The following is a 60948-nucleotide window of genomic DNA, read 5'->3' on the forward strand; positions in this document are numbered from 1 at the left end:
ATTTGCGATTCGAGATTATGAGTAAGGGACATCGATAACAAAAAGGGAAGGTGTTAGGCACCCTCTCTACTCGTACGAATGTACGGTCTCTACTTCGTGCGGTAAAATAGCCTTAAGGGATAGGATGATAAGATTGAAACGGGACTAGGCAGACTTGGATTTCTGATGTTGCAAGGTCCGAAATCCCAGCAAGCCACAGACTATATGTCTAAAGAATGTCTAGAGGAGTTTTTGCACAGATATGATGATGCTAAACTATCATGAATAAGGGAACTAGGCTATCATGAGTTACTGATGTGACAGGATTCAATTTTTCAGCAAGTCACAAAGCATACATTCAATGGTAACTTATAAAAGCAGGGGGTTGAGAAGGGAAGTAATGATGCGATATGATAAAATATGAATATTAGTGATGATTGCATGATCTTTAACCTGCACTTGAAATGGCTGGATGTTTGGATGCATTATGGTAGGAGATGATTGACCCAAGTAGGACTATAAAAGCTGAGGATGGCTGGAGGAGGCTAGAGGGGGGCTATAAAGATAGGAGCTTGAGAACTCAAACACTCCCCTTTCACTCTCACTCTCTTACTTTCTCTCACTCTCACTCTCCTCTTAGTGTTGGTGTCTTCTACTCCTTGAAATGAAGAGAGGTGGAGGCTATTTATAACATTTTGGGATGATATTTTGGTAATTGTAGGGTTTATGGAGGATAAATGCGGATGTATCAGCTTGTGATTGGTTGAGGGAAGGGTAATGCCACATTACATGCTTTTATGGGCTCTTGGACTTGGTAGGATGGTAAATAGAGTGAATGTTGGGGGTATGTTTATAAAAGAGTTGACTTTTAGAGGGGGAACAACTGTGTGCTCAGAGGATACACTTGTCGAGAGAGGGCAACAATCCAATTAGCGCTGACGGTAGTCAGACTACCGCTCGGGTACGGTTGTTCTTGTGGTTTGGCTGGTGGGCCTATTTCGGGCCCTGAGAGTAGCCCAAAGTCCGTCTTTGGATATTTGTCTTAAAATGGCTCAAAATTGGCTTGAAAATATCTTGGAAATGGGTTGAGAAATTGATCAACTTTTGGGCACGCTCTGGATGATGACTCGAGTTGGGGTTTATGGTAATGTAACGGCTCAGGTTCGGTTAAGGTTCGGACTAGGTTTAGGCAATGATTGCGGTTAAGGTTTAGGTTCAGTTCCGAATGGTCATCCATGCCTTATCAAATTGCTAGCCTGGGTGGAGTGTTTAAAATAACACATCGATTTTATGTAGAAAACCCCTGCGAGAAAAAACCACGACACAAAGCAATATAGATCTCCATTATAATCAAAAGCTCTAGAGTTTACACTACTCACCTTCTCCAATTATAGGATTAACCGATCTCCCCTTACGATGCACACCTAAGAAAATTTTAGCCCTTAAGAAAATACCTTATCCAACCTTTATAAAGTGTAGAAAATTCTCACACCTTACAAAATCCTTATTCTCATAGGGCAAATACTCGTAATCACGGAGCACCAATCATAATTAAGCTTAAATTCTTCAATTTATGTAAAATTATGTAATTGAATCGGATTCCATAGATTAGATGTAACACCCTGAAAATCGGGGGTCGTGCATACGCTCGACTCCCGAGTTCCCGGGGTCACTTATATCCAATTTTCATTAATATGCGATTAATCCAGTCTAAATGCGCATTCTGAAACTTCCTGTAACATGAAGCACAACCACACAAGTCTACTGAAATAGAAGAAAATCAATCATACTTATATATACATACTTAAAAGAATACAAATGGGCGCACAAGGTGACGCCCAACAAATTCATAAAAAGAATAACAAGTCAAAAATAATAAAGCTGAGCCCTCAGCGCGGCGATCCAACGTGCCATCTACAAGTCCGATGAGGACCCGTTCATCAGCTAGAAGAAGAGAACCGGCCCTCCTCCTCAAGGCTCGCATCGCCAGGCTCCATGAAATCTGTATCACCTGCATCTATGAACGAGTCTGGTTGGTGTTTTAAAACACCGTCCCAGAGTGGGAGTGAGTGATCAACTCAGTGGGTGCTATTAACCTTAAGTTGCAACAAGCATCAATTATAATAAGAATTTAATGAAAAGCAATCAATCATAAACATCTATCTAGTCTTGTTAATGTGCATAGATGCAGGATGATATGATGTATGCCCTCACCACAACGCTCCCTCGTGCGACAACATCTAACGATCGCCAATGCAACACTCCCTCAGTGCGACCTCGACTGCCGAGTCGCCAACCTAACTAATGTCATGCAATGATGATGTTAACCAGGTTCTTAGTTAAGTCCATTCATCCAGCAGATTTGGGAATCTGATACACCCCACGTATCAAATGCCCTGAACTAGTTGCGAGGCCAAGACCCCCCAATGTGTGAGGCCGAGACCCCGCGATCCTTGACCCCGTTGAGTTTTCCCCATCCCCGACTTCAAGCACATGGGGGTGCTGAATGTGGGGTCACTCGCGGTCACTACGGGGAGGCGCGTCACCCCAGCGTAGGCCAACAGCTCGGACATAGTATCCCATTCCACCATGCCCGGCTCACGAGGCTGTGGACCAATTCCGAGTGGGTTATTGTTGGGCTACAACGGTTGTAGGGTGTCCCAGGTTCCATACAAGTGTGAGCAAACAGGGTTAACAATCATGGTTGGCTAGACAGTAGGCTAGACCGCACGAGTCCAGGCAAGTGCATGTCGGAACGACATCGGGTGCAAGCAACCCATGTACTCTAACTACAGTCACCCACACGCACTCGCACAAATCCATGGGTTTAGCCTCAAGGCTGTCCTACCAACGAGACCGCCTTAACTTTTTCCGTTTTCTTGGCCAACCATAGGGTTTGGATGATGGTCCACAACATGTCAACGGACAGGGATATCAACTAACAAAATCATCATCATGTTCTCATACCTCAATCATATAATCCATATTCACCTAATAAGCAAGCTAACAATTTATAAGCAATGGTGCATGTGTGTTGGGTGTGTTAGTGAGGAAGTTGCTCACTTCCTAAAACTCATGTAAACAAATTACACATGAAGTAAATAAGGCATGCAAGCTATAGGGCATCATCACGTGAGCAATCATATGAGCAATCCAACAAGTCATCATCAAATTTGCACTAAGTCATGTAAGAAGCAAGAACAACGTCATGTGGGGAAATCAAATAAACATACAATTCCAAACCACTCTAAATAAATATAAATTCCTAGGTTTCTCTATATTCTCTAAATGCATCAAGGAAGCAGTCAAAATCATTAAGCTCATATTGAAATTGGTGCTAGGCCACCTAGGAGTAATAGTCCGCACCTTAAGAGGAGATTTCCATTCTTTGAGATCTTAGGGTTTGGGGATTTGGGTAAAACCACCATTTCCTAAATCAAAATCAAGAAGACAACATTAATGCCTATAAATCTACACTAAGTTGCTCTATTGAAGGAAAATATACCATTCTTACCTCTTCTTCTTGGCATGGTGGGTTTGGTGGAGGTTTCCTTGGAGAATAGGTAGAGAGTTTGCAAGTTTGAGCTTCCTTGGGCCCCACCTCCTACCACATACTCTTTTCCTTTCTTCTTCCTCTCTCTTTCTCCTCCTTTCTCCTCTTTCTCTTCTCCCTTTTCTCTCTTCTCTCCTTCCTCCTCTAGGGCAATTTCGTATGGGGAGAAGGGTGCCCCAAATGAGCCCCTTTTATAATGCCAGTTTTGGTGGAAATGGCCCCAAGTGTTGGGTTTTTACTATATTAGACCTATGAGAGAATTTTTCTAAGCTCTAGGGCCCACTATGAGGTGTACAAGTCAATATACACCGTAGGATAGCTAACTCTAATGATGATCTACGTATGGATATGATTGGCCCACCATTTGGATGCGCCGATCGACAGATATGATAAGAAGTCTGTTCAACGGTCACCGATAGTCGATCAGGGCCGCAGCTATACGGATATGAGCAGGAAAATATCCTTACTCCATGGGTAAAGTTTGGTCACAAACTGACAGTCCGAAATCCTCAACTTTGCATAAGAGTGGACGACTCAATTCACTTAAGTTCCAACTCCTTCCTTTAAGGTATTTGCACTTCTCATGCACTCGTCCTTCGGCTCAAGTTGACCGGTTTTGGACCGTACCTAGGTCCGATTCCCGCGATGGACGTCAAGCCCAATGAGACGAACATTATTCTATAGTTTTGGATCTAGTGGTCCACCAACGAGCGGTCTAGAGCTTGTTTAGATAACTAAGGCAGTTCTGGTGGCCCCCTAACCATGAAATTTATAGGATAGGTATTCCTTGGCCCGATGAAGGGCCATGCAAAATTTAGAGATGATCGGATATGGGGTTTGGTCGCACGGGTCTGATTTGCGATCAACGGTTACCGCGCCACGATCGGGACCCAGATTTTGTGGGCGGGTGTAGAAAAATACATTAGACCCTCATCGTAAATTATGAAGAAATCTGATGGCTGAAATGTCTTACATTTCAGTTTTTATTTACACGTGCCAGATTCCAATTTTGGCATTGGTGGGGCGCATCTGGCAAGTGCCAGATTACACTTTTGGGTGTCCACTGGGTCCGTGGTCCGCGATGGTCCCCAAGCCCAGTGAGATCTATGCTCCCCTCAATTTTTATAATTTTCTGACCTTCTCATGTTGCGGTATAGCCCGCACGGGCTGCTGCCAAGTGTAAATGGCCATTTGACTTGACGGCACGCACTTGGCCCAATCACAACCCGACTGGTCTACTTTAGTGGGCTAATCCTAACTTAATTTAATTATGGCACCAAACCATGAGTAGTTTAAACGAACGGTCCTGCGGCAAATCCTACGAGGACGCCTCAGTACACTGTTCTGGTTGGACGGGACGTTACATGATTAACCGGACTTGTGCGGTTCTTCACTGGTACACCTTGTATAAACTGACATTGAGTGCTAATGGTCATTAAGTAATATTTAGGTTGATTAAATAAAATAAAAAATAAAAAATAAAAATTGATGAATTTTTGAAAATCCAAAATAACGAAAATCAAGGATGTTACAATCTACCCCCCTTAAAAATAATTTCGTCCCCGAAATTGTCTAAGGGTAGTAAGTAAAGACTTCATTATTTCATTTGCCTAGGTTTGTTGATTTTAAGTTTATATGCATGGTAGGGTGTATACTATATATGCTAAGCTTAGTCTACCCCCCTTAAAACTTTTTCATCCTGATGGTTTACTAAAATTTATTTATAAATATTTAGATTCATGGCGACGGTTTTCTTCTATTTAGAGTAAAAATATTTGTTTTCAATAGTAGATCAATACGGAGAGACGGTTGTAGTAGGCTTGAACCCGATACGTCGATCATCTGCCTGATTAGGGTAGAAGGCTCATCGTATCCCTTCTTCATCCTGGTGGATCCTGGTCTTCTGCTCGGCCAAAGTAGTGAGTCCATTGGTAGTCGCCCAGGATTGAGAATTGAGTCAAGCCGCGAATGCTTCGCAGGCGTATACTTCCGTAATTCCGTAGTCCGATTAATCTAAATGTTTAGGAAACGGCCATTATTGGAATGTTTAAATCTTTTAATTATAAGGTTGTCCTTTGGGTCTTGGTCCGAGAGAGTTCTCATTTTAATTCTTGTCTAACTTAGTGATCTAAATCTCCCACAGTGCTTATGGTCAAAAGATTATCTTAAAAAGGTTTCTAATAGTATAAATTCTTATATGTATATTACCATTTCGATCCCATGTCTAGTGGGTTAAGAGCAGACTGCACTTTAGTTTCATAAATTTCAAGAATAAAGGAATAGTCGAAATTTTTAAAGTATTCTCATGGTTTAAAGTGCTAATAACATTAACAAGGACGCAGTAAGGCAATCATACATCCAAGCATTCACAAGGCAACAAGAAAATTTCAAGGCAATCCATAAATAAATATTGGATTCAAAGTGTCATTAGTATGGCCAGTTACATCCTACAATATGGATTTCAGTATAGATATTCCAAATGTAAGGGAAATATAACCTAGTCAAGCAAAAGTTCTAATTATCTTTCAACACATGGAAATAGTCCTAACTGACTCAAAACAAACTACTAATTATCCGTATGTTAAGCTTCTAATCTTCTGGGTCGGACGAGGGTGGGGGTGTTTTTTTCCCCATGAGGGAAAGAATCATAGAATAGAGAAGGAGGCAACAGTTGCTAGGAATGCCACTTCCCTTGGCAAGGAAATGGATTGTTGATGAAAATATTTTAGAAAAATGAAATGGGTTTAATGTTGGATTTGTGAAGGGGGTTTGAGATGAGTTTTTGGAGTAGATCTAGAATGGGAGAGTTCTCTCTAGGGTTTAGAAGAGATGGTGACCCTAGAAAGGCCGCAAGATGATATCGTAAGCCTTATCTTAACTATCCATGTAAGGTAGCTAAAAGGATCTTAGGTCTACATAAGGAAGACGGGTCCTCATTTGTAACTAACCAAATAAACCTCATTCTTCAGTCCTAGTATAACAAATTCACTTACCTTGAAGGTTCTCTTATATTACTCTTCTCTCCAAAATAGCGTGACTACACTAAGTGGTAGGCTGACTCATTCGCAACGAGGGTGTGTGCGAATGCCTCATAGTCTGCACTTAGGGAAATACCCGAGATATGACACTAAGATCTAGGAGCTGGCCATGGCGGAGCCTCACATTGACTACCCTCGCATCTTGACATAGTCCCATTTAGTACTAAACCCAACACAACTATTGCATACACACCTCAAATGGTAAAGCTGAGCAAGCAAATTAGGCGATAGAGTTCAACGAGCTATACCATGTATATACATATACATATATATATATATATATATATATATATATATATATATATATATATATATATATATATACATATATATATATTTTTTAAATCTCACTTTCTTTACAGTAGGCTTTCATCAACGAAGTATAATTAACCTCATTCGGCAAGACACCCTTCTCACCCATTATCAGCAAAATGTCTGATGCAACTTTTGTCTTACCCAACTCACACCATCTATCAATTAATGAATTACAAGTAACCACATTTTGGCTCAAACCCCTTATCTTCTACACCTGCAACAAACTCAGCTGGCCTATGTATCATCCCATTCTTGAAGCAAACATTCACCATCGTTGTAATAGTGAAAAGATCCAGCTGATCCCAACTCAAATTATCTGATCATACACATGAATCGCTACATGGGCTTCACGGCTCCTAACCAAATTATTGAAGAGACTGTTACTGTATCTCAAAATAGGCCTCATCCACACCTCCCCATATTATGGAATATGTAGAGTGCATTATTTGACATGCCATTTTCCACATATACCTCAAAAATATTTTTAGTGGTGGGAGTTCAGTCCTCACTGTGTGGTTCACTTCAACCGTCTATTTGTCTGACTTATACCCTAAAATAATTCAAAAAAACTGAATGAACGGCATGGATACAATCCATATATGACATTGGCCCCATGAAGCCCTTGGATTTGAGAGAGATGAGTGGAATAAGGAGAAAATGGGGTGGGATTTGGAAGCCTAAGGGCCTGTTTAGTTAGTGGAATTGAATAGTGTTGAATTGTATTAGATGGGATTAATATCATTATTTCACAATGATTGCATGTCTAGAAATATCATGGTATTATAGCCATCTAATCCCATGTTTGGGATTTTAAAAAAAAATTGCCACGAAAAACACCGGATTAAGCTAAATCATGTTTGGTGGACCATGAAATTTGTAATCAGCAGACCAAATTCACAATGGATGTCGTTCATTTGTACACGTATATAATCAGAATGTCACATGTAAATGGTGCATATGGATGGATGGCATGGTTTAGCGCATGCCTCAATGCAGGGCCTACATGTGTAGTAGATTTCAAAATCGATGGAATTCATGCATGGGGATCAAATGCAATTTCATGAGACTAAATGCAATTCCATCCCACCTAATCTTATCAAATTCCATGTGCTAAACACCCCTTAAGGGCCTAAACATGTTTCTATATACTGTCATCTTGATCTTATGGGCGTAGGCTATGAGTAAATCACACTTTGCTTTCGTTGATTTCGGGTAAAGGAAGAATCAAAAGTTTTAAGATATCTCAAAATTTTGGAGGGCTAATGACGCTATGAACGATGTAAAAAGGGAAGGAAGAAAAAGTTTTAGGAATTCATAATGTTTTAGCGAAGTTTGCATCGAACACGAACTTATAAGATCTTAAGTAATAAAATTCAATCCTTCTAAGGAGTTGTAATCCAACCATGCTAGAAACTACTTGGAAAAAAAAAATATACTAAAAATAATCTGATTTAATTATACAGGACGATTCCTGACTCAGCCCGCGTCCTCGCGAGCCGGTCCTTTCTTTCCCATGAGGGAAAGGATCACCAGGAGGAAAAGAAGGAGGCAATGGTTGCAAGGAAGGTCATCTTTCTTGGCTAGAGGTGCATTGAATATGAGGAAGAGATTTTGAAAAGGGGCTTGAAATTAAGTTTTAGGAAAGGGTTTGGGGAATGGCCTTTAAAAATGAGTTTTTGTGAATGATTCTTAGGAGTGAGTTTTAGAAGCGAGTTTGAGAAAGGGATTTTAAGAATGGTTTTGGAGATAGGTTTTAGAAAATAGGATTTGAGAAGATGCAAATTTGAGAGAGTGGGTAGTGAGATTTGAGAAAAGTTGAAGAAATGGAGAAGGAGAAGAGATTTTTTTTTGTAATGGGTTTTGAGAGTGATTGAGCGAATGGAGTGGGACTTGGGAATGAAGTGTGATGTTGGGTTTTGGAGAATGTATGTTGAAAATGGGTTTGGGTTGGATATGAGAGAAAAAAAAAAGAGATGAGAGTTAGTTGGAGAGAGTATGTTTGATGTTGGCTTTATGAATGGGTTTTTGTGGATGGACTTAAGAACGGGGTTGAGAGAAAAAAAATGGTTAAGGAAGGGTTTGGGGAGGTGGTTTGGAGATGAGGAAGATGAGATGATGAGTTTGTAGGAGGAGAAGATGGATTTTGAAGAGATGGGTTTGAGGATGGGAGAGTGAGGATGATGGAGTGAGAGTAGAGGGAAATGGGCTCTATATATCCCTAATTTTTTTTACAATAATTCTTATACTTTTAGTAACTAAATTATTTTTAAAATTTTTATGATGATTTATCATTAAGTTTAAAGCCATCCTACAAAATTTCACCTCATTTGGAGTTGTAAATAAATTATTAAAATTCCAGGACCAACAGTTGTCCGAAATTTATAATTTTTAAACAGTTGGTGAAACATCTTAATTTTAACTATATTATAATTTTTATTTTATTTTATTCTTATTTTTATATAAAACTAGACTCATCAAGCTCTAATATGACTTTTGAATCACCTAAATCGGAGTTATAACGAAGGAGATATGAATTTTTAAAAATCAAGATAAAATTGGAAGAAAACGGGCCGCCCGGCCCGCTGTGGCCCGCCCGGCCCGTTGTCGGGCGGGGTGCTACGCCCGCTGGGCATTGCAACGCCGGCCCGCTGGACGTCCGGCGGGGTGCAACGCCCAGCGGGATTTGCAACGCCCGGGAGTTGGATGGTCGCGCCTTGCGACAACCATATCTCGCAAACCGGGATGAGTTACGTGACGTGCCAAATATGAATTTAGGGTAGGAGAATCTGATCTACACAATGAGCATATCTATTTCATGAAATTCCTCCTGGTTAGAGGCCAAAATCCTATTTTTTCTTCAATTTCACTATTTTCGGTAAATTTTCATTCACCCTTAAGTCTTCATCTTAGAGCAGGTCGGAATCATCAAATTTAGCCCGGTATTCACTCATTTGGTCTAGAATGATGTTTCCGACCGTCAAATTCTTCGATTTCTGACTTGTTCCTACCAATGTACCCGAGAAATTCAAGAATAGAGTGATGCCAGGTGAATATTTAAAGAGATATGTTAGAAATGGAGATTTCGACTTATGCCTATCTGGCTAAGGGCATTTAATTGTACTAAATGGGGTTGCAATGCTACTCCCAACTCAAGATTTGAGAATGGCATGTAGGGAATGGGTGTAGGACGAAATTTAAAGCTTATTTCATAGTCTTTGTAGAATGAGTCTTGTGTTGGAAGGTGTGATATGTGATTTTCAAGTGTAATTTGAAAGGAAATCCAGCGATTTACCTTTAATTACATGCATCCCAAACCAGGTATTAGAAAACATAGGATACAGATAATCTAGAGACAATATCTTACACATGTATGTATTGCTACTCTTACCATTCCATTCACCTTAATCCCACCCAACGCAGTTGGCCAAACGGGCCCTTAAGGATTTGGTAGCCTAGACTACCTAAACTTCCTACTTAGTCGGATCGGGTCTCGCCGTTAAGTTTCCGACTTTTTTACCCAAGAATGGGCTGAAGCGTGTCGTAAGGCTCCTAAGTTGAATTCTAATATTGTTATGCTCTCTCTCCTCAGCCTAAACCCTTCATAAGGTTCTCTGACCTATTTCGTAGCGTCACTACTTATTCTCGCTACCCAACCCTAACACTTTGTGAGTCTTGCCTTTCGTCTAAGAGCGTCAGCCCAGGGGCTAGGGTGGTCCCTAGCATTCTAATACGTATCCTCTCAAGTCAGCGGACGCGTTAGTGAGTTCATGACCCATGGCCCAAGGGATTCCAAACTATTGCTCTGATACCATCTTGTAACACCCTGAAAATCGGGGGTCGTGCATACACTCGACTCCCGAGTTCCCGGGGTCACTTATATCCAATTTTCATTAATATGCAATTAATCCAGTCTAAATGCACATTCTGGAACTTCCTGGAACATGAAGCACAACCACACAAGTCTACTGAAATAGAAGAAAATCAATTATACTTATATATACATACTTAAAAGAATACAAACAGGCGCACAAGGTGACGCCCAATAAATTCATAAAAAGAATAACAAGTCAAAAAGAATAAAGCTGAGCTCTCAGCGCGGCGATCCAACGTGCCATCTACAGGTCCGATGAGGACCCGTTCATCAGCTGGAAGAAGAGAACCGGTCCTCCTCCTCAAGGCTTGCATCGCTAGGCTCCATGAAATCTGTATTACTTCCCAGAGTGGGAGTGAGTGATCAACTCAGTAGGTGCTATTAACCTTAAATTGCAATAAGCATCAATTATAATAAGAATTTAATGAAAAACAATCAATCATAAACATCTATCTAGTCTTGTTAATGTGCATGGATGCAGGATGATATGATGTATGCCCTCACCACAACGCTCCCTCGCCAATGCAACACTCCCTCAGTGCGACCTCGACTGCCGAGTCGCCAACCTATCTAATGCCATGCAATGATGATGTTAACCAGGTTCTTAGTTAAGTCCATTCATCCATCGATACACCCCACGTATCAAATGCCCCGAACTAGTTGCGAGGCCAAGACCCCCAATGTGTGAGGCCGAGACCCGCGATCCTTGACTCCCCGACTTCAAGCCTATGGGGGTGTTGAATGTGAGGTCGGGCTCATCACCCCGGTGTAGGCCGAGACATAGTGTCCCATTCCACCATGCCGGCTCACGAGGCAAGTCGGTTATTGTTGGGCTACAACGTTTGTAGGGTGTCCCAAGTTCCATACAAGTGTGAGCAAACAGGGTTAACAATCATGGTTGGCCAGACAGTAGGCTAGACCGCACGAGTCCAGGCAAGTGCATGTCGGAACGACATCGGGTGCAAGCAACCTTACCAACGGGACCGCCTTAACTCTCCTTATTTTCTTGGCCAACCCTAGGGTTTGGATGGTGGTCCACAACATGTCAACGGACAGGGATATCAACTAACAAAATCATCATCATGTTCTCATACCTCAATCATATAATCCATATTCACCTAATAAGCAAGCTAACAATTTATAAGCAATATTGCATGTGTGTTGGGTGTGTTAGTGAGGAAGTTGCTCACTTCTTACAACTCATGTAAACAAATTACACATGAAGTAAATAAGGCATGCAAGCTATAGGGCATCATCACGTGAGCAATCATATGAGCAATCCAACAAGTCATCATCAAATTTGCACCAAGTCATGTAAGAAGCAAGAACAACGTCATGTGGGGAAATCAAATAAACATACAATTCCAAACCACTCTAAATAAATAAAAATTCCTAGGTTCCTCTATATTCTCTAAATGCATCAAGGAAACAGTCAAAATCATTAAGCTCATATTGAAATTGGTGCTAAGCCACCTAGGAATAATAGTCCGCACCTTAAGAGGAGATTTTCATTCTTTGAGATCTTAGGGTTTGGGGATTTGGGTAAAACCACCATTTCCTAAATCAAAATCAAGAAGACAACATTAATACCTATAAATCTACACTAAGTTGCTCTATTGAAGGAAAATATACCATTCTTTGCAAGTTTGAGCTTCCTTGGGCCCCACCTCCTACCACATACTCTTTTCCTTTCTTCTTCCTCTCTCTTTCTCCTCCTTTCTCCTATTTCTCTTCTCCCTTTTCTCTCTTCTCTCCTTCCTCCTCTAGGGCAATTTCGTATGGGGAGAAGGGTGCCCCAAATGAGCCCCTTTTATAATGCCAGTTTTGGTGGAAATGGCCCCAAGTGTTGGGTTTTTACTATATTAGACCTATGAGAGAGTTTTTCTAAGCTCTAGGGCCCACTATGAGGTGTACAAGTCAATATACACCGTAGGATAGCTAGCTCTAATGATGATCTACGTATGGATATGATTGGCCCGCCATTTGGATGCGCCGATCGACAGATATGATAAGAAGTCTGTTCAACGGTCACCGATAGTCGATCAGGGCCGCAGCTATACGGATATGAGCAGGGAAATATCCTTACTCCATGGGTAAAGTTTGGTCACAAACTGACGGTCCGAAATCCTCAACTTTGCATAAGAGTGGACGACTCAATTCACTTAAGTTCCAACTCCTTCCTTTAGGGTATTTGCACTTCTCATGCACTCGTCCTTCGGCTCAAGTTGACCGGTTCTGGACCGTACCCAGGTCCGATTCCCGCGATGGACGTCAAGCCCAATGAGACGGACATTATTCTATAGTTTTGGAACTAGTGGTCCACCAACGAGCGGTCTAGAGCTTGTTTAGATAACTAAGGCAGTTCTGGTGGCCCTCTAACCATGAAATTTATAGGATAGGTATTCCTTGGCCCGATGAAGGGCCATGCAAAATTTGGGGATGATCGGATATGGGGTTTGGTCGCACGGGTCTGATTTGCGATCAACGGTTACCGCGCCATGATCGGGACCCAGATTTTGTGGGCGGGTGTAGAAAAATACATTAGACCTTCATTGTAAATTATGAAGAAATCTGATGGCTGAAATGTCTTACATTTCAGTTTTTATTTACACGTGCCAGATTCCAATTTTGGCATTGGTGGGGCGCATCTGGCAAGTGCCAGATTACACTTCTGGGTGTCCACTGGGTCCGTGGTCCGCGATGGTCCCCAAGCCCAGTGAGATCTATGCTCCCCTCAATTTTTATAATTTTCTGACCTTCTCATGTTGCGGTATAGCCCGCACGGGCTGCTGCCAAGTGTAAATGGCCATTTGACTTGACGACACGCACTTGGCCTAATGACAACCCGACTGGTCTACTTTAGTGGGCTAATCCTAACTTAATTTAATTATGGCACCAAACCATGAGTAGTTTAAACGAACGGTCCTGCGGCAAATCCTACGAGGACGCCTCAGTACACTGTTCTGGTTGGACGGGACATTACATAATTAACCGGACTTGTACGGTTCTTCACTGGTATACCTTATATAAACTGACATTGAGTGCTAATGGTCATTAAGTAATATTTAGGTTGATTAAATAAAATAAAAAATAAAAAATAAAAATTGATGAATTTTTGAAAATCCAAAACAGTGAAAATCAAGGATGTTACATTAGACCTACGTAACCCTACTCAGCATCCCAGATAACTCCATCAAATCTATAGTTTGTCAGTCCAACCAACAAAGCCCTACATTGATTCTAATACCGGTGGAATACAAAGCACTAACATAACATAAAAATGTCTTCTGTTCATTACGTGAGAACTATAATTAATGCAGTAAATAAATAAGATAAATTCAAAAAGCACGCTGGTCACCCAAGCGGCAACAATGTAAAGCTAATCCTCGAATAACTAAATGGCCCACTCGAGTTTTGTATCAGGATGATTTTTGTAAATTCTTTTAATCATGATCGGTGACACCTGATTAACGGGTTTGATGCACTATCCCTACACACAAACCTACGGCTGGCATCCCATCCCGGTTCTTCCATGTGGTGTGACCCATCTGAGTTGCAGATCCATATGATTTTTTTATCTTAGGGTCTAAAATCGAGGCTATAATCTAATAGACAGAGTGGATTTTATGAATACAAAATGTGGGCCCCACAGACCTGGTTGCTTAAAACAGGTTTTGTGCAAGGGAAAACACTTGGTACCTCGCCATAAGTACCTACCAGAGTTACTTTCACCGACCCGGGAGAAAACCACTTAACATGCATGAAATCCACGCTGTCCATCGTGTACGCCGCCACTTTAAGGGCCTGGATGCAACACTCAGGTAGACAACCCATAAAAATTATAGTAAAAACCTTTAAATTCACGTCGTGTGGCCCACCGAGTTTTGTAATACTGTGATTTAAGGATAACTTTTTGATCCTAATGTAGAAAAATCAGATGAATGGATTGGATTTCATATAAATACTACGGTAGGTCCTACAGAAAATTAATGGTGGCTGTTTCATCCAAGTCGTTTCCTGCATTGTGGCTTATCTGTGTTTTAGACGATCATGATTTTTGATTTCAATGGTTAATATGAGGCAACACATCTGATGGACGGAGTGTATCGTATGAAAGTTCCACCTACTTCGCTCTCGGTCTGTGAAAGTAACCCCGGCGTCTTGTTGTGGAGGATACCAATCCTGGCCTACCTGCAGGTACTCGACTTGCGGTTACAGGGCTATATGGGGCCCACAAGGATGTATGTGTTATATCCATTCCGTCCATCCGTTTCATCAGGTCATTTCAGGAGATGACCCCAAACATGGGGAAGATCTAACACTCAATTTAGCCACACGAGTGAGGATTGAATGACCACCGCTGAAACCTTAGTGGGTTTACAGAAGTTTTGGGCCAGGGTTATATTTTTGTTTTCACTTCATCTAGATGAGAATCGCCTTATGAACGGGTTGGATGACATCTAAAGCATCAGGGTGGGCCCCAGGAAGGTTTCAATCAGTTGGGAGTATGGCCCACTTCGGGTCTTATAATCGAAATAGGATTGCGTACTGAGTAAACTCAGTTGGGCCTACTATGAATGTATGTAGGTTATCAATGCCGTCCATCTGTTTTTACAAATCATTTTAGTGGTTGAGTCTAAAATATAAGCATGCCCAAAGGTCAACCGGACCACACCAAAGGAAACAGTGGGAATAATGACTCCCACCATTGAAACCTTGCTAGGGCTAACGGTGATGTTTATTTGTCATCCAACCTGTTTATAAGATCACACAGACATGGATGAAGGGAAAACACAAATATCATATCCAAAAATTCCGTGGGCTTGAGAAATTTTCAACGGTAGAATTTCAATTCACACTGATTCCTGTGGTGAGGTCCACTTGAGACTTGTATGTATTTCATTTTTGGGTTCAAGCCATAAAATTATCTTTTAAAATGGATGAACAGAGTAGATAAAATATCTAGATCACAATAAACCCCACAAACTTTACTCATTACGCTTATCGTAATGAGTTACTCACTAAGCAATCCGCTTCCCTTATAATCCGTTGACGCCGTACGTAGGTAGCGAAATTGGATTGCGTGCTTAGTAACTCAGCACGCTCTTATCGTACTGAGTAAACTCAATTAACCCCACCATAAATGTATGTAGTCTATCCATGTCGTCCATCCATTTTTCCATATAATTTAAGGCATTGGGCTCAAAATTGAAGAATATCCAAAGATTAGGCATATCATTCTACAGGAAACAACAGTGGGAATAATGATTTCCACCATTGAAACCTTGTTAGGCACCACGGTGATGTTTATTTGTCATCCAAACTGTTCAAACAATCTTACAAATATAGATGAAGGGAAAACATAAAAATAAGCTTAATCCAAAACTAATGTAGCCCCCAAGAAATTTTTTCAACGATAGATCTTCGATTCACATTGTTTCCTATGGTGTGGCCCATTTGAGTGTTGGATATACTTCATTTTTTATCTAGAATTCTAAAATTATCCTATAAAAGGAATGATCCAAGGGGATAAAATACATAAATCTTGATAAACCTCACAAAGTTTACTGAGTGCGCTAATTGTACTGTGTTACTCAGTACGCAATCCGCTTCCGCAGGGAGCGAAATCAGAGTATTTTTGTAGTGAGTAAATTCAGTTGGGCCCATTGTGAATGTATTCGGTTTATCCAATCCATCTATCTGTTGTTTCATATAATTTTAGATGTTGACCCAAAAATTGAAGCATATCCAAAGCTCAAGTGGATCATACCATGGGAAGCAATGAAAATAATGATTTTGCCTGTTGAAACCTTTCTAGTGCCAAAAGTGATCTTTATTTGTCATCTTAACATGTTCATAAGATCACAAAGATCCGGGTAAAGTGAAAACAATAATATAAGATTGTTCCAAAACTTCTGTGGCCCCCCAGAAATTTTCAATGGTAGACACTCAATTCTCACTATTTTCTGTGGCGTGGTCCACTTGATTTTTGCATATACTTTATTTTTGGAATTAGGATATGAAATTAACTGTTAAAATGGATGGATGGGGTGGATCGAATACATAAATCACGGTGGATCCCATGGAGTATACTTGATACGCTTAGCGTAATGAGTTACTCAGTACGCAATCCGCTCCCGCAGGTTGCTGATATAAAACAAACACCGTGGTGGGCCTCGTGGAGGTCTAGGGAAAGCGGATTGGGTAGTGAGTTTGCGTAGTGAGAAACTCACTACCCTTACAATACTGAGTAAACTCTGTGAGGTCCGTTGTCATTTATGTATTTTATCCTCTCCGTCCATTTATTTTATCACATAATTTTAGGGCTTGAGCCAAAAAAAAAATTATATACAAGGTTCAAATGGACCACACCACATAAAACATTTGAATTGAACTTCTACGGTTGAAAATTTATCAGGGCCATAGAAGTTTTGAATCAAAGCTTATAACTGTGTTTTCCTCTCATCCATGTCTGTATGATCTTATGAACAGGTTGGATGGCAAATAAACATCACTGTGGGGGCTGGCAAGGTTTCAGCTGTGGAAGTCATTATCCCCACTGTTTCCTGTGGTATTATCCAATTGATCTTTGGATATGATTCAATTTTGGGCTCAACCCCTTAAATTAGATGAACAAACGGATGAACGGTGTGGATAGACCACATACATTTAAAGTGGGCCCAATTGAGTTTACTCAGTACGATGAGAGCGTATTGAGTAACTCAGTACGCAGTCCGATTTCAGATTTAGGTACCCGACAAGTAGACCAGGATAGCCACTTGGCTACTGTACGGTGCTCCGTAGTCCTCGCGATGATGCGTTTGTTTTATCCACGCCGTTCATCCATTTTGGATAATTATCTTACGGTTTGAGCCAAAAAATGAGACAGATCTCAATCTGGATGGACCAAACCATAGGAAAAGAGTGGTGACCAAACGCCTATCATTAAAAACTTCCTGGTCCCACTGTAAAGTTTATTTTTCATCCAAACCGTTAATTAGGTCACAAAGACTTGAATGAAGGGAAAACACAAATATGAGCTTGATCCAAAATATTCGTGGGCCCCAAGAAGTTTTTAATGGTGGGTTTTCAATCACCACTGTTTCCTTGGTGTGGTCCACCTCAGGTTTTGATATGTCTCATTTTTTGGACACATATCCTAAATTGAGATGAAAAAATGTATGGACGGTGTGGATAAAACACATACATCATGGTGAGGTCACATAGTAGCGACACGTGCAGCCGCTTTTACACCCTCCACACGAGCCTTTCCACCTCATTCCCGGGCCTCGGGTCAAACCCCCGTCTCTCTCTCTCTCGAGCGATGGGAAGATGAGATTGAGTGAAGAGAAGAGAAAAGGCGATATCTTTCAGAAGAAATTGCAGGCGCCGATCCAAACGTAGGAAGGGAAAAAACGTTCCTTCTTAACTGAAAAAGATTCCATCTTTTTTCTTTCTTTCGGCCCAAATTGCCCCTACCTCTGACACCTCCACTCCTTCCAAATCAGGGGTTTTGATTGGAATTAGGGTTTTTGTTTTTCCCTCTTCTCCCCTTTTTATAGGGGCAGCCAATGCCATTTGTAACGGTGTCGGACGATTTTTCGGCGATTTTTGAAGGACCGGAAAGCGGGATCGATGTCGTGGGCGGGAGCGGAAGATATCTTTCTCTCTACGTCTCTTGCCAGCTATCTTGATAGTATATACTCTCTCTCTCTCTCTGATTGTATTTTTGTATTTTTTGGTGTATTCTGGAATGTGTTTTGGGAGTATCTGGAAATGCTGTGATCGTATTTTCGTGGGTTTTTCTAACGTGTGCCGTGGGGGTGCAGTTTAAGGCTGTTCTGTTTTTTTTAGTTGAATTGGAGATTTGGTGTTTGTTATGTCTGCTTGATTGTTGTACTCTCTCTCTTTCTCTGTCGTATTCTTGATAGTATTTTTAATGAATTTTGATGTGTTGGAGTGATAATTTTTGTGGGTTTTTGCTAATGTGCACCGTGGGCAGGAATGGGATAATCTGTGCCGTGCAATTCCTAGTAGAATTTTGTTTCTGGGGTTTTTTTTTTGGAGGTGTTGTAGTTGTTCCTGTGTGGGTTTGATAAATGACAACGTGTGCCATGGTTGTGGCGATTCAGAAATCAGGGACACGCGGTTTTGTGGTTCTCTATTGGAATTTCAATTCTGAGTGTTCATAGTGTATGCTTGATTGCCTCTTGCAAGTGGGGCCTGCCCGCCTCTTGGTCACTCCAGATTGTTCATGTGATATCTGTTGTTCAAAGATCTTATCCTTCCAATTTTGGGCATGCAAATGGATGGTATGGCCAATGGTCCCCATTCAAGAAGAGACGCTCTTCAATCATCTTGGGAAGGTTTTATGAAGGGCGAGAATTTTTTATTCGTGACCCATTCATGATGGGTCCCGCTAGAAGAACTGGATCACATGAAGGTGGGCCCGCCTGTACGGTTGCTGGTTGAATGGAATACTTGATTTTCCTCGGTTCAGAGTTGTACATTTCGTAGGTTGTACTGTTCTTTTACATAGAGCTGTTGTCATAATTTTCAACCTGCTAATGTGTATGTGGGGATCAATCAGATAGCCACTCCAAGCTTTTGCTGTTTTTATTTATTACAATTTGGTTTTTACATATTTACAAACACACCACTTTATCTTTTGGATTTTGCTGATATGTGCCGTGGGGGCAATGAGATTATCAGAACTGTTGAATTGCACTACTTTCTATTAGATTTGATGTTGGGTATTTATAATTGCTATTTTAAGTGTATTCGTGTGGGGTTTTGGTAGTGCAAGCCAGCACTGCCAGGGTTTTGATGAGATAATTGGTTACATGGGATTATGCTCTTTCCATTAGAAATTGATTCAGGCCATCTATGATATTTTAACTAACTGCTTCCGATGATTAAGGATTGGTTAAAGTCAGTTATCGTGGATTTGTTTATTTGGCATGTCTGGGTGATTGCTATTAATGGAGTAATGGCTTTTATGCTTTGATTATCGCTCGGTTGTTATTTATAAACTAGTTTCGAAGGGTAGTTTTGTCATTTGGGTTTTGACCATCTTTTATAGTTCTCTAATGCATGGCTACATTGTTGCTAGACTGTGCTTATTGATCAGAACTGCTGTCTTGCATATGAGTGTGTAGAGGCCCCCTCCTTAGATCAGATCCCCTCTAGGATCCTTGCGAGTCATGAGCTTGATCTGATATGTGCAGATGGCAAAGGAATTCATGGACTCTCCTTTTAACTTATCAATTCATTATGGTTGTAAGCTGGACGTGGGCCCAGCCGCCCCACCTCCGCATCTATTTACATATTGCACTATGTATAGAGTTGTTTCCAACCACTTTCTAAATTCCTTTGGGATGTATAGGGGTGGGTTAGGTTAGGGAAGAATCATATGTATGTGGGTTGGGTTGAGTTGGGTCGGGTTTTGTTGGGTTGGTTTAGGAGTGAATATGGAGGAATTCGTGTTGGGTTAGGGTCAGGCACCTTGGGCTTGGAATTCAGATTGGGTTGGGTCCTCTCGAGGTCCGCTCAGGCTTTGGTTGACCCATAACCTGATCCAACCTGTTTGAGCTGCACCTCCAGTGGGTGCCATGAAATCAGTTCCAATGGAAATTCAAGTGGTAACACAGGGTGATTCAGGTATCAGTAGTGTTATTAGAAATGAAAGGGATGAGATTAGTATAGCCTTCTTGAACTCAATTTCCATAAAAAAACCTAACGGAATAGAAGCAAGATCTCTATCTAGAGGCCATTCGGCCTTTTTCTTTGTCCATGACTGACCCTCGCTATGTTGGTTTTGATGATGGTGGCCAGGTGCTTTGAAGATCTCTTCCATCATTGATGAAGTTTTGGACTTAGTGGAAGATTCTAATGTTTCCTTTTGGTTAATCTTAAGAGAAGCTAGCGAGATGTATGAGTCCATTAGTAGCAAGGTAGTGGCCTTGCTCCTCTTGCGTCTTACCTTGTAGCGTTTGTCTCCTTTTGAGAACTTCCATTATAGAAAATGGAAAAGGTGTATATGACCTTATGAACTGCATAGGATGTTAGAATATGGTAGGCTTGTTTTTAAGATCATGCAGTGGAAGATACTTTTGCTTTATATAGAACTTGCTAGTATAATGGTAACTGAAATCTCTTGATTCGGAATCTGTGTTTCTTAACTTTTCCAACGGTACCAATCCTCACCAAAACCATAGTTTGCTAGGGTGGAAGATTCCACAGGTAAAGTTTGCCGAGGTGCAAGATTCCATAGGTATAGTTTGCTGAAGTGCAAGATTGCATTCATTGGGGGCCCATGGGTTGGTGATCCAGCTATAGATCTGATGTAACTCATAGAGGATGCTGAGTTGCCAAAATTCTATAAGTTGGAAGGCCCTTATTCTTCCATCAGTGGCCTAAGGGTTAGAGTCTTCTAGTCCACGGGATATTTGGGTCTTCCCCAAGGTATTCAAAATAATCGGTTATGTAACAACTGTAACGGCCATTACTTAACGGTAACGGTCATAATCGTTACGTGTTACGGGGTTGAAACGGCCATAACAAATAAAAAATAAAAAAAATCAGGCCATAAAGGCTCTGTAACAATTTGTAACGGTCCTGTAACAATTTTTTCAAAAAATAAAAAAGAGCCGTAACGGCCGATATAGGGGCCGTAACGGGCATTACGGCCCGTATCATAACGGTAACGGTGGTGGTCGTTACAGCCACCATTACTGTTCTGGAACACCTTGATCTTCCCCCATCAATGGTGGGGCCCATCGGATCAATGGTTTGGATTACCTATTCATGTATCGCACATGCATACTTGTCAAATTCCTACAATTTACGATCTGAGTCAGATCTTAAGCAAAACTATTTAAATATCATCTTGAATCCCTTTTTGGATGAATCCTACATTATACAATTCAAAGCCTGATTTATGATTCAAATTATACTTGCTTTTTTCTATTTTAAGCTTTACTTGGCTTTCATTTTATGTTTTTAAATTGTTGTGGGTTTTAATAATAGTTTAGAAAAGGCAATTATTTTATTTTATAGCTTTTTTTAAAAAAAAATGATTTCTTACTTAAATGGTCAAGACACCAAATTGTTCCATGACTTGGGAATATTTTTATGGATGATTGTGATCATGTTGACGTATATTTAGTGTATTGATGATGGTTAGAAATCAAAATATCTTTCTTCATCCGTCTATAGAATCAAATGCCGCCTTTTCCAACATGATTCTACACCCAAGAAAGGTTAAAAGAACATAAGTTATTAAAGTATTCTTGTATGCTTTTTAAGGTAAATTTCTTAAAACACAAAAAGAAGAAGAAGAAAGAACGAAAGAAAGAAGGAAAGGCAAGAGTCCTTTAGCACTATCATGATATGGTATTACTTTGTGCATATTGAAGGGGAAAGGAAGATTGATGATTTTTTTATTTTTTTATTTGTAGTTTTCAGATTTTTTTAAGAAAATAAAAAAATCTTATGATTTAATATAGGATTTGCAAATTGATATGATTCAACCCCTATTCTGATTTGTGATACAGTAACGATTTTGACAACATTGTGCCACATGTATGTAGTTATCCGCCTTATCAAGTTATATTTTAACTGAGGATCAGTTCCAGATGCACCACCTGTTCAAAAGGATGTAGGTTTGAAAGTTGGTGTCATGCTAATTTACGGCTTTTTAAACTGATATGTTTCCATTCGTTATGCAGAGAAGCTTCTCGTTTTGTTACGAGATGGGAGAAAGCTTTTGGGGGTTCTTCGTTCCTTCGATCAATTTGGTAGTGATATCTTTTCTCATCGGTTCTTGAGTTTGTTGTCTTTGCTTTTCTCTTGTATGGTAACAAAGTCATGGAATCTCCTTTCCTTTCTGCAGCAAATGCCGTTCTTGAAGGTGCCTGCGAGCGAGTGATCGTTGGAGATCTGTATTGTGATATTCCCCTTGGTTTATATGTTATTCGTGGGGAGAACGTTGTCCTAATTGGCGAGCTGGTATTAACAAATGCATCTGTTACCTTTTTAATGAGATTTTATAATTTCAGAACACGTGTAGATTCCGCCCTCTACATGACTCTGAATGTACCAAGCTGGCATTTGTGGTACATACTAGGTCCCATGCATTGGGCCTCTGTGGGGATGCCCAGGCCTAAAAGTCATGAGTGTGCAAACTGTCAGATGGGCCTCGGTGTATGAAACAATGGCAAAGAAATGGCTTAGGGCCCATATGGATGCACCCTCAAAAGGGGCATTTGAGGTGTAAACCCCCTTTTGAGCCAAACTGGGTTTTTTTTTTCTCTGCATTTGGATTCACTTTGCAAACTCCCGTTTCACCATCTGGCTAGACAAAATAAGTGCTAAAATGCGAGCTTGATCATTGAGTTGACTGAAAAAAGTAGGCTTGAAGCCCCCTTTTGTGGAAGTGAGTCCAAATGGGCCCTGAGTTTTTCATCTGTACATTTGTTTGGTACACCATCGCCTGCATGATCAGGGATCAGCTTTGATTACCTGGCCAGGGCATGCATGCAGTTGGCCCACCAGATGGACTGCTCAAACATTCCACACATCATTTAGCACATGTGCTGCTGGTAGAGGGGCTGGGATCTGCATTGGTGTGGAATTGGCAACCCTCCTTTTTAATTTTGCTAATTATTTACTTAAAAGCAGTTTTTAATTGACAGGACCTGGAAAGGGAGGAGCTTCCAGCGCATATGACTCGTGTTTCAGCAGCAGAGATAAAAAGGGTAGGCACCATCATCAGTACTTTTATGATTGTTATGAGCATCTACCTGCATGTTCATGCATGCATCTGTGTGCATGTTGGTCTGCTTGGATTGCTGAAAAAGTTGCTTTCCTTGCATGCATCCTAGAGGTGGTGCATGTGAAGGTTTGGATGGGTGGGATGGATATAATCCGTAGGAGCACACGCTCCATTGGTACCTGTAACACCATATGCTATGGTGGTATCGGGCAATGTTGTCAAAATTGTTATCATATTGCATATCATAATAGGGGTCAAATCGTATTTAATCGCAAACGGTATCATAAATCATAAGATCTGTTATTTATTAAAACAATAAAAGAAAATCTGAAAAATACAAATAATATCACAAAAAATAAAAAATAAAAAAACTTGTCAACAATCAATTTCCTATCAATATACACCATGAGAAGTAATCGCATATTATGATATTATCAATTGAGAACATGCTTACAATATACATATCATGTGTACAATGGTAAAACCTTTAAAAGGGTAAAAAGAGAAAAAAAATGAGAAAAAAGGAATAAACATAGGGGAGGGCCTTCTATGCAATTCTATGATTATCCTATGATTTGATTTGATAATCATATGAATCGATACAATTCGTATGATAATCATACAATTATTTAAGATTTTCTATTTGGTTATATGATTTGAATCATGCCCATACAATACCATATAAATCGTGCGATTTATATTGTTAATCATGTGATTCGGACAATACTATTACCAAGTAGATGTGGGTCCATCTAATGCATGTATAAAATCCAACCTGTCCATCATATGTGTCAGTGCAAATTACCCCAGCACCCTAAAATCAGGTTGATCTATGAATCAATTGGGTGCACCGCATGTAACAAGTTGGAAGGCACCCACCCTTGATTTGCACGGAGGGCCCACCGAAGTATATATGCAATCCAGGACATTCAGACCCTTATCTGATCTAGATTAAGGGTCGGGCAAAAAATTAGCCTGTTCCAAATGTAGGTGGGCCCGTGTAAATCAAGGGTGGTTGTCCCCTCTCACATTGTCCCCTGTTTTGTGTGGCCTGCTTAAGTATTGGATTAGGCTGTTTTTTGGCACATGGAGTTGATATGAAGTGACACATATGATGTACAGGTTGGAAGGACTTAGTACATCACGTGGGCCCCACATGTGTGTGGTACCACGGCATCACTCGAGTTTGCTCCTAATCCATAACATAGCTTCACAATTCTACTCTGCGACTCTCATGATTCATCCATGATTCAAGTTATAAACGAGATTAATATTCATTTGTAGTAAGGTGCAATTGCCTTTCTGTCCTAGATGCATGGAAGACAAGCCTGTTTTGAAATTGGGTTTGTTCGTTTAGTGCAGAAACTTTTTGTATTTTTTGAAAGGTAACACTACCAGTAATTGAACCCTGGTTGACTTACCTACACTACACTCTCTACCGGCTTCATCTAACTAGCCGGAAACTTCATTCCACACTTAGTATAATGGAGAAAGTATTTCAAACTGGCTTCAAGTGGCAAGTGAGCTCTATGCGGCCAAGAGCCGAATTGATCACAATAGCCATTTCAGCCAACATCCATTCTTCTCAATGCAAATATAGAACTTCCAGTGGCAGCCTTCTTGTAGATGCATCAATATCGCCAACACACTACATTTTTTGTTTTGAATCATGCAATCTGGATTATGGGTCATTTGAGATACAAATTGCCACTGTTACCGATATGAAATTATGGCTCTAGACTCCTAGTGTTGATTAAGTTGTAATGTAAACTTATATTTAGAATGTAGATATTTATTACTTTGATTTATGCAATAGCATGCATGTCATACAATACTATTTATGCCGCATCTTTAAAATGGGAAAAGGTTTGATAATGTGGCGGTGTGATGGATGTTTCACAGGCACTTAAAACTTACTTAGAAATTGCATACTTGGGATACAATTAATTCAAACGAAACTGTCCAAATCATGGGTTCCAGGTTTGGTGTACCGTAATCCAAAAATTACACTTAATTTACTTTCCTATGATATTGGACATTTATTGGACAGTTAAAATGAAAAATCCAGTGGTCCTATTTCCAGAAACAAGTTTCCACGAATCAGAGGTTAGAATTTGTTAAGCAATCTGATCTTGAGAATTTGGCTTACCAACAGTGGGTTACACAATATAGTTGGTTTAACCTGAGTTGATGTATGCCACACATACAATTTCTGAGTGCCTGAGTATCAAGCATCACACACAGCCTGAGTACCCTTCAATAATTATGTTCATCATTTCAAATACAACTTAATGTTAATTCAAATATGAAACTATATTGGACATAGTATATGTATTGGACTGGAGTGAATCCGCACAGCAACCCTGCACGGGTGGTAGACTCTTGGGAGTTTCCACACCCGGTCAAGGGTTCGAGTATCCATAGGTGGTGAAATCCCACTGCGGCGTGAGTGTGTGGGGGTGCGTGTGTTAAAATAAAAAATAAAAAAATGTACCCTTTCCCATAACACATACAGGAGCAAAATTTAAAGTATTATCTGAAAGTGGTACTGATTGCCCACTATGTACCGGTATCTTCCATGACCGATACAGATGAATCCGCCCCATATCAGCCTCAAACAGTCTCATATGGGCTGATACAAGGTGAGGCATAGTGGTGTTGGTGGTAGGTAGAGCTGTACATGAGTTGAGTTAGCTCCGTCAGCTTGCTCGACTCGACTCGCCTTGGCTCGAAATTGGATTCGGACCGAGTTGAGCTTGGTTTTTGGAGCTCGAAAAAATTTCCAGCCGAGTTCGAGCTTGCCTGAACTCAACTCAACTTGGCTCGAACCTCAACTTGAATCGACTTGGATCGAATCGGATCGGTGACTCGGTTATTTTTATCTTGATGCTGCTCACCAGGTGTTTGATGAAATGACTCAACGAAGTGTTGTTTCGGATGGGTACATTCTCCGCAAAATCGGCTGGTGGTGAGAAAGGAATGGATACGAAACAAATCACTATATATATAAAAAAAACTTTACACTATACAACTGCCCTCATATCTTGCTTTTTATGCTCCTTGCTGAGTGTTTGATGAGATACCTGTGAGGTGTTGTTACTTTTTTGCATTTTGTGAGAGATTAAAGATGCATTATATGTGTTTGAGAAAATGTCTCACTGGCTTGAATTCGGCTCTAACTGGCCCGAGTTGCTGACCAAACTGAGCCGAGCTGGCCAGTTAGGCTCGAAGACCGAGCCGACCTGAGTTCGAGCTAGGGTTAGCTGCTGGCCGAGTGGAGCCGAGCCGTGCCAAGCTCGACTCGGTTCGACTCGTGTACAGCTCTAGTGGTAGGCGATACATTACATAACACACTGATTTCAAACCTTGTACAGGAGTGACCTGCGATCCAGGTGACCTTGGATACGTGCATGCATTTTTATCAGTTCCATGAACCAAATTGATGCATTAAAACCCAAGGAAAACCTCTCACATGAAGTTTATATTTAAGGTTGTGTTTGGATATATTAATATATTTGCATTGAGCAGAATGGTCATCTTGCTTGTTTCTCTATTAGAAGATTTCACTTGCTATTTTGGGCCTTGTAGACGGATTTTCTCCATTTTGCACCGGGAACAACACTTTTGAGCACGTTCCCAAAAAGTGCCCTTTTCAACTTAAAAATTGCCCCTTTTTAAAGAGGGTGCAATTGCATTCAAGCGTGCTTTCCAAACCATGCCTGATGCTGCATTTGGGAATTACTATATCTGCACTGAGCAGAACAGCCATTGTGCTCTTGTTGCTGCATTGATTTCACTTTTTATTCCAGGCTTGTTTGGCATCCTCCATTCTTCTCACTGCGGGATGGGCTTTCTGTGCTTCTCAAACAAAATACCATTTACAATTGCTATTTGTGCTGCTTTTCAAACAGTGCCATAGCACTGCAATGATATTTCAATGCATTTGAGAACACACACATGTATATGTTTATGTATGTTATCATTATCATCATCTAAGCCTTATCCCAATTAATTGGGGTCGGCTACATGAATCCTGTTCTGCCATTCCACTCTATCAAGGGCTGTCACTTCAGTTAAACTGTAAGTCATCAAGAATGTGTTTGCCTCTGTGTGTGTGAAAAGCAAATGTGTGGCTCTGAAAAACTTGGCTGAAGTTTTCAAACCCATCCACCTGTTTCCAATATTGGGCCCTACTTGCTGAGTGGACCAGATGTATTTTTGGGAAAACATGTATAAGTTCAGACCAACCTGATGTATGGATTGGATCTCGCATCTATGTGCCATGCTGGCACATGCGTGGCATGTACATGAACTTTATTGCACACGCGTGCACTTAGAAAAGCTCATGTGTGGAGGATTCAATGCAATAAATTGATCCTTTCCTCTGTATAAATGCAATAAAGAAAGTTTCTGAAAAACCAAACATACCGTTAATTGCATTTTTGTGGAGAATAACCCTGCTTAAGTGCAGCAAATCCTGCCTGGCCAAAATCGGGATTAGACTTATTAAGTGCAGCAAATCCTGTGTGGCCCAAAATCGGGATTAGGCTTAAAATCCGATTATGCAGGATCCCCAGTCCAAACAGACCCTTAATGTTTTCAATGATTTGTTACATTTTTTATTTTTATTTTTATTTTTATTTTTTGGTTTTCACTAAAAATTAGTTATGTTTTTTCAATGATTTTAGTAAAATAATATAAGCAACTGTATTAAATCGGTTCCGTTGCTATTTATTTTCTTTATAGTTACTCTTTGCCCTATTTTTCTTATTATATCACTTGAAAATCTAGAAGTAGCATGTAGCACGTGGCTTATGCCTCAAAACTCCAGAGGGGTGAATGTCATGCCACATGTCATTCCCCAGTGGGACACATGGGGCATCATTGCTGCCACTAGGTGGGCCCCACCACTCCATCTGTCCCTTTTTTTGGGTGCATCCATGGCCCTCCTGATGAGTTAACCAGCTCGATATTTGGGCCAGTGCAGATACATTGCATTTCCCACTTGATGAATGGCTGCATCTTGTTTTGAGGATTACTCACACCGATGTGATCATCTACTTCTCTATTTGCAGGCACAAAAAGCCGAGAAGGATGCAACAGATCTGAAAGGCTCAATGAGAAAGAGGATGGAGTTTCTGGATTTGGATTGATACAGGTATCACCTGCCCCAAGCAAGCCCTCACCCTGCCATTTTGGTGAGTTTATAATGCCATGTTGCCCGCAAATATTTATCGCGGTTGGTGTCAGGGAAGACCAGAATGGGTGTTTGTTTCTCTTTCTGCCCATCGTCTGTCTGTCATTGAAAATTGAAATCCTTCCAAAAAACAAACTTTCCCCAGATTACATTTTGTAACAGTTGTCTCTGATGAGTTATCATTTATTATTATGGTGGTGGAGGATGTAGTGTGATGTTTGGCCAAGTTTTCTTTCTACAACATGGTTGGAAGCATGTTTTTAAGACTCTGGACGAGGCACGACTCATCCGAGTCGGCTCGGTTTCACTACTACCCGATCCCATTCACTTCAAAAAATACTTCATATCAATGTGTCCATGCTTATGATCTGTTAGTTTGTTTCCGGTTTTGGGCTGGTTGGGGTTGAGTCATCTGGTCCAGCCAATTGATAATCTGTATGATGGGTCGGTTCTGGTAGCATTCAACCTAAGCTCAACCCATTTGCATAAATTGGCCACATTTTCAAGCTGGAGCTGGACTACACATATAGCTTCGTCTGAACCATGGTTATTACCCAGTATGAGTCAACTCAGTTGAGTTGCACGAGACTCATCTAGATCGCGGCTGCATATTTTGGATGGACCATGTACTATATAGAGCTCCTAACCATCTAAATTTTTACCTCTCATTTCTTTTTGAACCTTCAATTTAGTGCCCACTAGATGGACAGTATCAATATTGGATGTTAAGATTATTTGATCAATCTGATTTTCAGGATATCACCCATCCAAAATAGGGCCAACGGGTTGAACGGTATTGATTCATGTACATGTGGGGTGCAGGTCAGTGGGTGAATTGCCACCGTGTAGTGGTTGTGAATTGTAGAAACTCCTTGTGTTGGGTAGAAAAAAATTACTGCCTTACAGCTGAAGTGCAGGTTTCCTATTAAATAATGAGAGATGCACCTGAGCTCACAGAACTCTTATGGGGCTGTTTGGATGAAAATATTTTTTGGTTATAGTTATGAAAAAGAGCCGAGCTAACAATAATAGATTAGTTGTATACAAATTTTTAACCCTGTTTGGCAAACCCAAATGTTAATATGTAACAATTTTGAACTTCGTTTGAGAAGTAATGTACTCTTTTAGAATTGAAATTAAATATTAAAAAGGTTCCGGCTCTCAGGCATCCACCAATCAGACAGCCAAAATATGATTTCACTGTATCACGATGGTTTCTTATCCACCTAAAGTGGGGCCCATTATTTGGACATTTTAATTTGAGTTGCATATTTCTCATGTATTTCGTTTATAATCTAAAGTGAAGCCCATCATTTAAATGGTTTGAGTTTGATTTACATAATTTTCATGGACTCCCTTTAGCTCTTGACCGGGCATGAACTTATGGATGTCGATTGGGTACTGCCACTGCCTGTGCCCATACTGATGTGGGTATAGGTAGGACATGGTCGGATTTGATTCAATTCAAGGTTCGTCTACATGAGATGGAGCCTATGCAAAGTATGTTTGAAAGTTATTTAGTTGACTAAAGTCTTCTTTGGCAACGGCTTGTTGTCTTGTCAAATCACACCAGGTCATGCTTTGTACTGATGTCAGTACAAGTAGGGTAGAACCTTGTCCGTGTTTGGACTTATTAGTTTAGTCCACATGCCACACCATGTCATGCTTTGTACTGATGTCAGTACAAGTAGGGGAGAACCTAGTACGTGTTTGGACTTATTAGTTTAGTCCACATGCCACACCATGTCATGCTTTGTACTGATGTCAGTACAAGTAGGGAAGAACCTAGTCCGTGTTTGGACTTATTAGTTTAGTCCACATGCCAGGCCCCGGCCTCATATACATGGCACGATCAACTTTTTGAGCTGGCTTAAGTTCAACCCAGCGTAGCCTAGCTCAGCCTAACTTGGCTTATGTACAACTTATATCCTATAAATGTCATTCTAATATTCCATTAAGCAATTCATGCTCATGCATCTTAAATATAGACCATTAAATTTGTTTTTCATTTTAGGCCTATTCAATCAGACCGATAGATTAGGAATGTTTAGGTCGTAAATGGATATTTTAGCCATTTTTGGGCCAAGCGTAGCTATGCCTAAATCTAACCTTTTCTTTTTTTGACTTGGGCTTAAGCCTGTCGTGCTAGGCCCATGCTAGCATAGGCCTTAAGCAGACTCAAATCCCCCCCCCCCCGTTGTGTATAGAGCTGTACATCGAGCCGAGTTCTACCTTGCTCGGCTTGGCTCAGCTCATTCCCATGATTATGTCAGCTCGAACTCGGCTTGGCTCGATCTTTGAGCTCAAAACACCAGTTTAGCTTGGCCTAGCTCAATCTTCGAGCTCAAAACACTAGTTCAACTCAGCTTGATTGTTCTAGTCAAGCCGACCTTTGTCTCTCTCTCCTTTTTTTCCAGCCCCAACCCAATTCCAACCCGACCTAACTCAACCATAACTCAGCCTGACCCAGTCCCAACCTGACCCAACTCAATCCCCAAACCTTTCAATTTGCAAATAAAAATCTAAAATATCAATTTTAGGATTTGAAGTTTTTCTATTTTCAAACAATTAAATAAATCAAAAAGAAAAGAAAAGAAAAAATCAAATATTAGAAGTATACCTTGCTATTGAGTTGATAAAAAGGAGAACGAACTTTGAAAGGGCAAGTTCCAAGTCAGATAGGTCAAGCTAAGCAACTTGGCCGAGTCAGGCTAGGCAACTTGGCCAAGTCAGGCTGGGAAATGGACAATGAGAGAGAGAGAGAGAGAGAGAGGGAGAGAGGGGAGCTCAGACAAGCAGGACGGGGGAGGGTAAGGCTTGTAAATGAGAAATGGAAAGAAAGGGATGGGCAAGTTGCTTTGGTTTTTTTTTTTTTTTTAACACACACACACATAAATTTAAAATTAAATTTGAGCCAAACTCTAGTAAGCTAATCTTAGACTCGAGATTTGAGCTGAGCCGAGCTTGGACTTGACCTTCAAGCCAAGCTGAGCTCCACTCTATTTGACATTGGCTCGTTTTCAAACGAGCTAAGTCATGAAAACCTTAGCTTGACTTGAGTCATTGTTCAAGGAGTCAAACCAAGTTAGATCAAACCAAGCTGAGCAAGCTTTTCAAGCTAGCTAAGGTCAAGTACAATTCTAGTTGTGTATTTAAGAGAAGGAAAGAGAGATGTCAAAGTGCTTATAAAAACAGCTATTATAAGATTAAAAAATAACCATTTTTGAGGATTTTTGTTTAAAACATTAACCAGGGACAAACATTTCATTAACATCCCCTAAAAGTTAATAACCTTCCTAATTGGGACACTTAGACAGCCCAATCCATTGATCTAGACCATTCATTAGGTTAGACAACCCACATTTCATAAGATGCTGTGAAAACATATACCAATCTAGATAATTGACGAAAAAGTAGGCCAGTTAATAATTTGATCTATCTATTTGTTAGGGTGGCATGGATTGCTTACTATTCCAAAGAATCACTTTCTATCCCATCAATGGCTTTGAAAATAGATGGCTGTGGAAAATAAGGCCAAATCAAAGAAGGATTGATAATCCCAGCAGTAGTTTTTTTGATATCCTATTAAATGGGTTCTGGACTTAATGGACGGTTTGGATTGAGCGAATGGACCACCCAAGTGTCAGATTCAACTAGAAGGACTGGGGCAATGAGAACTTGCACACGTGGCATACAAGTAAACTCAATCTAAACCGTCCAAAAAATGTGTATCAGTTTAGATAAATCGTGAACGAAAAGTTACTTCTTTTTTTTGGTATTCAACTACTAGATTGGTAAATAATTATTGGACGGTTAAAAATGAAAAATATATAATAGCCTTACTAAAAAAAAGTGTCGATGAATCAGTGGTTTGATTGTTCAACCAGTCTGGTTTTTAGAATGTAACGTAGTTATACTGGATTCTACAAACTAGTCGGTGTAATTTAGTTCATTTATGCCACGTGTACCATTTCTAAGTGCCTGCCTATCAAGTGTCATAGGCAGCCCGAGTATACACAACTCCTCCTTCTGGAAAGATTTTAATTCAGAAATCCAAATGACGAAAGTCAAGATTCAAACAACTGAAGTCCTTACTGTCACATGCATTTCTTCCTTAAAAAAACATTACGAGAAAATCTTTGATACTCTGGCTGGTAGTGGTGATTGATACGCATGCGCGCACAATTGGTATAAGCGTAACTAAAAATAAGCCATCCAAAATTGTGGGTCCCAATTTGATTGCTTGTGAAGTGAAGATCAAAATGATTTGATTTGATAACTGGCTGATCGTTTGACATTTAATGCTGTTGAAATTAAAAACATTTGATGGTTGATTTTAACAAAAAAGAGCCTAGTAGTCAGAGATCAGGACCGTTTAATCAAGTAGAATTTTGAATGAAGACCTAATTATAGTGGTTTCCTGCAATTTGGACGGGTTGATTTGAGTTTGTTTGTGATGAGCGTACAGTTCTGAATGCCTGTGCATCAATCATTCCGCTCTGCCAGAGTATCAAATAATTCATTAATTCTGACTGTATTCGCACCTAAGATACGGCACATGAATACTCACAAATGACACTGGAGCGATAATCTGATAGGTGGTGCCCATGGAAGGTAATCCAGACCGTTGGACTGTTGCGCCCAACTTACCGTCTATAGAATATAGATTTGAAATCTGGTTGATGAAATAAATGTGACCACTCGATTTGAGGCCTCCGAATAGACGGTTGGGAAGAGAAATAGAACAAGATCTACATTCAACTGAAGAAATTGTCTAAATATGGGTGGCTAGGATCTTCTTTTGTGGTTGAGTCTCGGGGCTTGGTCTATCCACAGTGGATATTAACAGAGCAACGGTCTTGATTAAGCACGGGCACGTGTCCAAAGTCAAATGCCTCGAGTATCGTGGAACATCTCAAACTGCGGATCCCTTCTATTCAAGCGTACGTGAGGATCCGCGCCGCATGATTTGCTACTCGAGCGTGCACGTGATTGGCTGCATGGTTATTCGGGTGTTCAAAAAAGGATGCGGATTAGGTGCGGCCCCGACTGTACCCAAGACGGTGCAGTCCTTACAGTGGGGCCTACCTTGATGTAGATATTCTATATCCACGTGGTCCATCCGTTTATCCAGATTATTTTATTGCAGGAATCCAAGATTTAAGGAGATCAAAACCTCGTGTGGAAAATATCATGGGTGACAGTGGTGAATGACCATTAAAAACTTCTTGTGGACCACAAAATTTTCGATCAAGCTTATATTTAGTTTTTTTTACCTCATCCATATTTTTTTTGACCTTATTAATAGGTTGGATGGAAAATAAAAATTATGGAAACATTAAGCTAGGCCTATGGAATTTTTAATGGTGGATCGTTCAATCAATACTGTTTCCTATAACGTGGTCCACCTAAGAATTTAATCCGTAATTTTTGGGCCCATTTCCTAATATAATATTTAGAAACGGATGGACATATGGATATGGAATACATACATCATGATGGGCTCTACGTTAAGGGCCACACTGTCTTAGGTGTGACCTAGGCCGCACCTAAATCGCTCCCGTTCAAAAAAGCGGGGGTTATTTGACACTCTGGCAGAGTATGACGCTTGATATGCAGGCACTCAGAAATTGTAAATATGGCATATCTTCAATCAATCCAAACAGACTAAGCCGTTGAACCTACTTTCTCTAAGTCCCGAGATCAGATATTTTTAACAATCCTAACCTCTGACTGCCATTGGATTTCTTTATTATTAACCGTCTAATAGGTGTCCACTAATCCTACAGAAAATCAAATTTAGCATAGTTTTTGGTTCGTTATACATCTAAGATAAAACCCATGATTTGGACCATTTAATTTTAATTACTTACATTCCATTTACGCAGTTTTTAACAAAATTTTAAGTGCCTGCTTATCATTGGTCACACTCTGCCAGAGTATCAAAGTTTTTCTTTCCAAAACGATGATAGCTACGCGCACTCGAGCGAATGTAATCTTTGGTCCTTTCGCTTCGCGTGTTTCGGTGAGTCACACGGATGCAGGATCAGAACCGTTCATCAGGCGATCCCTTCTGCATAGATTCGTTATCCTCAAATATCAGGCCGATTCCATCATGTTAGCCAGGCCACAAGTCGATGAAACAAATGAACGGTCATGAAAACTCAAGGTTTGGTTTACACTGTTTTGTAAAAACGTGGCCCATCTGTGATCAGATCGACCTGTTTTTGAGACAGAAAAGATATAGTGGGGCTCACATATTGAACGGCATTGATATCTCACACGTGCACCTCATTGACATGTGTTGCTCGTGCGAGTACAATAGCGCGAGTGAACTTACATTTCCTGTACCCTTGACACGACCATATGTACGTACGGTATCCTCGGATCCTCACTGATCTCAACCGTTGAACCGATGGGCCGCATCACGGATGGGACACGTCGTAAGGACACACCGAGTAAGAATCGCATTTCGCAGTAGCATGGTCATGGAGCGTCACAATCTCGTGTGGCCACTCGCGAGAGTAGGATCTCAAATACCACTCTCTCCCCACGTTCCAATTCAAGACGTGATCTGAGATCCGGCCCGTTCATCATGCTGGCCCAACCGTTTTCATCCTGTTTACATAAAATCATATCAGTTTATTTCATCATGTGGGCCACAGATTACATAAAACATGGACGGTTCAAAAACTGAGCAAACGTCCAACGCTCGTAGCGGAGTTGTAATGATACTCAGGCAACGGATAACGCTTGATACACGGGTACTCAGAAATTGCACACGTGGAATACATTAACTCCAGTTGAACGGATTAAATGGCGGAACTTAGTGCAGTTGAGTCACGGACCAAAAGTCAGGTTGGTTGAACAATCGTGACTTCTTCTTATCCGCGAACACTTGTTTGTTGAAATGGGACCAAGGGATATTTTCATTTTTAGCCGTCCACCAATCCTAATGGAACTTCTGTTTCATGATTAATCTAAACTGGGTGCTCGTGTATCAGCAATCACGCCCTGCCAGAGTATCAAAGTTTTCTGTCACATCAACGAACTCATGGTGCAAATTTACTGCAGTCCAGGAGCCACGTATCCAAAAGTTCTGTGGGACCCACCGTGTAAGAAGATCAAGTAGGTTAAAGAAAAGCGCGCGAGTCACGGTGGAGATTAAACGATCACCATTGATACTTTCTTAAGGATCAAACACTCGAGTGGGCCACACCAAGAAAAACAGTGATGATTGAACTCCCACCTTTGAAACCTTCACGAGGTTACAGAAGGCTTGGATTAGGTTAATGCAATGGTAATAACGTTAGGAACGGTTTGGATGTCATAAAAACATCATATGGTGGGCCTCGGAAGCCTTTAACGGTGGGAATTTCCAGTCCCACCGTTAACTGTCGTGTGGCCCACTTGAGATTTGGATTTTCCTCATTTTCGGATTTGTATCCTAAACTGAGATGTCGAAACTGATGGACGGACATCATAGCTTCCGCAAACACGAACTTCCTGTTCGCAGGGCACAGGCAATTGTCTGTGTCACATCCACTCCGTCCATCAGGTGGTTTACTCAATGATTTTCCCTGGGAAAAAAAATCAGTATGATATACAACTAACGTGGGCTACGCCACAGGAAGAAATGGGGATTAGACTCGAACAGTAGGTTTGAGTCTGGGGCCATCATGGTGCGTATCCTTCATCAAACCAGTTCATCAGCTGTGTCTAATAAACGATGAAGGACAATATATGAAAATCTATCCTGATACAAAAATAAGGTGGGCCACAGTCCTGTGAACTTATTTACAGTACAATTAAATTTTTTCCCCATAAGTGTGGCAAATATAAGCTTTCTATATGGATATTTTTTACTGTATAGTTAATATAAGTTTTTTCACCTGATGGACGGGGTGGATTTTAGATATATGATATTATTGAGCCCACAGAGCTCCTGTGTTTTACACACCGTGGAATGATAAAACTTTGATACTCTGGCAGATTGTGATGGATGATACACATGCACTAAAAAATTAATTAGAAATTGTTGCACACGTGACATACAAGTATTCAAATTAACATTCAAAATTATAGTACACATGCTAGATGTAACAAGAACAAAACATTAAGTTTATTTGATCATCTGACTATTTGGATTAGTGGACATGTATTGGACGGTTGAAACTGAAAACATCCAACGGTTCTATTTCAACAAACAAGTGTCCATTGAATCAAAGAATAAGATTGGTCAACCAATCTGATATTGAGATTATGACTTGGAAACATGGAATGCACAATGTAGTCGGCTTTATTTGGGTTAATATACTCCACGTGTACAATTTCTGACTGCTGCCTGTGTATCAAGCATAATACGCAGCCTGAGTATAAAATCCCAGTCTTACCTCCCTCAGTTCAAGAGTCCAAAACCAGCTCATTTCCACACACTAGCAGCTGCAGTAGATCCAAAAGCTAAAGCTCCAGATTTCTAAGCTCCAGATCTCTCTCTCTCTCTCTCTCTCTCTCTCTCTCTCTTCTTGGAGTGAAAATAGGGAGAAAATGGCGTGGAAGATCCATTCCATTCCCTTCCTCCTCCCTCTCTTTCTCTCCTTCTCTCTCATTCCCACCGACGCCTCCGTACACGACTACTCGGGTACGAGATTCATGAGCAAGGGCAACGCTTTCGTCGTCCATGGCGGCAGCGAAGGCCTCTACGCCGCCTCCATTTCTACGCACAACAGAAGTTCCGCGGCGGGCAATGGCGATTCTTATATACGGTAATTCCGTTTATAACCCTCAATCCTCTTCCGATTTCTCATTTTCTTTTCAATTTTACTTAGGGCTGCCCCGCACGTGCTGCCGTTGCACACGTGTGAGGGATCTGGGACTCCAATGGAGTGGTCCCGTGATGTGTGTGTAAATTGGGCTGGGCCGTTCATCATGTGAGTGATGCGTGAATGCTGAATGTAGGCCGTTGGTTGCCATTGCTTTTAAGGGCATGTGCGGGTGGGCCACCGGATTTTCGGGCTGATGGGCATTTCCCGTGCGGCTGTTGCATGAACGCCTCAGATCCAGCACGGTTGATGAAAACAGAGTGTCTGGGATTACTGTTCCTCGGTTTTGGACTGTCTTGATGTGATTTGCTAACTAGGGTTTGGTTGGGGAATGTTGTGAAAGCTTGGAGTTGGGGAGTTGTTGGGATGCGAGGCGGTTCTTGGTTTCAATTGATGGATCATGGCAACGTGTAATAGTTTGTGATCTGAAATGTCTGGTTGGGTCCACTGTGAACTGGCCATGGTAGGAAAATCTCATGATAAAAAATTCTTAACCATTCAGTCGGTTATTGCCTGCAGTCAATTGATTGGGAAAATATTCACCGATGGGATAGGCGGTTGGATAGTAGACCATCCATGGTGGGACCTATCCAATGGTTGGTACACATCACCACCAGATTGCTGTGACATTTATCCTATGCTTATGCAGTACACTGGCTAGAAAATCTCTTTATTATATATTTTTCTCCTGGTACTATATTTTGATTCTCCCCACTATCTGGAAAACTTAGATAGTCTGTGATGTATATAGACTGAGATCTGTTCAGCCCACATGGATTGTAGAGCTTGCCCATTTATGCAGAAGGTCATGTGCTAATATGGCATGCATGTAATACATATCAGCTTTCCATTTGGTTGTTCAAACTGTTGAGGTCTTCTGGCCTAAAATGAGGCCATTTCGTTCCTCGGGCATGCCACACTGTTTAGATCTTCTGGCCAAAAAATCAGGCCGTTTCACTTAGTTGGGCTTCATTTTTTATAGAACAAATGGTTGATAGAAAAATTTGTTTTAGCTGTCCACTTGTTTTGCACAATGTGGTCCACCTGAGTGGTAAAAGTTGAAACAACCTGATTTAAAAAAAAAAAAAATTCAGAAAGGCCAGGCCCTGTGACCCACCTGACAGAAAGCTTGGATCTTGCACACATGTAACATATTAGCATGTGTGCTTGCGTGTAGATGGGCATGGCTCAAATTTGAGCTTAGTGACCTTGTGGAGACTTCTTGTGATTTGGTTGCATTCCTATGTTTGAGAGGGATGCACATGCCTTGTTGGATTTTCATGTCTTAGGGCCTGATGTGAATCTGTTGAACTGTGCTTGTATTACCGTTTTACTAAAATCTATTATCTTGCTGATCGGGGTTGAGTGTGACGTGGAAAGATGCTGATAAAAAAGTTGCAAATAGCTCAACATTTTCTTGGTGTCATGTTCTGATAATCACCTTTCAAAAGTAAAAAAAAAAAAAGTTCTAATAATCTTAATTGAGTGATATTTCTTCAATGTAAATTTTATCTGGTTTTGGAAGGTACGGCCCTGTAAGAATCTGGGTTTAAAGTCCAATATCTATGTGGGAAAAGCAGTGAGGGAAATTTAAGAATAAGAGTAAAAAATGTTGCTAGAAATGGGACCCACCAACTCGCATCTGTGTAACTTATGCAGGAAACATATTTTGGTATTTTGGACATGGCATCCCTGGAATCCTAGAATGCTGACATCAGACATGCCATGTTATGATTATATTGAAAGACATGTTATCATTCAAGGAGTGTGCTCTAGTGGTGCTGGTTCGGCAATCTGGGGCCCAGTGATGTGTTCATGAAATCCAACCCATCCATAAGATGCATCCCTCAGAAAACTCTCAGAGCCCAAAAAGCAGCCTAATCCAAATCTTAGATGGGCCACAACACATGGAACATATTGGCAGGGAACACCCACCATTGATTGGCATGAGGGGCCCACCGTGTTATGTATATCTAAGCAAGGCCATTCAGACCCTTCATGCACTCCCTATGAAGGGTCAGGCCAAAATTCAAGCTTTTTTGCGATTAAGGTGGGCCCCCGTGGAGTGTTGGCATTCCCTCCCAGATTGTTCCTATTGCTGTGGCCCACCCTTCTTTTGAATCGGGCTGAGTTTTGGGTCCTCAAGGTTTTCTGAGATGAAAGATCTGATAGATGGGTTGGATAGTGTGAATATCATTGGGCACTAGATTTGCCTTGTACCACCATAGGCTTGCGGTGGTATCGGTGCCACTGGAATGCACTCCATCAAAACGAATAGTAGTTCTTAAAAGCATAAGATGTAGAAGAATGAATGTGGATAAATAGTATATATTTAGACTCATGAATGCATACAAGTAACGCAAAAACTTATAAAATAGAGAAGTTATTTCCAACACGGCTTTTATTTTTTAAGTGTCTATCCTTGTTGGGTTGACGTTGTTCTCATTCTTTTGGAATCAGTTTTGAAAAGGTTACATTCCGACGGACTAAGGAAGCTGCAGACTCAAATAAAGATACCAACTCTGCGTTGGTACAAGCCATCATTTTTGAGGTCGAAGATCGAGAGATGGTCGGTGGTTCAGCCTACGGTGGTCAAAGAGCTGTTTGCTGCTCGTCGGATCTTGCAAAATTAGGTGCTTGCAACCAAGGTGAGGTCATCTATCGCCCCTCTACTACGAATCCTGACTGGCCACAAGTGTTTGGTGTTTCTTTCAAGAGAGGCGACCTTGTTGCAACTTTGGAGTCAAAATATATACAAATTTCAAAGTCTGGGATGTATAACCTTTATTTTATTCATTGCGATCCAACCCTTAAGGAGCTGGTTATGGAGGGAAAGACTATTTGGAAAAACCCCACTGGCTATCTACCAGGGAGGATGGCCCCACTTATGAATTTCTATGGATTCATGTCCCTTGCTTTTGTGATACTTGGAATCTTCTGGTTTTCTCAGTATGCACGATTTTGGAGAGAGGTTCTTCAACTGCAAAACTGCATAACCCTAGTAATTGCCTTGGGTATGTTTGAAATGGCATTATGGTACTTCGAGTATGCTGAATTCAACAATACTGGAGTAAGACCTACTGGAATTACTATATGGGCAGTGACATTTGGTACTGTTAAACGAACGGTTTCACGTGTTATCATCCTTATGGTTTCTATGGGGTACGGTGTGGTGAGGCCTACACTAGGTGGTCTTACTTCGAAGGTGCTTTTGCTTGGAGCTACATTTTTTCTGGCATCCGAGGTGCTTGAACTGGTAGAGAATGTCGGCGCTGTAAGTGATCTTTCCGGAAAGGCAAGATTGTTCTTGGTTCTTCCAGTGGCAATCCTTGATGCATTCTTCATTCTTTGGATATTCACCTCCCTCTCCAAAACGCTGGATAAGCTTCAGGTATTCATTCCTCACTTACGTTCCTCTTAAAACACATCTTAACAAGTCTATCAATTTTCAACTTTTGCTTTTAAAATGCATTAATTAATTGGGGTAAGCCTTAAGATGATGGTGTAGAATTAGAAATGCTTGTAAATTTCCTATGTATGCTGTATGTCTTGCATGTTTATGTTTACAAACACATAAAACTTAGTGGTCAGTATAAGCTAGTTGAGAAACTAACCATTCGCTCCATACATGTAATTGGTGACAGGCAAGAAGGATGATGGCCAAGCTAGACATCTACAGGAAGTTCACAAATGCATTGGGGGTGGCAGTTATTGTATCAGCGGGTTGGATTTGCTATGAGGTAATATTTCACTTCATTTAGATCTTATTGGAAGGTAAGTCGGTTCGTAGTTCATGAAAAAAGGCTTGTTTCAGTTCCTGGCTTCCATTCCATGGAAGGCAGTTCGTGAAAAAATGGCCTGTTTCAGTTCTCTGCTTCTATTCCATGCAAACGAACGGTGGCAAGTCACACATGTTTAAGATCATAAAGACCTGGAACAGCCCAGTTTTCATCATGCCAAACGCTCATTAATCATTATAAAAAACAAAAGCATTTATCTATTTTTCCTTTTTGTTTTCTGGTATGGTTAATTAGTTATTGAGAAATGTTCACATGCAGTGGTTTCTATCACACCAACGTGTTACTTGCGTACAACCTTGGAGCTGTGCAACAGATGCGAAACACCACCTAGGGTGAAAAATAGATCAAACCAATTATTAGGTGGGCCAAACCTGTATGTTGAGTCAGACCTTACATGGTAGTCCGCGGGATGAGTGGACCATCCTAGTTTTCTCCCCCAGCAGTCTTTATGGTTTGACCCAACCTTTTGCACTACGTGGATGTTTCATACAAGTGACACTTGGGTGGGGAAAAAGGCATTGCATGTGAACAGCTCTCATAATTATTTACTAATACTTTATTCACTTCTTCATATTTATCTAAAATATGTTTCTTGTACTTTATTTCTTATATTAGCCCTACTTGGCAAACCCATTTTGCCTTGCAAGTACCTATGCATCTTTCCTCCTATTTCAAAGAATCCACTAATTACTGTTACCAACATTGTAAGATGATCCATTTTTTGCACCCTTTTACCCTATCTATTTGTTATGGCGGAAAATATAATATAAACTAGGAACTAATATCAACACAATATTATAATTCTCAATGCTAGGGCTGTCAATTGGTTGGACTGAGTTCTCGGACCTGGCTGATTGGGTTTGGGTCTTTTGCCGGGTCCAGCTCCTTTTTTTGAGGACCCAGACCTGGATCAGATTGGGTTCAGGTACCCATTGGGTAGAAAAGATCTTTGGACCTTGGTTTTGAGTCAGTTCCGGGTTGGGTCCACGTCAAATAATGGGATTTACATGTTGGGCCCACATAATGGATGGATTAGATCACACACTTGGGCCACTTTGACACACACACACACACGCACGCACACACATTTACTATTAAAATTAACTAAAATTAACTGGACCACACACACACACACACACACACACACTATTACTATTAAAATTAACTGAACCAGACCCTGACCTGGCCCGACCTGATTTTGACTGCAATACGGTGGATCTGATCCGACTAGAAACTGGGTCCAAAATGGAGGACCCAGACACGACCTGATTTCTAATGGGTCCAAGAAATTCAACATGGACCCGATAAAATCTGGTTGCCCCCCAACCCCCCAGCATGTTGGGGTTTCTTGTGTTTCTGTGCCTGAAGCATTATATGCCTGTATATAACTAACCAATTACTTATTGAGTAGTTGCCCCATCGTCTTCCTTGCAGCTTTATTTCAAGGCGAATGATGTGTACAATGAACGGTGGCAGAGTGCTTGGATCATCCCTGCCTTTTGGCAAGTTCTCTCCTTCTCTCTTCTCTGTGTCATCTGTGCGCTCTGGGCACCCTCTCAGAATTCAATGAGGTAAGCTGTTTCTCAAATCTTAGGTTCCTTTTTTTTTTAATCCTTTCTTTTTCCTAGCTTTATATATATATTTTTTCAACATGTTATTAGTTTTAAATGTACCTCGTATTTTTCAACGGTGAATGCATGTCTCCTTTTAAAAATGATCATTCCTTGTCGGTTAAAGATAACATAAGGTTGCCTTCAAGCCATTATGAATTTGGATTTAGAGAAAAATGGTCTTCTTTTAACTGGATATGATGAAATCTGGAATCTCTCTTAGACATTCATGGTTTCAAATAACAATTCCTTTTGCTTCCGTTGCTCATTGAACAAATGTGGCAGTTCCTCTAGAGTCGTTAGTGCAGCAAAGATCAGAGTCTTGTGACACTTCATATTATAGATGTATTGAACACTTGGAAGGGTGCTGGCACAGTTCCCAAGACACTTAAGTTTTTGCTATCTCCTGACTGATTTTTTCTTGCAAAACCTGCTTCAATGAAACCCTATACTGAGAATGGAATGGAACTACGCCCGACTTGACTCTGTTTTGCCATTTGGCACGCCATTGCATGTGCTAAAACTGAAATGCCTGTGACTTTGATAATGATCACATTGCATTCCTGTTTCAAGCAGCTAACATACGAGGGCTGGCATGCTTTTGGCTTTTAAAATGGCTCTAAATGCTATCCTCTTGCAGTAGAGTGTTTTCTATTTAAGGTTGAAACCAGAACACTGGTTTACTTCAGTGAGAACTTTAGTCTTACCCTCCATGTGGCTCTTACTAGCTGCCAAAATAGGGGGTCTACACCCAACACAGAAGTCCCCTCGTACCCTCCATAGTTGAAGAGCCCAAAAGCTCGACACAATGTTCAACTGGGTTGGGTTGACTCAAGACTCGAGCTGAATTGACTCAATATTTAATTATTATAAAATGAAATATTAGGAAGGTTAATAGATATTTAAAATAGATCTGCAAGTTATCTTTCAAAAAAAAAAAAAAAAATGTGACGCAAAGCAACAATATTACATATACCATACTGGTTAAGGTCATTACCTCCCTCGGTTGGCATTGGGTGTTTGAATCCTCATCGCCAACTTATTTTTGATAAAATTCCACCTTGTAAGATGTGTTACTAATGTAAATCCTAAAGGTGATGCACGGATTAAAGAGAGGTGATACAAGATTGTAAGGAAGAACCCTAACAATCCTACTCTTGCCAGATGCCAGAGATTACAAAAACGACCTCCAAAGCCTCTTCCAAAGCAAAGAAACAACAAAACAAATAACTTTTATTCAAATCATCATAATAATACCTATTAGATGTCAAGAGCATAGCCTTCTTTAGGCTTAAACCAAATAGAGAAAGCCCTAAGAACAGAACCTGAGTGAACCGCCCCCAAATCCTGTCACTACTACAGGGGCTTTTATGTAAATGGGTCATAACTCACTCAAAAGGGCTTCGGAATTGCCTGATCTAATCTCTTTTGAAACCTTACTCAATAGGCTCTCAAACATTGCCAATTTCATATCATCCAGACATTGTTTTACACCTAAAATGTGGCCTACTAAGAAAATGATGAAAATACGAAAAAAGGGGGGGAATTATTAAATACTCAATCAAACCTTAATAATTAACTAAAACAAATAAATCCTAGAAATATAAGAACCATTGGATTGATCCTCTATGCCCCACAATGTATATCTGACATCGATCTAATCAGCTTGATCATTAGAACAGGGATGCAGTTCAGATCATCAATCAAGACAAGTTGAACGTTCAGATTCTGAAGATCTTGATCAATTGGCTCGTTTGGCCATTTGGTTGCATCAGCTACTCGTTACTTGTTTTGAGTCACGTGGAGTCAACTTGATAAGACTCTGAGTTCAGGATGAGTCAGGCCCAATACCGAGTTACCCATTGATTCAGATCAAAATCTCACCAAGTCGAGTTGACTCGGCTGAGTTTCAAGTTGAGTCAGTGACTTTTAGAACCATGTTGCCAACTATAGGTCTCATGGACTACCGATTAGGGGTGCAACTTGTGTGGGTCTGGTCGGGTTAACCCAACCCCAACCCAACCTCAATCGGAGTAAGCCAACCCCAATCAAGCTTGGGTTGGGTTGGGTTGGGTTTTCATTATTCTACTACCAAAAGTAGGAAGTGCCGGTACTACCTTTAGAAAAGAAAAGAAAAGAAAAGAAAAAGTAGCAAGTGTTGGTGTATTTACAGCTGGATGGGTGTACATAGTGGCTCCCAATCACAATAGTGCTGATCATCTGAGTTTGGGTTGGGTGGGGTGGCCCTAGGCCTCAACCCAAGCCCAACACAACCCCATATCAGGTTGAGGATTTCCGGTCTGAGCCCAACTCAATCTGAACACGGCCCAACCTGACCTGACCTGAACTGAAGTCTGGTTTAGGCCGGTCAGCTGTGGTTTGAGCCTGACCTACTACCAATTTATTCCTTACGTATAGTTTGGTTTGATGAGAACTGAACGTATTTTCATTCATCAGATACGCATTCTCGGAGGATGCAAGTGAAGAGTTCGAAGACAAAGCAGAAACTCTAACGCTGATAAAGCCAGCGCCATTCCCATCCAACAATGTGCAGAGTACGACGGAAACCAGAATGGCCCGCGGTGGTGATCCCATCTCATTGAATGGGGATTCTGAAGAAGACAAGAGGGAGTAGCGAGCTTGTGCTTGCTGGCATTGTCATTTAATGTGAGCCATTTGGATGGATGAGGATGCCCCTGGCCCACTGATACTGCATTATGTTGGGCAGATTTTGATCTTGGCAAATGCATGTGGAGTGGGGCCCTGCCAAGGGGTTTCTCAGTTCATGTCTCTGTATGTTCATTAATAGCAAGCGCACAGGAGAATAACATTAGATGGGTTGTTGTTTTGGCCAATGTGAAATCATTTGAATGGTTGATTTTGTAGGGTTTGCCTATCAATGATAAAACAGAAAACAAAATGAACGGCTGCAATGTAGTGGTCCTGAGACTGCTATAAACATTGTGGTTTTGATCATGGCATGTGTGGGCTGATCAGTGCCGAACTTGGACTGGTCAGATGGATGATCCTGACCATCCAATAAATGAATTTTGATCCTTGACAAATGGGATCATGATGTCCATCCGTGTAGAGGAATTGCAGTCCACTGCACTGGTGAGCCCATCACCAAGATTCAGCAAGGATCTGAAATATTGGACTGATCACAATGCCAATAGTGTTGCAAATATCACTTTATTCACATTTCTCGTTATTTGGAATGCTTCTCTGGAATGTGGGTTGTGGGCCATGGATATTTGATGGTCCACAATACATGATCATAAATCTTCCTGAATGGCAGCCTCTTTGTTGTTCCCTGCTGCAGAAGCCCTTTGAGCTAGGGATAAGCCGAATATGGTGCATGCGTCTCTCAGTCATACGTGGTAGGGTGGTTATGAATCAATCAGATCTGTCCATCTTGTTACCCCTGCTGTGGATGGCAATGGTTGAAAATTTTCATGGATGGGATGTTCCCCTTCAAATGATCAGTGGCTCTCAAAGCAACGGTGGGAAACAAAAATGGTTAGCAGCGAAATAATCAGTGGCGAGAATTGAATGGAAGTGATGGATATGATCGTCTAATAGCATGATTCTTGAAATATAAACCATCCAAAGTAGGACCTAGTAAATGATGGACCCTTTCGAGACACCACCGTATATTTGAGCCTTCGCAGAGCAGGGAGCACCAGTCTTACACACCGAGGAAATAATAAGCCCGAGGGGTGTTATTTGATGCTCCGGCTAAATGATGCATGATACGCAGGCACTCTCAGAAGTTCACGTAGCATAAGTCTATTCCAAGTATGCAAGTACCCGCGTATCATCCACCACACGCTGCCAGATTATCAACCCTTTTTTCTTAAGACTCAAATAGCTGGGACAAGGCCATGATGATGGAAACGAAACAATGCAGGCTGTGGAAAATGAATATAGTAGAGACTCTTCTCCATCGTACCCCTTGCAGGGGCACATGAATCAATTGGGGGTGTCATCCATCAAGTGGGTCACACCTGGATGGCCATGGTTCCAAAACCACACCGTTTGGGTGATCTTTGTGATCCAATCAGTCACCTTTTGACCACTCCTACAAACCAAAAAATGCCAATGGGTTAAGCATTCAAAAGAGGCAAGTATAAAAATGTGATGGAAATGATTATCAACAAACATGGCCCATCCACAATAGTGCCTACAATCAAGATTTCCCAATTCATCCATACATTTGCCACGTGTATGGTCGAGATGAATCTCTATATTCTACCATATTCCAGTTATACTGGCTCTACTGTATCATTTCCGTTCATATATATATATATATATATATATATATATATATAAATGCTTAAAGACAGATCTCACTTTATAAACCATCAAATTACAACAAATGGACCCAGATAACACATGAGTCAGTAGTGAAAACAGGCTCCACTCAGACAAGTCGCCCCCCCTGACTCAGCCAAGTCAGGACTCAATCAGGACCGAAAGATCAGTCAGGGAGAGTGAGGTAACGGATGAACGGCTCGGCCGTGGGAGCAAAAGGAATGAGTTTGGCGGGTGTGGTCAGCTCGAAATCCTCGAATTGGAAGGCAGGAGCGCAAGTGCATCCAACCAGTGAGTAATGGCTCTCAGGATCCCTTGCTGGAGCTTTGACAAGCAAACTTCCATCAGATGAATGGGATTTGATGTCCCTTGTCGGAAATGATCCGAACCACACATATGGTGGGACCGTGTACTGGGGATGCTGATCGGCTTCTAGGTCAGGTCCTATGGTGGTCAGCTTAATCTGCCCGCCTTTGCATAGCTCAAACACCTGATTAATGTTTAGGAAAAAAAAAATATATAAATAGCACATTTATATAGAAGAAAAATGGATATTTTTATGATGTATGTTTCATAGATGTTCAATGAGCTGCACCCCCGCCATACACGTGGCTACCGCTTATTTGGTGGCTGCCACCCCCGTTTGCATTGTTTTTTGGGCTACGGCCCATCCGCATGATGGTCTACCATACGAATGGCCCTGATCACCTCACACAAGTGCCATGTGAACGGTAGAGATTGTTTTGTTATGTGCTTCATGGAACTCCATACTAATTTGTCTGTCACAGTAACATTTCACCATGATCCATAGACGACTGTATACATTATGCACACTATTGAGTTTTCAGTTTTTATGAGTGGGATCCATGATTCAATGATCCAGGCCATAGGTGTGTTGGCCCCACTGTAGATGGGCCATGCCTGAGATTTTGAAGACAAGACAATCCTAACCATCCAATTAGTTTGCCTGCAAATGGACTGTTACAAAGAGATACACAACCAGAGAAGACCAAGACTGGTGGCTGTCATCTTCCAATTTGGCATATTTTTGGGGTGTGGTCCATCTGCTCAATGTACCAATGGTCCGATCACGCCAACCATGGGCCCCGCTAGTACAAACAAAAAATGTAAGCATTCACTAAATCAGAGTTTAAAAACAAGAAAGCTTTGACTCAAAACCCAGACAAGTCAAGCTGACTCAAAAAACTCGTAAGAGTTTTTCTGAGTTCTTTCAGTGTAAATATATAAATAATGTCTAGTTGTGCCAAGTCGAGCCAAGTTCCGATCGAGTCGTGAGCAGATCGAGTTTTTCTTGGGCCTTGGCGGAGTCTAGTCAAGTCGAGTCGACTACGCAATCCGAGTTGAGTTTTCTCTAGTTTTTAAACTATGCTCTGAATATCCTTGACTAAAGGATCATATATTACCATTAATCTATACATCTAAGTCGGATGGCTTTTTCATACCGTGAGAGGTTCACCCATGTAGAAGTGCCAGGTCTGTGCGCACGGGATGCGGTGTAGGTGTGAGACGCTCCCTGACGGCAGCAAGAAGTATATAGACGTGCTGATGGGGCGGTCCACCTTATCTGCAGAAGCTCCAATTAGAAGATGAAATGAAAATAGAAGGGTAAATTGGATCTCTCGGTAAATCTCCAACCAATTGGCGTAGTCGTATTTATCTTTATAAATTTAATAAAAAAAATATGAAAATTACAGGGAAAAGGAGGCAGCCAAACACCAACATTGCAACATTTTGGATTGAATATTACCCTATTCATAACACACGGCATTCCATGTATTAGTAAACAACTCAGAATATCGAGGCCAGATCTAAAGAAGTATTATTCATCACAGATTATTATTTTTTGTCGAATGGAGAAGTATTAGTAATGCCATAAAAAGAAATGAAAGCAGCAACACAGAGACTAAAACTGTATTTCTCAAAAAAAAAAAAAAAAACACTAATAGAATCATTGTTCCTATTAGCGATCAAGAACAGCAATGGGAAAATATTGCAGTGTCCCATCCATGCACGAGCAGTACTAACAAAACCAGACCGCAGCCCATCTTCCACCTTACAACCGATATTGCTCATGAATCGGGAGTATGTACTTGAGATTGCTTGCCAAATAGCTGACCCCTTGCTGTTGTTACTGACATTAATATCTCACAAGTCATAATATAGTTAATTTTTCGATGCGTCTCTCCCTTAATTGCACAATCCTTCTAATCACGTCCTGCTCCTGCTTCAAATTACACTTTGGAATTGCGCTCCCTCTCTCCCTTCCTAGTCGTCTACACTTCCTAATATTTTGAAACAGATGCTTCCCGCTCCGGCACCCGAATTCGTTGCTGCACGCTTCATGCAACTATAGTCTCTTAATCAGAGTCCCATGCCTCAGTAGGTCTGCCGACCCCAAACGGCATCCCAAAGATCTTGACAGGGTGTGCCACCATGCTGCATTCCAAAGCTCCGCTATTGCAGAGACACTGCTAAGATTGAAATTGAGCCCACTAATACTGCTCTTGGATGCCTTTATGCTCAAGCCTGACAACATCTCAAAATATCTGAGAGTTTCATTTAGAGCCTCAACCCTCTAGTTTATAAGATCTAGTTAGCTTTAATGCTCATTTACAATAATCAAACCTACTCCATTCTGTTTCGAATGAATCGTATGACTCCATTTGCCTTTTCTTTTTTGAAAGATACTCCGTTTGCCATGTTTGTCTAATAAGACTAAGTTGTGAATTTTTTGATAGTTCCCCACAGAGTTTTGATTGAAAATAAGATCATCATCGTCATCATCATCAATATAGCCTTGTCCCACCTGGGAATACTCACGACTGCTTTATGTGATTTGGAGATATGCCTCTGGAGTTTTATGTAAGAGTACAAATCAAACTGAAGGGGAAATTTTATAGGATAGCTATAAGACTAGCCGTGCTTTTTGTGGGACAGAAACAAGTGCGTACGATAAATGTAGCTGAAATGAGGATATTGAAATGGATGAATGACAAGACAATGGTAGACTAGAAATAAATGCATTGCAGGGAACTAACAAGTAGCACCAATATGTAATAAGATGAGGGAAAGTAGACTTAGGTGGTGTAACATCCTGGATTTTCACTGTTTTGGATTTTCAAAATTCCTTTAAATTTTTTTTTTAATTAACTTATAATATGACTTATTAACCATTAGCACTCAATGTTAGTGTATATAGGGGTGGTACCAGTAAAGAATCGCACCAGTCCAATTAATCAGCCGTAGGAAGCCAATGAATCCGCCCGACCACTTGAACATCAGGTGTAGTGTAACGTCCCGCCCAACCAGAACAGTGTCTTGGGGCGTCCACATAAGATTTGCCACAAGACCGTTTGTTTTAGCTACTCGTAGTGAGGTATCACAAATAAATTAGACCAAGATTTGCCCAACTGATTAGGCCAGACGGGTCCTAATAGAACTTGGTGCGGGCCTCCAAGCCAGATGACCGTTTACACCTAGTGACAGCCTGTGCGGGCTGTACCGCGACGCAGGAAGGTCAAAAAATTCTAAAACTAAAGGGAACCATAAATCTCACTGGGCTTGTGGACCATCGCGGACCATGGACCCAGCGGACACCCAAAAGTGGGATCTGGCACTGACTGAATGCACCCCACTAATGCCAGGACCGAAATTTGGCGCTTGCAAATGAAATCGAGATACCAGGCTATCCAACTATCGGATCTCTTCCACATTCATGGTGGAGGTCTAATGAATTTTTCTACGCCCGTCCACAAACTCTGGGACCCGATCGTGGAACGGTGACCGTTGATCACAAATCGGACCCGTGCGACCAAACCCCATATCCGATCGACCCTAAATTTTGCATGGCCCTTCAACGGGCCATGGAGCACCTATCCTATAAGTTTCATGGCCAGAGGGCCACCAGAAATGCCCCGATTTCCCAAACAAGCTCTAGACCGCTCGTTGGTGGGCCACTAGTTCCAAAACTATAGAATAATGCCCGTCTCATTGGGCTTGACGTCCATCGCGGGAATCCGACCTGGGTAGTGTCCAGAACTGCTCAACTTGAGCCGAAGGACGAGTGCATGAGAAGCGCAAATACCCTAAAGAAAGGAATTGAAACTTAAGTGAATTGAGTCATCCACTGTTATGCAAAGTTGAGGATTTCGGACCGTCGGTTTGCGACCAAACTTCACACGTGGAGTAAGGATATTTTCCTGCTCATATCCGTATAATCGTGGCCCCGATCGACCATCGGTGACCGTTGAACAGATTTCTAATCATATCTGTCGATCGGCGCATCTAAATGGTGGGCCGATCATGTTCATACGTAGATCATCATTAGGGCTAACTATCCTACGGTGTATATCAATATGTATACCCTACAGTGGGCCCTAGATCTTGAAAAGACCCTCCCATAGGTCTAGTATAGTAAAAACCCAACACTTGGGGCCATTTCCACCAAATCTGGCATTATAAAAGGGCCTCATTTGGGCACTCTCTCTCCCCATACGATTTTGCCCTAGAGGAAAGGAAGAGAGAAGAGAGAAAAGGGAGAAAGAAGAAAGGAGGAAGGGAGGAAAAGAGTGAACGTGAGCAAGGTGGACCCTAGATCGAGGTGGGGCCCAAGGAAATCAAACCCCACAACTTTCTACCTCGTCTCCAAGAGGAAACCCTCCTCCGCGACCGCCATTTCATTCCGTTGATTGCTTAGGTAAGATCCGTCACCCATTTTTCTTAAAAATCTTATGATGAGGAGGGATTTACATGGGATTCTAACATGTAATGCTTTGCTTTAGGGATTCCGGCCGTTCAACCCCAAAAATCCCCGCTCCTAGGTCGTTCCCAAGCCTCCAACGAATTCGAGGGTGCGGACTATTGCTCTTAGGTGGCCTAACACCAATTCTAATATGAGATTAATGATTTTGGTTGCTTAGATGTCATATTTGGAGAATTTAGAGAAACCCTAGGAATTGTAGGTTTGTTGAAATAATATGGAATTGTTGCTTGACTCTTATGATGATTGACTTTGCCTCTCACATGACTTGATGTATGGTTGACAGTATGCCCATGGTTGCTTGATTCTTTTCCTCACATGTGGTGTTGCTTTGTGTGTATGATTTATAACCTTGTGCATATGATTTCTCAACATGGAGGAAGTGTTAACTTCCTCACCAACCCACACCACACACATACACTTTATTCATGATGTTAATAGTTTGCTTGTTAGAGAAATTGAATTATATGTTGAGCAACATGAGAACATGGTGTTGAATATACTTGATGTTACTTTGGTAGTTGGCATGCTATGAGTCCTTATTCTTACCCTTGGGTTGGTCAGGAACTTGAGGAGAGACGGTAGTCCCATCGGTAGGACTACGCTATGGTTGGACTTGTGGGTTTGGGCGGGTGTGATCGGGTGGCTGTAGTTCGACTACATGGGACCCTCGTGCCCGATGTCACACGCCTCACGCTCGCCTGACTCGTGAGGTCTAACCTACTGTCTGACCAACCTTGATTGTTAACCCTGCTTGTTCACACTTGTATGGAACCTGGACCACCCTACAACCGTTGTAGCCCATCAATAACCCACTTGAAATTTGGTCCACAGCCTCGTGAGCCGGGTATGGTGGAATGGGACACTGTGTCCGAGCTGTCGGCCTATGCTGGGGTACCGCGCCTCCCCATAGTGACCGCGAGCGATCCCTTTCTCATGGCACTCCTCATGTGCTTGAAGTCGGGGATGAGGAACCCGACGGGATCACGGACCGCGGGGTCTCGGCCTCACGCATTGGGGGGTCTTGGCCTTGCAACCCGTTTAGGGCATTGATACGTGGGGTGTACCAGATTCCCAAATCTGCTGGATAAATGGACCTAACTAATAACACGGCTAACACGATCATTGCATCGCACTAGTTAGGTGGCGACTCGGCAGTCGAGGTCGCACTGAGGGAGTGTTGGCATTGGCGATCGTTAGATGGTGTCGCACGAGGGAGCGTTGTGGTGAGGGCATGCATCATGTCATGCTGCATACATGCACATTAATAAGATTAGTTTGACGTTTATGCTTGACTACTTTTCATTAATGTCATATTATAATTGATGCCTGTGATAACTTAAGACTAATAGCACCCACTGAGTTGATCACTCACTCCCACTCTGGGACGGTGTTTTAAAACACCAACCAGACCTGTTCATAGATGCAGGTGACTCAAGGCTGGAGGAGCCTGGCGAGACGAGCCTGGACGAGGAGGACGAGCTATTATACTTCCAGCTGATGGAGGGTTCTCCGCCAGCTTGAGAGGCGGGATTGGATCGCTGAGCAAGGGCTCAGTTTTATTCCTTTTTGGAGTTACTATTCTTTTGTGATTTTGTTGGGTAGCATCTTATGCGACCCATGTATTCTTTTGGACATGTATATATATATATATATATTTGTATTCAGTCTCTTTCATTTCAGTGGACTTGTGTGGATGTACTTCATGTTCCAGGAGATTCCAGGCTGCACATTTAGATTGGATCGCATATTAATGAAAATTGGCTATAAGTGACCTCGAGAACTCGGGAGTCGAGTATATGCACGACCCCCGATTTTCAGGGCGTTACAGGTGGTTTGCTCATGTGCAACGGAGACCAAGAACTTTGCTGGCTAGGAGTAGGTTGGTTCAAGTTGAAGGCTTCAAAGGGACAAGGTATTACATAACAATATCAGCCAGCCGATACGATCCTCTAACGGTCTATTTTAGGGATCTCAATTTTTTTTTTACAAGTTCTAAAAAAATGTGAGGATCCCAAATATGTACTCTTTTCTGATTTTGGACATGTATTTGATGGTGTAATGGGCCATTCTTTGCTAAGAATACTATATGTTGGCCAATGTCAACTCAACTTGTTGAAAGTTGACCAAATAGGCCCAAGTTGAGCACAAATCAAGCTTGATTTGGTGGATTAGCGCCCATTACATATAAGTAAAAAAGAAAGAAATAAAGAAAGAAAGAAAGATGGTTTACCCCTTCTAATATTTCCCCAAAATGGTCAGCCCGCTTCGATTCATTGAATCCCACTCAGATTTGTGCTTTGAAAATAGGTTTACCCCTTCTTCTAACAGGCTGACTCACCCTTGTATCATGTAATGGAGGTGACTTTTCCCTTAAGAGTAAGGGCTGATACGGTTGTATGGTGAACATTTTTTATTTTTTAATACCATGGGCAAGGGAGAGGCTCAAAAGTACGTGGGCCAAGGTAGTAAGAAAAGACTCGATGACCTATGAGTGGAATGGAAGAACAAGATTTGTGTAGCTAAGCCCAATTAGTCGGGATAAGGTTTAGATGATGATGAATAGAATTTCCAAAAAAAAGGTGAAATAGGGCTCTTTTGTGTTGTATTGGTAAGAAAAAGCTATTTCATATTGACATGAGTATTTGTTTCATGATCTTTGGAAACCTACTAATGGTAGAACACCCAAAATCGGGAATTTATTTTTTCTCACACCTTGAGCCAAACACAACCTATGTAACATCATCATGGATTTAGGTGAATGTGTATATCAATGTAAAACTCATCTCTTAACAACCCGAACCCTTATCAGCTCAAAACCCCAGCTTTTACCTAGTAATTTTGTTCAGTCCGATAAGAATGATAAGCCATGAAAGTTTGCAAAACACACATACGTATATACATGCATGCATATTTACTTATATATCTAGGGGAGTGCTAACGTCCCCACCTTCATGTGGTCATTAGTGATGTCCCTAAAGCTCTTAAACGACATGAGCAATGGCAATCGTCAATCCAGGCTGTCCATTCATTTCATACTACTATTGGAAACCCGTGATGCAAAAATCACACTAATCAGCCCTAGCCATCCGACCAATAGGATGAAAATGGACAGACAAGATAGCATAGAGAATACAAATATGTCCAAACATCATCTTGAAACATCGATCCAATAAGGCCCAACCCAAGGGTCTTCATGATCTTTTTTTTTTTCAAAAGGTAAGGACTGTTTATTATTCTAACAGAAGCAATTTCATTAGATGATTCTAACCATCTGATCCATGGCCCATAAATGACTGACAGCTATCAACAAATGACCAACATTGTAGGGTGAGGGTCATCCAATCCGAGTTCATTTTCCGCATAGCCTGGCAATGGTGGTTTGGAGAAATTGAATGGTCTAGAAACTATGATGTCATTAAAAAGCTTAATATCCTAATGCCACCATGAAGGGGAGGATGTTAGCACTTCCCATATACATGGGAGGCTCTAACTCCTACCAAGCTAAGGAGCTTGCTTCCAAATACAGCTCCTGCAAAGTGGGAGAAAACAACCTAATTACTCCTGCACAACTCCCTAATCTCCTCGATCCAATCCACCAATTAGCATGGGCAGAAATCCAACAATAAAATGACAATAAATCCATATGCAATACATACACTAAATCAAAATCAAGGAGCCACCCCTAAATCCAACAAAATTTCAATAAAATGGCAAGAACAATCCATACCCAAATTTATTTTTTATTTTTTAAAAACTCGATGAGAGGTTTGCTAGTTCCACAAGTGTGTTTGGAGCCCTGCATACACACAAACACACACACAAGCACACATGTGCAAGATCTGAGCTTTCCATCCAATGAGAGATGATTGTCAAATCTTCAGCCTAAAAAGTTAGGCCATTTCACAACTCAAATGGGCGACAACATACAAAAAAATGGACGGTTGGGAAAATCATCAGTTTACTTTGTAGATTATAGGCTTATAGTCCACTTAAAAGCATGAGATGGCCTGATTATCTAAATAGTGTAGCCCACCGGATAGAAAGATCTGATCTCGCAAACGTGCTGTGTTTTGCACGTAGGCTTGGGCAGTGCTCCCACAAGCATTTGGAATGTGGAACGATGCAGGACAATTAACCACTTGCTTTAAAAGCTCGAATTAATAAAGCATGACAAATTAATCCATTTATCTCATAACCCATGCCCCAAATCAATGGGTTAGGTCCTTGGCTGAACCCTCCTTGTGGGCCCCAAATCCATAAGTTCCACCTCATATGAGTCACCCGCCTTACACGGCCCCCAAATCCATGGGTTCTGCTCGCCGCCCACCCCGAGTGTGCCCCTGCATCCCACAGGCCACCCCACTCGAGCCCGGTGTGAAAATGCCCCCGCATTATTGAATTAGCAAACCTCACTCAACCAATACACTACCAAAACTTATTAACAATTCTCACCACCATTTTTTTGGGAACTCATGTACTGCTAATCTAGGTCATCCAAATTGTAGGGCACACCGTGGACAGAGAATATCTCTAAAATCATACTGATCAATGAAGAGTTGAACACGACAAGTAAATGTAATTATATTTTGAACACAACAAGGGTATGCTTTACAACACTAACAAACTATCACTCTTGAATGACAACTCTCACACACAAGGAAAAACTCTTTTGAACTCTTAATACTTGGACATCTTGCTTTCACTCTTAAACTCACTCTTTGTTGTTTATATGTTTACATAATGAGACTCTTTCCATATTTATAGAGGGCTATGGAAGATTCTAAAATCAACACAACTCTAAAGAGTTCTAGAAGCTTCCAAATATCCTATAAGGTTCTATTATATTCCGGAACATTCTAAGAGAATCCGGAAGGTTCTAGCATAGTCCGGAATATTCCAGAAGAGTTAAGAAGACTCTATCAAACTCTAGAAGTTTCCAAAAGATTCTAGAATTTTTCGGAAATGTCCGAAAATTTCCGGAAGACTCCAGAATATTCAAGAGAGGTGGTGATGACATTTAACACTCCCCCTCAGCACCAACTCTCACAATTCTGCTTTGGTCATCATGCCAAGTTGCTTTCTGAATTCGGTGAACTTAGCATTGCTAAGTCCTTTCGTGAGTATGTCTGCAACTTAGTCGTCGATCTTCACATGACTCATCTCAATTTCTCCTTGAAGTACATTCTCTCTCACGAAGTGATAGTATACCTCCACATGTTTGGTCCTGGCATGAAACACTGGATTCTCAGCCAAGCAGATTGTTGATTGATTGTCGCAGTGCAATATCATTGGATAATCATCTGGTTGATGAAGATCTCTCATTAACTGCATAAGCCATGTGCTTTCTTGTGCTGTCATTGCCATTGCTCTGTATTCAGCCTCCGTGGTTGATAAAGATACTGTAGGTTTTCTCTTGCTACACCAAGAGATTGCTCCTGAGCCAAGGTTGAATACGTATCCAGTAGTTGATCGTCGTGTGTCATGATCACCACCATAATCAGCATCGCAGTACCCAACTATCTTGCATGCTCCACCATTCTTGTACAATAGACCAAGGTTTATTGTACCCTTCACATACCTCAATATTCGATGTACTACTTCAAGATGCGGCTTCTTTGGTGTTTGCATGAACCGGCTAACCACACCAACTACATAAGCTATATCAGGTCGCGATAATGTAAGGTAGATAAGACTACCAACTATTTGTCGGTACATAGTTGCATCTTCCAAGTCTTTTCATTATTACGAACATAGCCTGGCATTAGCTTCCATAGGTGTGGCAATTGGCTTGCATTCGAGCATCCCATATTTCCTTAATAGGTCTTTGGCGTACTTCTGTTGACAGAGGAATATGCCTTTGTTGCTTCGGTCAATCTCCAGGCCAAGAAAATGCTTCAATTCTCCAAGTTCCTTCATTTGGAATTGTACGGACAAGTTCTCTCTTATCCTTTCAATCTCACCGTCATCATCTCCAGTGACGATCAAGTCATCCACGTACACTAGCACTAATGCTAGTTTACCTTCCTGGAATTTTACAAAGAGACTGGAATCCGCAGGTGCCATCGAGAACCCGCTTTGCACTAGGAATTCCCCTATCTTACCGTACCATGCCCTTGGTGCTTGTTTAAGCCCATACAAGGCCTTCTTTAGTTTGCAGACATAATCCTGAACAGTCTCCTTTGATGGATTCAGACACTGTTAAAGATGCTTGAAAGTCCTAGTCATCTTCACTGTCTTCTTGGTGATTTCTAGAAGTCACCAAGTTACCTTCGGCTAATTTTTTCTTGAACCAACAATTTTTGCAAAGTGACCTTTCTTGTCGCAATTAAAACACTCTATATCGTACCTTCAAGATACGGAGAATCGTCGTTTATTTGTGTTGTTGTTGAATTGAACTCCCCCTCTCCGAGGACTTCTTCCTTGCTCTTCTCTCTTCTTGGACTTTCCAAAGTTCTGCTGACTTTGTTCGCCCTTTCTGTTCTGCTGTCGATGTCCACCTTTTTTATTATTACAGTAGAGTGCTTCCTCTTCCTTGTTTATCGACACTCCAGCCATTTGTTTGCATAAACTTTCTTAATTGGCCAACAAATTCTCCAACTCTATGAGAGTAGGTTGAATAGGCAAACCTCATATTGCCGTGATAAAAGCATTATACTCAGGCTTCAACTCGTGTATAATGATCCTCTTCATTCTTTCCCTATGAATATTTGCTTTAGGATCCAATTCTGAAATTTCTCGGCAAAAATCCTTTACTCTTGTAAAGTATTTGCTTATAGACTTATTTCCTTGGGTGGTGGACATTAACTCATTCTCCAAATATTGAAGCCGAGCATCATTTGTTTTTGAAAACAATGATGCAAAGGTGTCCCATGCCATCTTGGGTGTGTTGTCATCCTTGATTCGCCCGAGCAACTCATCCTCAATGGTTGACTTAAGCACGTACATTGCCTTCCCGACCTTAATCTTCCACTTTCAGAGTGTTTCAGCATTTTCCTTAGGAGGTGGGGTAATCTCATTCCCATTAACAACCTCCTACAAGTTCTGCCCTTTAAGGTAGGACTTAATGTGACTCCTCCAACTTTGATAGTTGTGGTTGTTAAGCCTCGTAACTCTACTCGTTGTGTTCACAAGATCCGCCATTGTGACTTGGTGTGATTATCGCTCCCTTTACCAAGCAGGCCAACAACTTCACAGTCTCCATACTGTGCACGATCACCTTAGAAAACAGATCCCGACCAAACCTCGCTCTGGTACCAAATTGAAGAGTTGAACACGACAAGTAAATGTAATTATATTTATTACAAATACTTGTACACAACAAGGGTATGCTTTACAACATTAACAAACTATCACTCTTGAATGACAACTCTCACAAGGAAAAACTCTTTTGAACTCTTAATACTTGGACACCTTGCTTTCACTCTTGAACTCACTCTTTGTTGTTTATATGTTTACATAATGAGACTCTTCCCATATTTATAGAGGGCTATGGAAGATTCTAGAATCAACACAACTCTAAAGAGTTCTAGAAGCTTCCAAATATCCTATAAGGTTCTATTATATTCCGGAACATTCTAAGAGAATCCGGAAGGTTCTAGCATAGTCCGGAATATTCCAGAAGAGTTAAGAAGACTCTATCAAACTCTAGAAGTTTCCGGAAGATTCTAGAAAATTCTAGAATTTTTCGGAAATGTCCGAAAATTTCCGGAAGACTCCGGAATATTCAAGAGAGGTGGTGATGACATTTAACCCATCCTAACCTCCCAACAGGTGGCTATCAAATGAATGGTCAGAAGTAAAAAGGTGAATGGTCCAAATTCCAATGGAAAATTAAGATGGTTAATATAATATTCTCATTGTAATTTTTGGGTTACCCTCAATCAACGATCGGGTGATCAATTTGGACGGTATGGATTGCCATACGACACAGCTATGTGAATGGTTATAGAATCACCACCAATTTCTAAATGGTGGAGAGTTGAACTATCATAGGAGTCTAAAACCACCATCTAATGATAATTAAGCTCACATGAAAATCTGTTAAGAAAACCCAAACAAAAAGGCAAAATCATCCACACCCAAATCAGTATATTACCCTGTGTTTGGCTGCACCAAATATCATGATATTTCATTACTAATTAGCTTAATTTGGTGCAAAATATCATGAAATTTCGTGATATTTAGTGCAACCAAACGCACCCAGAAAGAAAAAAACAGAAAAAAAGACAATCTAATATCATAATTTCTTAGACATTTCTAAGGAATGAAATGAATTGAAAGAAATTGGATTTTTTGTGGGGTTTTTTCTTTGGGGGGTGCTTACATTGGGGTGGAAGGAGAGATTTTGAGAGAGTAATTGAAGAATCTCTGAGAGTTTCTGAGTAGAAACCGCCGTTTGGGTGACGCTGCAGATTCAATGCAGCTACAATCTCCTCTGTCCTTCGCGATGAACCCATTTCCTCTCTCTCTCTCTCTCTCTCCCCCCAACTATGTTCTTAGAAGGAAGGAATGCCACCAAACCAGCAAAATGCACGTGACATCCACGTGGGCACACACTTTTACTCATTATCACGTGTTTTACGCGCTTTGTGGGCCCACCAATTGTATACGTAAAATCTACACCGTACATCAGGTTCTATACGCGAATGTAATTCCAGAAAGTAAAAATAAGATATATTATACACTCAGGTGGGCCACATAGAGGGGAACAATGGAAATAGGACGTCTACCATAGGTTTCTTTGTGAGGACACCATGGTGTTTATCTTTAATCAAACCGTCAATCAGGTGTATCTCACTATAATGAAGTGAATATACAAATATAAGTTTGATCCAAGACTTTTAAAGGCAACACTTAGTGGAATTTGAGGTTTTGGGAGAAATCTTACATTG

General features: G+C 41.1%; 4 protein-coding genes across 4 annotated transcripts; 2 read left to right on the forward strand and 2 right to left on the reverse strand.

The window, feature by feature from the left end:
* The first annotated feature begins 18045 nt into the window (after positions 1–18045).
* LOC131228232 (sm-like protein LSM1B) lies at positions 18046–28954 on the forward strand. The gene is made up of 5 exons (XM_058224122.1): positions 18046–18452; positions 22486–22554; positions 22650–22765; positions 23452–23514; positions 28607–28954. Exons 1-5 carry the CDS (start codon positions 18392–18394, stop codon positions 28682–28684), a joined length of 387 nt encoding a protein of 128 aa, XP_058080105.1. The 5' UTR covers positions 18046–18391; the 3' UTR covers positions 28685–28954.
* An 8204-nt stretch (positions 28955–37158) lies between these two features.
* On the forward strand, positions 37159–45845 carry LOC131228227 (uncharacterized). The gene is made up of 5 exons (XM_058224117.1): positions 37159–37493; positions 40011–40941; positions 41195–41290; positions 42785–42921; positions 45418–45845. The coding sequence occupies exons 1-5, from the start codon at positions 37276–37278 to the stop codon at positions 45593–45595; spliced, it is 1560 nt and encodes a 519-aa protein (XP_058080100.1). The 5' UTR covers positions 37159–37275; the 3' UTR covers positions 45596–45845.
* Positions 45846–47140: 1295 nt separating this feature from the next.
* LOC131228230 (uncharacterized) lies at positions 47141–60544 on the reverse strand. Its single transcript, XM_058224121.1, has 3 exons — positions 60381–60544; positions 48738–48859; positions 47141–47764 (listed from the first exon to the last, which is right to left on the reverse strand). Exons 1-3 carry the CDS (start codon positions 60511–60513, stop codon positions 47441–47443), a joined length of 579 nt encoding a protein of 192 aa, XP_058080104.1. The 5' UTR covers positions 60514–60544; the 3' UTR covers positions 47141–47440.
* Positions 56656–57870, reverse strand: LOC131228229 (secreted RxLR effector protein 161-like). Its single transcript, XM_058224120.1, has one exon. It carries the CDS (start codon positions 57770–57772, stop codon positions 57191–57193), a length of 582 nt encoding a protein of 193 aa, XP_058080103.1. The 5' UTR covers positions 57773–57870; the 3' UTR covers positions 56656–57190.
* Positions 60545–60948: the final 404 nt, after the last annotated feature.

The sequence above is a fragment of the Magnolia sinica genome, chromosome 15 (genome assembly GCF_029962835.1).
Source record: "Magnolia sinica isolate HGM2019 chromosome 15, MsV1, whole genome shotgun sequence".
In the NCBI taxonomy this organism is placed as follows: domain Eukaryota; kingdom Viridiplantae; phylum Streptophyta; class Magnoliopsida; order Magnoliales; family Magnoliaceae; genus Magnolia; species Magnolia sinica.

Coding starts and splice junctions, on each gene's coding strand:
- LOC131228227 (XM_058224117.1), top strand. CDS start 37,276: ATGGCGTGGAAGATCCATTCCATTCCCTTCCTCCTCCCTCTCTTTCTC. Junction 41,291..42,784: donor CGGGTTGGATTTGCTATGAG/GTAATATTTCAC, acceptor TCTTCCTTGCAG/CTTTATTTCAAGGCGAATGA. Junction 42,922..45,417: donor CCCTCTCAGAATTCAATGAG/GTAAGCTGTTTC, acceptor TTCATTCATCAG/ATACGCATTCTCGGAGGATG.
- LOC131228230 (XM_058224121.1), bottom strand. CDS start 60,513: ATGGGTTCATCGCGAAGGACAGAGGAGATTGTAGCTGCATTGAATCTG. Junction 48,860..60,380: donor ATCTCTCCTTCCACCCCAAT/GTAAGCACCCCC, acceptor GAGCTTCTGCAG/ATAAGGTGGACCGCCCCATC. Junction 47,765..48,737: donor ACATGGGTGAACCTCTCACG/GTATGAAAAAGC, acceptor AACATTAATCAG/GTGTTTGAGCTATGCAAAGG.
- LOC131228229 (XM_058224120.1), bottom strand. CDS start 57,772: ATGTACCGACAAATAGTTGGTAGTCTTATCTACCTTACATTATCGCGA.
- LOC131228232 (XM_058224122.1), top strand. CDS start 18,392: ATGTCGTGGGCGGGAGCGGAAGATATCTTTCTCTCTACGTCTCTTGCC. Junction 22,555..22,649: donor TCGTTCCTTCGATCAATTTG/GTAGTGATATCT, acceptor TCCTTTCTGCAG/CAAATGCCGTTCTTGAAGGT. Junction 23,515..28,606: donor CAGCAGCAGAGATAAAAAGG/GTAGGCACCATC, acceptor CTCTATTTGCAG/GCACAAAAAGCCGAGAAGGA.